Raw genomic sequence first — 72,089 nt, 5'->3', positions numbered from 1 at the left:
CTCACGTCCAAAGAAATGAACAGACTCTTAAAGGAGCTGGTGTTGTACAGATGGAAGTATATGTTCCATCTGCAGTACAGCAACATTTCACTTTCAACATTAATTAAGAGAATATGTCTGCCTGTGATTAATTAAGAGAAAAGAGTGTCTGACTGTGTTATGTTGTTCTTCACAGGAAGTACATGTTGGGTGACAGTATTATAAAGAACCACCCCCATTATCCAGTACGCTTTTCAGAGTATTATGAAGATATTTATATAAAATTGAAGTGTATTTCATTGTTAAACTGTATTTGTATGACTGTATTTAGCTATAATGCTGTGTGTCTAATAAATAATTAGCCAACTTAGAAATAAATTATTTGATCTTTCTTAAACATTCAAGTTTTCAAGTCAGCTTTATTGTCAATTCTGCCACATGTACAGGACATGCAGAGAATTGAAATTACGTTACTCTCTGACCCATACAAGTAACATTAAATACAAAAACAGTAACAGTAACATTGAATACAAAGTATAAATACAATAAAAAAAAAACACAATATACAATTTTGAAAACACCATATACAAATAAGGGCACATGGTGGAGAGTGCAAAACCATGTAGTGCAACAGAGGTAGGTTTAAAGTGACGAAGTGACAAGTGAGGTAGTTGGCAGACCAGAGCTGCACAGAGTGACTGGTGCATGGTCAGTTTGTGTGTGTTAGGGTTCAGAAAGTTTGTGGAGCTGAAGAGGGGAGTGAGGGGAGTGGGGGCAGAGCTGGGAGGGAGTTGAGTTTCCTGACAGCCTGATGGGTGAAGCTGTCCTTCAGTTTGCTGGTCCTGGCCTGGAGACTCCGCAGTCTCCTCCCTGATGGCAGCAGGCTGAAGAAGGTTTGCATTGGGTGGGTGGGATCAGCTGCTATGCAGAGGGCTTTCTTGGTGAGGCGTGTACTGTAGATGTCTTGGAGGGAGGGGAGAGGGACACCGATGATTCTCTCAGCTGCTCTTACTGTGCGTTGGAGAGTTTTTTGGCAGGACGCATTGCAGGCTCCAAACCACACAGTGATGCAGCTAGACAGGATGCTCTCGATGGTTCCTCGGTAGAATGTGTACATGATGGGGGCTGGTGCTCTTGCTCTTCTAAGTTTGCGGAGGAAGTAGAGACGCTGCTGTGCTTTCTTGGCCAATGCAGTGGTGTTTTTTGTCCAGGAGAGATCCTCAGTGATGTGCACACCCAGGAACTTGGTGCTGCTCACTCTCTCCACAGATGCACCGTTGATGGTCAGAGGAGCATGCTGAGTGTTTCCTCCCCTGAAGTCAACAACAATCTCTTTCGTCTTCTCTACATTCAGGGAGAGATTGTTGTCTCCGCACCACTTGGCCAGGCGGCTCACCTCGCTTCTGTAGTTAGACTCATCCCTGTTCTTAATGAGTCCCACCACAGTCGTGTCATCCGCAAACTTGATGAAGAGGTTGGAGCAGTGTGACGGAGTGCAGTCGTGGGTCAGCAGAGTGAAGAGAAGGGGGCTCAGCACACACAGGAGCCCCCGTGTTAAGGACAATGGTGCTGGATGTGCTACTGCCAACCCGTACTGCTTGTGGTCTTCCTGTGAGGAAGTCCAATAGCCAGTTACCAACAGCCTGTCTGTAGACCACCATCAGAGAAAATAAAGCGATCTGTCCATCTGTCCCCACCTCCACAGAGGACATGCAGGCTGGCATCAGTCTTCTTGAGCTGCCTGTGAATGAGGTGTTGCGCCGATTTCTGTCACCACGACCTTCGTGTCACCAGGGGGCGCAGTTTCATTACTCTTGTCGCGCTCCCTCAATACAGAATTTAGGTAATAAGTAATCAATTGTTTTCGAGACATCAGATTTGTATCTGAAACCAGAGGGCAGTATCTGGCACAATGTTGGTTACAGTGTCTGTTTTAAAATCATGTGTGGTTTTCTGTTGATGTTGCTTATTTTAATGTTGTTGAGTCATGTAATGTAGAGACGTTTTATTCTGTATCCACACAACTTTGTCAATTGCCATGACTCAACTTCCAGACAAATTCACCTGGACGATTGAGATGCTTCACAGGCTTATTTTAATGTTGTTTGCAAATTTGTTGTTTAAAAGATCTATTATTATACTGCTGAGTATATTTTAGGATTACGTGAGCTTTTAAAAAAGCATTTCAATCACCGGAAAACTGTGACATTAACTGCATATCGAGTTCCAGCTGGTGACACCAGTGAAAACGGTAAATCTAGACGCGCTTTAAAAAGTCACGCACACCTTATAGGATATTTACGGTATCGTTTGAAAGCCCGATGCTCTTTAAGAGAAACCTTGTTCAGCTTAGTATTTCATCATTGGACCTTGAAAACTTATCAACTTTCATTCTTTGTTCATACCTAATATGGATAATAATAATATCTGATAAATGCTGTAAAATGTAATATGGAGACTTTTTATTAATTAATGACATTTCTTAAATATTTAATGTTGAATAAGAACTTCCACCATTCGTCTCTAGATATGTCAAATTTGAGACAGCAACATGACCTTAAATTAGATAGTTCCAAAAGAAAACTACAACAGGTCCACTTAGCAGCTCTCATAAACTGTGCAAACATAATATGGATTTTTTTTTACTTTGGCATTTATGAATAAATTAATCTGGCAAGCAGCACATTAAACATTTGTCTCTTATTATGTCAACTTTCACATTTCAACATTTCTACCTTATATGAGAGAGTTCCAGAATCAAAACCATAAAACACAGCTGTCTGTTAGAAGTAAAGTACATTTTAAAGTTGAATAGGAGTTTTTATCAGTACATGGTAAAAAAGATGAAACCAGGACATAGATATGTGTACATTTCTCTGTATGACCTGTAACAGAGCTTGGGAACAAGTTTCCTTTAGTTTTTCTTTAATGGATGTTTTTGTTGTCACTTGCTTTACTCGTCTGTGTACAATGTGACACTTCAGTCTATTAATTCTGTTATAATTCTACCGGAATTCAACAGTAAAATAGACAAACTAACATAAACTAGTAAACCACATATCCTTTGCTTATTAAATTTTTCTCTCAGGAGTGCACATTTTACATTACATTACATTACATTATCACCACTGACATGTGATGTAAATATTATCTCATTACAGTGGCACATGGTGATGATTAGACCGGATGTCAGAAGATCCACTGCAGCTAAGTTTGCTGAAAGTTCTTGCTGGAACATACAGTGCATCACAGTTTGTTTTATGCACCATTCATACTGCCTTTTACATCTGAGAATTACAATGCAGCCGAATGCATGATGGAAAGAAGGCAAGACAGCAGAGGCAGTGTGATGATTTGGGTTCTGATGGGATACCCTGGTTCCTGGATTCATGCTGATGTACCACCTAACTAAATGTTGCTGACCAAGTACACCCCCACGTAGAACCTGGATAAGGTGCCAAGCCACAAACCCTGGTTCTCTGCTAAGCTGCGAAACCAAAGACAGAGAAGCTTATTCTACAGCCAGAGGGACATTAAGGAGGCAAAGCGAGTTTATTCAGAGAAAATCAGGCACCTTCATGTCTTCAAAAGACATTTGGCTGCAGGACACAAGCTCTGCCAGATTGTTCCGCTGCATCAGAACTGTACCTAACAGACACTGCAAGAGCTTCTTCCCCTAAGCAGTCAGAGTTCTCAATGCTCTCAATGCACATCACCAAAAAACTGATCAACTCAACAACACAACACTTCCAGCCTCATGCGCCTGACAACATACCGACCATTTTGCACGTCTCATTATTTTTTAATAAATGTATTATTAACAGTGTATGTGCCCCTCAACAATAACATTTAACTATTAAAAATCTATTCTATTTCAATAAAATCATCAGTATGCCTTCAGTCACATGATGACCAATAACCAATGAACGCTTATTGTTGGCTGCGCGGGCACGAGTTTCCGGAAATGAGCCAGCAAATAGTACCAATGTGGAGCTGAGCAGCTGAATGGGAATAATTAATTAAAGTGTAGACAAGGCAGGCATGGGTCTGTGGGACTGGGACATGTGGGTATTTTAACACCCAAGCTTTTTCAGTGAGATAGTTTAACCCCGGTTTATTCAAAAATGGCTATTCTTTCTCCATTCAGTGTGTGTTGCCTCCTCTCCCCCTCCCCTTCCCTGTTTATCTGACCGGATTAGATTTCCCATCTTCTTGAATCACTAAAATTCCTCATCCCCATGTCTTGTGTATTTAGCTCAGGCTAAGTTAGATCACACAACTCCAGTACTACTGACACTGAAGTTGCTTATTTGATGCTTTCACCATACGTTCTACTCTAATTGTCGTTGCTTTACTAGCGAACAGCTTCACAAGCCTCTCTCTTCTCTAGTCTCGTCCTGCGAGACACACGCACAGCCTGCTTCAGTTCAGACAGCTCATCACGTAACTTTCACCTGCTGAACGTTTAGATCAAAATGAAAGAATAGATTCACTCCAGTCTCCAGTCCAGTGTACTATAGTATTTCTGAACGACGTGTTAGCAGATGTCAGATTCATCATGTCACTGCCAAGCTTTTAATTGCCCTTTTTCCACTGATGCTGAAAAGAAAAAGGCAGACATACTTTAGGTGAAATTACTGATAATCATTTTAAATTAAAAATATAGTAATTTGTGCTATTAAACATTTTTGTGTAAACTGAACAGTAAATAATTCAAAGCCTGTTGGTTTGCAGACTTCTGGTTTAGGACAGGTAGCTGCAGGAGGCATCTGGTTCAGAGAGAAAAAAATAAGGTTTAACTGTCAGCAATTCAGTAAATATAGGTTTAATACAGTGTTTTTTAGTTACAGTTTGTGAACAAAGTCAATGAATGCATACTATGTGTGTGTGTGTGTGTGTGTGTGTGTGTGCATGTCAGGTGTAAGTGATGCTGTCAACAACATTCCCCAGTCCCCACATTTTTAAAAAGGTTGCTATACCACTATACTACACATGAGTATCAGGCTATTATGCATGTTGTTAAGTTGTCTTGTGGCAACTGATGAAGAGATATGAGCTGGTGTGTGTGTGTGTGTGTGTGTGTGTGTGTGTGTGTGTGTGTGTGTATGAACTGTGCAACAGAACAAAACATTACCTGTCATTTTAACTTCTAAAGTGTGGTTGTGACCATTTTAAGTAAGGTACAGGTTATATTGTTATATGGTCTTATAAAATCTTGTATGTGCCCCTTTTTTAATTTTGAGCACCTGCCCCTTCAAGGGTCTCTGCACGTCCCTGGTTGTGTTATATTGTGGTGTTACATTCTCGGGTTGGATACTGGAGTGCAAAATGGACAAGAAAAGCACAAAGACCCATATATGTTTACCTGGTTAAATTCAGTGAGGTTTCAACAACAGGTTTTACAATAAAATATGTTTATATATATGGTGGTGGTCTTGAAACATGCCGGGACCAGAGACTTGCTCAGATGTCCTTCAGGACTCCAGCTAGCTGATCAGCACAAGCTTTGAGCACCCGGATAGGTATAATTTCAGTAGTGATGTTACGGGACGTACCGAGGCTTAGGAGCGTGTATCGAGTAGTGGAGGGGGCGTTTCGAGCACGTATCGAGGTTTGCTTCATTTACGGGAGGAGCCTAAAATTATGACGTCCAAAGCCTCGCTGCGGCTGTACCACGTGACTGCTTCGGGAAGAGGTTCAGATTTTGCCATGAGGTTTGTGGCAATATAAATGTCAGGATTGCCTGCAGCTGGGCTCCACACCGGAATCCAATCCTGACGCCCCATAAATGCCGGAAGTTTCCGCCCGTTCGGGGTCGCTGGCATTTTCGTGAACTCTATGCACGAACTTGACCTTGTTTAGTGTTATGTGTTTTGAGTTCTGGCAATCGCCACACGCCTACGGGTTTGTTTCAGTTCTTGATTTATGTTAAACTGTTTTCGGCCACCGCGCCATTGTTTATTTGTATTTCTTTATTGTTTGTTATAATAAAACCCCGTTCCCAGTATGTCAAACCTCTGCGCTTCCTTCCCCCGTAAGTCCGTAGTCGTGACAGAATGCCAGCGACCCCGAACGGGCGGAAACTTCCGGCATTTATGGGGCGTCAGGATTGGATTCCGGTGTGGAGCCCAGCTGCAGGCAATCCTGACAATAAAGCCCTCAGGCTCCAGTCAAAATGTTGGTTTTTGTTGCGGTCAGTTCAGAGTTTGGATGGCGTTTTAATAGTTTGGATACTAGAGTTTGGATAGTGTTTATATAGTTTGGAGATAGATTTCTTCTGTGCCATGTGAAAGGGTTTTTTCAAAGGCCGGAGAGGTTGTCAAGAAAAAGGAATCACTTAAAATCAAAAACTGTTATTTGAAACTGTTATTTCTGAATAAAAATGTATAAAAATTCCCCTGTTCTGTACATCATTGTCCAAGTTACACGACTTGCCATATCGTATAATACTACCATTTTGTGAAAATATTCACACAGATTACACTCAAACAGTATTTTATTATACACATATGTGATCATTTATATAGAACAATTAAAGCATTTCACTGCATATCATACCGTGTAGGACTGTGTATGAATTTATTTATTCATACATGGTTTGTAATTTACGGTGCGTCGTGTGAAGTTTGCTGACGATCAGGTACGACTCTGCTAGCGCCTGGTTAGCATTAGCGCTGGGCGGGCGGGAGGTAAACAGCGACCACCAGCACGCAGCTGTACTCCCTCAGCAGGCCGACATCTTACCCATAAAACCACGATCTGCAACTGCAGCACCACTCAGAGTTCACACACACACACACACACACACACACACACACACACACACACACACACACACACACACACACACACACAGCCCACCTCCGCGGGACAAAGCGATCAATCCGAGTCCGCGTTGTCTCAGTGAAAATGAAGACACAGCAGTCTCTCGTCTCCCACTGGTTGGCACGATGTAGTTTGCTGTAATCCAACCGATCGGACGTTTGCGAACATTACAGACTCGTGTTAATTCTGCAGAGTTTTCCCCGCTTTTGTTTCGGACCGCGGCGGTTCGGTTCAGCCAGGTCCCCTCACCTGAGAGTCCAGAATAGTCCTCGTTGTTCCGAAAGCGGAGCAGATTTTTACGTCCAAAGATGTCTGTGTGAAATACTCAAATGAGGGATGCAATGTTGAAGTACATGTCTGAAGCACAGTGAAGTACAGCTCGGTTACATAAATAATTCCACAAAATGAACGAATCACAACATCCAAGTCTGAGTCAAGTCTCAAGTCAAGTCACAACATTTACATTTACAGCATTTATCCAGAGCAACTTACAATCAGTAGTTATAGGAACAGTCCCCCCCTTGAGACACTCAGGGTTAAGTGTCTTGCTCAGGGACACAGTAAGTGGGGTTTGAACCTGGGTCTTCTGTTTAATAGGTGGGTGTGTTACCCACTAGGCTACTACTAGGCTACTACCACCCTGCACGAGTCTCTGTGTAGAGATAAACTAGCTTTGCTTATAGGCCAAAAATTGTTTTCTGTCCTACTCTTATTTTGCCATCAGTTTAATTTTACAAAAGAGATCATGGTAAATAGTTTATAGTACGAGGCACAATTCTAAAAGGAACATCCCACCAAATCATGTACAACATTTACATGCTTCCGTTTCAAATTAAATGCAATAATCGGTCATTGCAACAAAATGGCTGTCCAAACATGTTTACATGTCAGTCTGAACGTTCAGATGAATTTTTACATATAATAAATACACTAGTTTTGAATTTAGAAATGTAATTTTTTTTACAAGTAATGTCCTTCATCCCCTTTATTTCAAACTGGAATTTAGTTCTGCAAGTTAATCTGTTGCATTAATTGGGTTTAACGAAATACACAAAATGGACAATACTACAGGGTATAAAATATCATGTTATAAAGTGTTTGGCAGTGACCATTTTTTTAGGACGTTGCTTTCAGTTTCGAGATTCAAGCCACCTGCTGTTCCTCCTGGTTTTAAGTGACGTCAGACCTGCTGCGCGATTCTATTGGTTCAGATTCTCAGATATAAAAGTCACTTGGAGTCTTAAATTCTTAAATTAAACTCCAACATGAAGACTGCAGCTCTGCTTTTCATAATCTGCGTTCATCTTGTTTCTGGAGGTACGCGGTACAAACAACAAATGTTTTGGAAGTTCTTTGGGCCTTTTTATTATTATTTTAATTGGATTATGTTCGCTATAAATCAATTATTGTTTAATTGATTTAATTTAATGCGTTTTTTTGTTGATTCTTGCTTTTCTTGTCTACAGACTAATTATTCTTATTTTTTATTAAAATATTTTCAGTTTCAGTTATTGTTGTGTTTTTTTTATTATCATGAATTTTATTCAGCTAAATTCATCTTCTTAGAGTTAATTGAGTGAGATATATTTTCTATATTTTTATTAATTATTTTGTTGTGTTTAATATTTATTTACAGGTTCTCATTCCCTGCAGTACTTCTACACTGGAGTGACGCGGGGAATTAATTTCCCAGAATTCACTGATGTTGGCCTGGTGGATGGAGAACAGTTTGTTTACTACGACAGTAACATCAGGCAAGCGATTCCCAAGGTGGACTGGATCAAGAATAATGAAGGACCAGAATACTGGACCAGAGTAACCCAGATTGCTCAGGGACATGAAGCCGACTTCAAAGCCAACGTGGGTATAGCAATGCAGCGTTTTAACCAGTCAGGCGGTGAATAGAAATCTAATCCTGGTTTTAAATAATAATTTGATTAGTCATTAGTTAAATCTTTTAGTTTATCAAAGTTCCATGGTCATTCAAGTTAATTAAAGGTCAAGTTGAGCTTTCAGTTTTCATTTACATTTACGGCATTTATCAGACGCCCTTATCCAGAGCGACTTACAATCAGTAGTTACAGGGACGGTCATCCCTGGAGCAACTTAGGGTTAAGTGTCTTACTCAGGGACACAATGGTAGTAAGTGGGATTCGAACCCGGGTCTTCTGGTTCATAGGCGAGTGTGTTACCCACTAGGCTACTACCACCCCTGTTTTTATTTCAGCTGATGAAATGATTACTTATTAATGTACTATTCAGAAATGATAACTTATTAATGTAGAGGAAATTGTTTGCTTTTGTTTGCTGTCAAGAAATGATCCAAAACGTTTATATGTTTGATTTGCTGTGGCTGATGGAGTCAAGTTCTGAGTCTTTTCTATGAGATGTTTAATCTTTATTCTTCAGAACTACAAACCTACATGAAAATAAGAGTAAAATTATAGTGCAGTAATGTTATTTGTCCACATGAGGTCCTCGTCTGTTAAAGATTCTTCTTCAGTTTTCCTGTTCTTCTCCACCGACCAACAGAGCCCTGTAGATACCTGCAAACATATTATTTTCCACTTTATACTTCTTATTAAGGCTGAAGATTTTAAAGCATCTTAAGGGAGGACGCTCAGTTCACCTGGTTTCCATATGCACTTCCACTTGGACATCCCACCCAAAGGAAGTACATGTATGCAATTAACCCGGCATATTTTTGCAATATTATTTTATAATGTGTATTCAAATTCCTTAACATTTTGGTAGTTGTACTAAACATTTACAAATTGCCATTAATTCTCACATTTAGCAACAGAATAGTTATTCCCACCATAACACATAAAAAAGACAGACGAACAAAAAATCAGCTTAATTTCTCTGAAAGTAACAACAGAAGATTAGGGTGGTAGTAGCCTAGTGGGTAACACACTCGCCTATCAACCAAAAGACCCAGGTTCAAATCCCACTTACTACCATTGTGTCCCTGAGCAAGACAATTAACCCTAAATTGCTCCAGGGGGGACTGTCCCTGTAAATACTGATTGTAAGTCGCTCTGGATAAGGGCGTCTGATAAATGCCGTAAATGTAAATGTAAATGTAAGATTTGATAGACGATGACAGAAGAAGGTGATTCAACTCCACTTGGTCTGAGTAAAATACAAATTACCAGACAAACTGAACTGAAAGTTACAACAAAACTTCAGCATTTTTACTAAATAACATGAAGAAAAGTTAATGAAAAATGAAGATTTTCAGCGTTTTTTAGCATAGACAGTGATGGGAAACGTGAGCTTTCAAGTGGGAGCATGAAGATGATTAAAGATGATTTAAATAAATCTGCTCAAGATGTTGTCAAAGCGGCAGCTCTTCAGATGGACATGCTGTGGTTGATATGTTAGATAGTCTGTAATCCAAGCTACCAGTGGGGCATCTACCTGCATTTCAGTGAGCTTATTCCCCAGCAGTGATGGTCTGATAGTGTTAAAAGCACTAGAGAAGTAAAAAAACATGACCCTCACAGTGTTCCCAACAGTGTCCAAGTGAGAATGAGAATGAGTGATGGCATCCTCTACACCAATACGAGGTCTATAAGCAAAAAAAATGCTTCTGTTCTCTTTACAGGAATCCACACTTTTCAGTGGATGTACGGATGTGAGTGGGATGATGAAACTGGAGCTACAGATGGATACGAGCAGTATGGTTACGATGGAGCAGATTTTATCTCACTGGATTTGAAGAGCACATCTTATGTAGCTCCAGTTCCACAGGCTGTATACACCAAACAGAAAAAAGATGGAGTTGCTGCTGAATTTATGAAGAACTACCTGACACAGATATGTATTTACTGGATGGAGAAGTATGTTCAGTATGGGAAGAGCAGCCTGGAGAGAAAAGGTACAGCAGCACACAGAACAACGAGAAACTGCTGGTATTGTCTATATGTTATACATCTTAAAATATTATTTTTATTGTCTACATTGACATTGTAAACTAGGGCTGCACGATTTGGGGAAAGAGACATATTGCGATTATTGAGATCAATCATGCGATTGCGATATGATAAAGGACACTTGCTTGTATTTCAATGAAAAGTCACATACTAATAGTGAAATGTTTAATTTCAAAGTGAAACAAACAAACTACTTATAACAACCTGAAATGCCAAGTGCTTTCAAAATACAATATTCTACAAAATTAAATAAATCACAAAAAACTCTTTTACATTAATGTCAAACGACAAACCCTGGTAAGACTAAACAACTGTTTTGATTATATATGGCCATTATAAAATCCCAAATTATAGTTCTTACGTTTAACCAAAACGTTGTTTGGAGGCTGACTTGAACTCAGGAATGCATAGCTTCGCTAGCTTAGCCTAGCTTAGCTAAGGTTAAGTCTTATAAAACAGGATTTTATAATGGCCAAATATATTCAAAACAATTGTCCAGCCTTACCTATGAAATGTAATCCCCCGGGATCTGGTTTGGAGCGTACAGCGGTTTGTACAGCCCCAAGCAGCACAAGAGTGAGGCATTTTTATGCACTTCTCTCCATAGACATGTATATGCTTCACTCCACAGCAGAGCCTATCGCAATATGGGGGCAACGTTGACGTACAATGCAGCGCGTCATGCGGCGTCTAACCATATGTCTCCGAATCGAAAGTCATGTGACCAAACACGTCACATCCGACTGAAGTGAGACTTCAGTCAGCTCGCAAACTTTGAGAGAATGAGAGAATGGATCGGATATGTTGACGATCCAATCCATGTACTAATCATTTAAATCGCAGCTTTTTGCGTTCATGTAATCGCACAGACTGACATCGCGATTAGATTAGTCGTGCAGCACTATTGTAAACATTGTTCCAAGACACATTAAATAATCATTCAGAAATAAAACAGGTCTGTTTATTTATATAAAATATTTTTACAGGCAGGCTGAAAAGAGAGAGAACGGGAATCACTCATGTCTGAAAATCTTATGACAGAATGTCACGGTGCTGTGTTGTGGATGATCTATTAAGACGTCCTGTTTCTCTTGCAAATTCTCTCCCTGTCCCCCTCCTCTCTTCCTGTCTCTAGTCCCTCCTCAGGTGTCTCTGCTGCAGACAGTCCCGTCCTCTCCAGTGGTCTGTCACGCTACAGGTTTCTACCCTGGTAAGGTGATGATCAGCTGGCAGAAAGATGGACGAGACCTGCATGAAGATGTAGATGATTGGTGAGACGTTGTCCAACCATGACGGAACCTTCCAGAAACGTGCAGAACTCAAAGTGACCCCTGATGAGAGGAAGAAGAACCAGTTCACCTGTGTGGTGGAGCACAAGAGTGGAGACCCAATCCACATGATCCTGACTGAGGAGAAGATCAGGACCAACAGTGCAGGTACAGGAGCTTCTAGCAGCAGACATAAATTTTAATTAATACAGGAACTTAAGTTATTACGACAACTTGTGTTTTTGAATGTGTGTATTTGAACATTTTAAAACAAATTAGTTGGTTAGAGAGAATCACACTGTGCAAAATTAAATGATTTAAATAAATGCCTTTGATCCTTTATTCTCCTGTTACATTCTCATTTTTCATTTTAAAATGTTTAGTTATATTCTAATGAAGCCCAGAAAGCATAAAAAAAAATTTTTTTCAAACATTTTTCACCCTCCACACTAACCCCTTCTATACCTCCAGTGTCTGTCACTAATGAGACTAATTATTTCAACCAGCTCCTCTAAACAGAAATCACACAAATACAACCAATAATAAAAATGACAAAAATACTCAATTACAAGTGACACAACCAGAATCTGGTGATGTTGTTCAAACATAAATTAGATTTTGCATGTTAAAAAAATATTCTTAAATGGATTTGAACTACAGCTTAATTGATTAATTCATTGAGGCTAATTTAGAAATAGTCTGATGAAGAAGCTGTGAAATTAACATAATTATGAAAATGTATTAATGTTACTCCAGGCAATAACTCTCCAGTCACCGTTCTTGGGTTGGTGGTTGCTGCTCTCGTTCTCATCCCTGTGGTTGTTGGTGTTGTGATGGTTGTGAAGAGAAGATCAGGTGAGAGACGCAGCAAACAACATCAGTAACTTCCACACCAGACATGGTGTCAAGTGGGGAAACTACTAATCAGGAAAATACTAAAATACTTTCTCTTCTCTTTTATACAGGATACAAGAAGACCAGCCGTGAGTATTACACTGATGAAGCAGCTGCTCAGCCTCTGCATAGATAGTAAGTTGTTTCAATCTTATTTAAAGATGTGCAACCTCAGTCTTTAATGAAAATCATAAACCATTTCTGCACATTGTAGATTAAAACAGATGATACAATTAATATGTAAATTACACACATATATCCATACACATACATGTGCATTGTACCTGGTATGAGGATGTAATGATGTACTAAAATTGCCAATTAATACAGTTCACAATTTTACTGTACACTTCACTGTCCTCTTTTCTCACAATATTTTTAACAGAATTAGCCCAATGCGTTTGTGAGTGTCTAAGTTTACCATGTGCATAAAACATTAGATATTGCGCCAGCTTCCCACACCACAACGTCCATGTTCCCCACATTCATTTTTATCTCAACTGGTTTAATCTTCACACATTAATATATTTTTTTTCCACACTGTCTGTGTGAAACAGTATTTCAATACACGGTATACTGTATACTGTACTCACAATAAATCTCTCTTGAATCTCTTGAAACGGGGAATAGAAAACCGAAGGGTGACCATGCAATCATGAATAAAAAAAAATGCCACAATTCCGCCCTGGGCAACCACCCATGTTGCCCAAATCAAAAACCGCCACTGCCTGGCTGATGACACTGCAGCCAGAAAATCTATAGGCAGTAGAGGAGGTGCACCAGGCAGTAATGCCCAAGCAGGAGAAGACCTACCTGCACATATGTAGAACTATAAAAACGTCTTAAGAGTATTTAGAAATAAATGCATTTAAACATAAGTTGTGATTGTACCATGAAACATCTTTAATATCAGATGCATATATAAACAAACAAACACCCACACATTCACCCAGAAAAATGCTTATTTTCTCTTTACAGAAACACTTTTCAGTGGATGTACAGCTGTGGGTGGGATGATGAGACTGGAGCTACAGATGGATACGAGATATATGGTTACAATGGAGCAGATTTTTAAAGTTACACAGCAGCACAGCACACAATGAAATTTGTCCTCTGCAACCCATCACCCTGAGTGAGCAGTGGGCAGCCATGACAGGAGCCCAGGGAGCAGTGTGTGGGGACGGTGCTTTGCTCAGTGGCACATCTCACTGGATTTAAGGAGCACAACTTATGTAGCTCCAGTTCCACAGGTTTTAATCACCAAACAGAAAAACACTGGAGTTGCTGCTGAATTTATGAAGAACTACCTGACACGGGAATGTATTTACTGGCTGAAGAAGTATGTTCAGTATGGGAAGAGCAGCCTGGAGAGAAAAGGTACAGCAGCACACAGAACAACGACAAACTGCTGGTATTGTCTATATGTTATGATTAAGATGCTTATCTTAAAATATTCTTATAATTGTCTAAATTGGCTTCGTAAACTAGGGCTGCATGATACTGGGAAGATATGCGATCTTATGTGACTGGGAGTAACACAGAAACGAGGTAACGTGACTCCTATAAATTGGCTAGATGGCCACTGCCAGCCACTCAGTCATTGAATGACATGCGTCATCACGACTCGGCTCCTTGCGACCTCATAAGACCATTTCTGCCCTGATCGAACTCTTTTCTCCTGAACTCTTCCCTCAGAGTTTGCTGCAGCGGGCACTCGCGCCTGTGATTAACCCCTTACACGGCGCTCAAACACATACATTTCTCAGAGCGTGGTATCGGTCCTCGGTATCGGCGGACTTTCAATGAGTACAAGTACTTTAGAACATGTGGTTTCGGTGCATCCCTACTATGAATTCGGACATATTACACGTCTCGCATACTGTTTTCATATACAATATATTGTGTGGCGGCGGAGCCCGGCCAATGAGTTGGGACCAGAATGCCTTGCAGGGACTGCAAATAGTTAACCATGTTACGGGTACATGTGTTCTGTTGGGGTTCAGGGTGTGTGTGTTATGGGGATTTAATGTAACTTTACACCGGGAGGTAGTTTTGTAGGGCTGGAGGATTAGAAAAGCCGCCTCCCTGTTTTGTAGAAGCCGGTGAAGAATCACTCATGTATGAAAATCTTATGACAAAATGTAACGGTGATAGAGTTGTGTTGTGGAAGATCTGCTAAGACGTCCTGTTTCTCTTTCAAATTCTCTCCCTGTCCCCCTCCTCTCTTCCTCTCTCTAGTCCCTCCTCAGTTGTCTCTGCTGCAGACAGACCCCTCCTCTCCAGTGGTCTGTCGCGCTACAGGTTTCTACCGTGTTAAGGTGAAGATCAGTTGGCAAAAAGATGGGCAGGACCTGCATGAAGATGTAGATGTTGGTGAGACGTTGTCAACATGACAGAACCTTCCAGAAATGTGCAGAACTCAAAGTGACTCCTGATGTAGAACCAGTTCACCTGTGTGGTGGAGCACAAGAGTGGAGACCCAATACACATGATCCTGACTAAGGAGAAGATCAGGACCAACAGTGCAGGTACAAGAGCTTCTAGACAGAATCGTCAGTTTTCTGGCTTTAATGTCCTTTGGATAGAAATGTGCAGGACCAGTTTACTACAAAGTGTGGTGGAGAGTATTTCACTATATGGTGCTGAGGATACAATTAATAATTAATTATTAATTAATAATTATTAATTATTTATTTATTTAGTAAAATAAAAACAGAATATAAATTCCCTCCAAACTCACCCCCTTATTCCTCCATTATTGACCATTTGATTTGAATGTTACTGACAGTCACAAATAAAGAAGCAGAAATAGAACAGAACCCTTTTACACACATTTATACCAACCCTACACAGAAATTGGACACGTTTAAGTAACTGACTGCCTAATAAAGTAGATTAATAAGAAGAATGAAGAAAGAAGAATGTGTAATTGTTTCAAAATACACATTAAATACAGAATAAAAAAAAAAAATAATATTCATAAAATATTACACCTAGACTCAGCTTTCACCATTTGATTTACTTTACTGCTGTTTTGGCAACAGTTTGCTCAATTCAGGTGAGCAACATCCTAAATGAAGATTATTATTATTACACACTCCACACAGTCTAGTATACTGTATTACTGTACTGTATTATTACAGTACACACTCCACATAGTCCAGTATTAAAGTGATTTACACTAATATTTTACTGCAGGTAATAATGTTCCTGGCAAACAACATCAGTAACTTCTACACCAGACATGGTGTCATGTGGGGAAACTACTAATCAGTAAAATACTAAAATACTTTCTCTTCTCTTTTATACAGGTTACAAGAAGACAAAAAGTGAGTATTGCAATCATCTCAGAAATTACGTAATATTAAGATCAGTAATGTTAACCTCGATTTAAACATGACTTATGTGTAACTTAATATCTGTATGTTTGTGCTTTAAACTAAACATTTTCTGTTCATCTAGCATCTCCTCCAGCGTCTGTTTGCTCTGATACGGGGTCTGATGGCTCTGGAACATCTGATGATCCTCTAGTCACATAGTAAGTTATTTCAATTTGTTTACTGGTGTTCATATTCAGTCTTTAACACAAACGTTCTTATAGAGGAACCGTGTTCTGTTTGCCAGGAACTACTGATCCAGTTCTACACCGCAGCCAAAAAATCCACTAAGTGCCCCTCCATTAGAGTCTGGTTTGGTGACTGGAACAAACAGAAATGACAGCAGATCATTTCTTAGAATTTGTGCTGCCAGTCGCTCCATCCTGGACCTACATCTGTACATCAAATTATCATGATATTTTTCTTTTTAATTTTATATTGTGTTACTTGTCACATAATATAAATCTGGATCCAATGTTGCTCCTGATCTACAGTCCTATAGGAACCTTTTGGTTCTTAATTACTAGGATCTTTGCACTTTAATACAGTTTATGGATGTATATAACTTTTCACTTTAAATATTCCCTTTGTGTGGAGGAAGATATGTTGGGTTTAGTTTACGTATTTTATATGTCTAGAGTGTGTGGTGTACATTGTGTAATAAAATCCTGCTACTGAACTGAAAATCTGGTTTCTTTTAGCCTGACTGTTTAGTCCCTTATACTGATCAACAAAACACAAACTTTTTAAAAGTAGTTAGTTTGCTTCTTTACTCATTTAGAGTTTTATTGGTACCGAAGGCCAAATGTTTTACTGAACGCCTAAACACCCAACTTATTTATCTGTTAAACAAAACTGGTGGGATTGTACTCATTTCAAGAGAACTTTTGTTAATTATTCTATTTTATGTGAGGTTGCAGCTTGCAAGACACACGTAATACAAATGTCCACGTTCACACCTGGTCCTGTGTATTTACATTCATGTTGAAACATTTACTTAAATGGTTTAAAGTATGCATCATCAAATGAGTTTCAGCATGTGGTTTATTAACAATTTACAAAAGCCATTGTAGATAGATATTTAATAGACAGGACGACGGAGACCCATGAGATAGGATAAAATACCTACTTAATTTACAATCATAACTGTAAAAATGTAGTAATTTAGTGTAAACATGAATCAAGCATAAAAATTTATGATAATATATAAACATTCTTCTTGTCCATTTTCATACTAGTGATCACCAGATAACTTTAAAACCAGTCAGTGAATCCAGTTTTCTTACATGATCTCAGACAGGGCAGGTCTACACATGCCTGAGGAGGCGAACAGGAAAGAGAGAAATGAAGTTCATGCAAACACGCTCTGGTTAGACCGGTTCTATGCTGCTGGGTGGGGCAGGAGCAAGACTGAAACACGACAACCTGACATCATATTACTGTCAGACGCCCAGGTTCAATACTGAGGGAGGGTCATGAATCAGGATAGAAGCCAGGTCAGGGACCCCTGGTGTGTAGAACATCCTGGGATGAGTGTATAGTTGGGCAGCAGGGAATTTACACAGGGTGGGTGTTTTGTTAAGTAACAAGTTTATTTATCACTTAACATAATTCTTCAATAGTCCCAGAAGTGGGAAATATGTATAGTCGCAGCAGAAAGTGAATAAGAGCAGCAAAAATAAATAGAATAAAAAACCTAAACCAAAACTGCAGTATCAGAAATGCAATATGAAAAACTGAAAAAAAACAACAACTCATTAACTTTGTAAAGAAGAACTCGAAAAAAATGGTCACCTGTTATTCCCTCTTCACACCCACACCTGTGGGTTCACACAACAGCAACAGCAAAAATGTCTTCAGACACTCAATTTCATGACTGAAGAAAGGTTCGGCACCACAGAATGGTACGCTGCATGTCTGACAAAAGGAAGTTCCTCTAACACATCATCAGACCCGCATGACCAGACAAAAAACACAACCATCAATCAACAGACCCACAATAAGTTGTGCTACATAATATTGGTTTTACGTGTTTTTGAAATATTATGAGACTTTATTCTCAAATAAATGTTTTTCTTTTCTCTTGCTTTCCTTGTCTTTGTGTAATGTGACACATCTTTAGTTCATGAATTGTTGAACATTTCACCACTGACAGATGAACTGAGTATGATTGTTCATCTTGATAAGTTAAACCTGGCAGTGAGTGGGATCTATAAGACAGGAATTAAAAACTGGTGAATCTGTGACAGGATCACTGATGCACATGTGGAACACGGCCTGGCCTGTTGTCAGAAGATCTACTGTAATTCAGAATGCAGAAACATAATGTTTGTTGTGTATGTAGGCTGCAGACCAGTCATGCTGACCTGTATCCACCACCAAAATATCATACAGTGGCCATGTGAGCATCAGAACTGGACCATGGTGCAGTGGAAGAAGGTGTCTTGGTTTGAAGAATTATGTTTTATTTTACTTCAATGCTTGCCAGGTGTGGGTAAGACATGGCACCATGTTGCATTGTGGGAAGTCTATGCATTGACATCACTTTGGCTCACAAAGTTCAAGTACACAACCACATGAAATGATTTGCTCCGAGTTCATTGTCCTCTTTCAGCTGGATAACGTGTCCTTCCACACTGCAAAAAGCTTGAAAAATGTAATAAGAAACACAACAATGAAAGCATGTTAAGCAAACTTATAAAATCTGCAGGGATCAAATAATTATTTCCTCTGTTGTATGTTTTAAATAAAGCACTTAAAACAAAAATTAATCTTCATGTTGTGTGTTAAGCTTTGTTAAGTTTCACTCTGTTCTGTGTAAATTGATTTAAATTACAAAATGTGACCTGAAGGAAACGCTAAACTGGAGTCCTGGGCAACTCTAAACATGAAGTGGTTGGGCTTTCTGTGTTCATTATAGTTCAGAGTTATAGTTCATTTACATTTACAGCATTTATCAGACGCCCTTATTTGGAGCGACTTACAATCAGCAACTACAATCAGTATTTACAGGGACAGTCCCCCCCTGGAGCAACTTAAGGTTAAGTGTCTTGCTCTAGGACACAATGGTAGTAAGTGGGGTTTGAACCTGGGTCTTCTGGTTCATAGGCGAGTGTGTTACCCACTAGGCTACTACCACAGAGAGCTGGACGGTGATTTTGGAAATCGTTCTGCTTTGTTTGATAGCAATATAATTATAATTTGTTGCAAAAGAAATGTCTTTTATAAAGATTATCAAAATATTTCCTATATTAAAAACAAGCCATCTTTATCTAACTATTTACACCTAGAAAGAACAGGGACCTGAATACACAGGAAGTCTGTACCAGAGCAGGTATGGACATGAAAATAGAGAAGTCGTCTGTATCGGTGCTGGTTAGACTGGTTCTTTGTTGTATGGAAAGTACCTGCAGGGAACAGCAGGAACTTTAGGACCGTTAGCGCCTTGAAGTGGAGAAACTGAAACACAAGAACTAGCTACCATCTTCCCGAATACATGTGAACTGTAAAATTATGAAATGATGAAATACTGACCATCATGCTGCATCTGTTCTGTTGTTCTGTATTTATGTTGTAGACCATGAGTTGTGTTGTTTATACCGGACACTCTACACAACTTCACCTGCAAATTATGCATCACACAAATAACACTCACTTAAATTGTACAAGTGATTGTATTTTAGCGATGTGGAGAATGTGAATTCCATTCATAAATATCACATCTATAAGTACAAATGTGTCTAGTAAATGAAGTGAAGACACCGTACATTCTATGGAAAACTGTCAGTATGACAGACCATTTATTATATTTTACTGTTGAATTTTTTTGTCAGCGTTTTTGTAAAGGTTTTGTAAACTTTCCTCATGAAAGTTCTAGAGAAGATTTAGAGAAGAAGAGAAGATTTTCAGCTTTGTAGTTTTGTTTGTATCAAAAGGTGGATCCAGGGCTGCACTGACATTCTGAGAGAGTCATATTATTTAACCATATTCTATTATTATCACATTGCATGACATAGAGTAAAAAGGTTACTTCGGAAGTAACCCCGGCAGAGGTGACTCCGGATCCGGAGTCCGGACCGGAGTTTCATGTTCGTCCTGTGTAATGTTCCCTGATCGTGTTCACCTGCTGTATATTTATATAATTGTATAAAACTATCCTGTTCGTGTCTGTTCGCCGTCATTGCGTGTTGATGTTCCCTTGTTTCTTGCCTTATGTATTAAACCCATGTCCTGTGACATCGTGCATATGCGTCCTCCTTCCTTGCCATGTCCAGCCCATCGTGACAGGTTAACTAAACTCACTTAAATGTCAAAATATTTAAATTGATATTTATTTTTTATCTTTTGATGTTTATCTGAGATCTGATCATTTAAAATTACAATGTAAGGTGCAGGTGCAGTGGTGGCCTAGCGGTTAAGAAAGCGGCCCCATAATCAGAATGTTGCCGGTTCAAATCCCGATCCGCCAAGGTGCCACTGAGCAAAGCACCGTCCCCACACACTGCTCCCCGGGCGCCTGTCATGGCTGCCCACTGCTCAGCAAGGGTGATGGTTAAAAGCAGAGGACACATTTCGTTGTGTCACCGTGTGCTGTGCTGCAGTGTTTCACAATGACAAACACTTCGCTTTCAGCTTCATGTTTTTACATTTTTTAATGTTGTGTGTTCAGTTGTGGGCAGGTGCACAGCCAAACTAGTTCCACTCGCATGGGGAAACCCCACTTCCATCTCTTGTCTGAGATGAAACAGGTTGTGTTTTGGTGAAGCTCCATGTCTTATTTGAAGTTGGTCTCCAGGGCTCCACACACTTTTGCCCACAATAAAAAGAGAACAGACAGCAGAACTTTTTCAGAACATCCTGCAGATGTTCTCAATAAACGAATCTGGAAACTTCTCCCGTGGTCTGCACCTTCATTCCTTGTGTGGAGAAAATTTCCTTTACAGTTAGCAGTAATGAGCCCATTAGCCAGCTGCTGAAAATAAGCTGGGTGACAGCAGCAGAAGACGGCAGACCAGAGGCTGGTCAAGAGTTGGGCACCTTTTTGAACTCGAGATCATATGCAAATGAGGCACAACATTAAAATACTCCACACATAGTATATTTAGATAATATATGAGAAGAATGCCATGTACACTCAAATATTATTAATGAGGTAGACACTTTTCTTTTACAACCTCCAGTTCTTCATCAGTTCATAAATCATATAGAAAGAGCAACAGCAGTTAACCCTGTAATGTAGGAAAAGTCTGATGTTTTTATCTTGTGAAATGACACAGAAATCTCACCTTAATTTTGTCGGTTTTAATTGTAATTGCTTCGTACATATCATTTTACCACTTCTCACTTTTGTATTTCAAGGATTCCAGTGTTACCTCCAATTTAAATTAAATAATTCTGTCATGGCCAACACGTACCCAGCCCGCCAGAGAGCGCCAGACCAGCCAGGAAGACCACGACCCGGAAGAGGAAACGGAAGCGTGCAGTGTCGAGTCGGGTGACCCCAAGGAGACGCTGCACGCTCTTTGTATGAGATTCCTCATTCGAGACGCTCGCTCCTTTCATTACGATCTAGAGATATTGATCCACGAACAACGACCTTCGCCTGCCCCCGACTCCGAAAATTGCTTGATCCTTTTGACTCCGACAAAATCCATGTTCCTCTGCCTTCCTGCCGCCCAAGACATCCTCCCGTCCCGCCCACGTTCCCGGATAATCCTGAAACCCGCCGTCTTCCGATTCTCTTCTGCCCCGGTAATCCCCACTTCCCGTCGCGCTGCAGCGCGTCCACTGCTTCCTCCACGTCCCCATTCCCCGCCAGTCTCTCCCTCACAGACCAAACGCCCCCGAACCTCCTCCCCAGCTCCTAGCATGTCTGCAAATGCGTCACAAAACTCACCTTGTGACAAATTCATAATGTGGTCTTACAAACTAACATAGTTTCAGCTGAATGCTTGGCGCTTGTGACACAAATTTGTATTTTAGTCATGAACTGGGACAAGACTCTTTCTAAACTGAGAGTGATCTTGGTGATGCTGAGCCATCAGAGTCACCAATCAGTGCTCATCACTGCAGGATCTGGTGCTGCTTTCAGAGATCTTCCAGTGTGGTGCACAGAGACCTTTGCAGACATCGGACGATTGTTCTACTCCAATAGGACCTCATGGTATGCTTTTCATTCTGTAAATGGACTATAAATTTCACTGAATTATGCACTCATTCACTCACTGTTTCTGAATGGCATGAAAGTTATATAAAATATAAGTTATGTAAAGTTATATAAAAAGCTTATATCAGGTATATAAAAAGCTGACTCCAAGTATTATTTAATTTGCTTCTCACCAGACATTTACCAGCAAGTGCCGGGAGGTCTGTGCCACTTTCCCTAAGATTTTTAAAAAACTCTACAATGCCCCTCCCACACCGACAGAAGGTTCAAATGCACGTAGGACTCAGTCAGAAGCTCAAAATGTGTAAAGAATCAGAATTATCAGAATTAGAAAACTTTATTAATCTTGAAGGAAATTGCTTAAATAAGCCTTTCTGATGAAAGTCGTCTCCATCAATTGTATTACTTACACTTACACTCGCCACCCTTTGTTCCTAAGTTTTCACTGCATCCTTTGCACTTTGTGCTCAGATGTGTGGAGAGCAGCTTGGTGAAGTGATGTCACTGGTCATTCGGGTTGTCAAGTTTATTGTAGCTCAAGCTTTAAATGATCGCCAGATTAAAACACTTCTGGATGAAATTGGGAATAATTATCCTGGTCTGCTTCTGCACAGCAATGTATATTGGTTGTCAAGAGGGAAGGTGCTCAGCTGTTTCGTGGCTTGTCTGAGCAAAATCTGAACTTTTCTTGAAATGAAAAACGTCAAGCATTTTGAGTTAGCTAATACTGAGTGGCTCCTGAAGTTCTACTATCTTGTGGACTTGACTGAACATCTGAACCAGCTCAATGTGAAAATGCAAGGCATTGGAAACTCAGTCTTATAGAACTCTTCATCGGCAACATTGAAACAGGTTGTACACTTGTGTGAGTGTGTGAGTACTGCAGAGGGTGGTAGTAGCCTAGTGGGTAACACACTCACCTATGAACCAGAAGACCCGGGTTCGAATCCCACTTACTACCATTGTGTCTCTGAGCAAGACACTTAACCCTAAATTGCTCCAGGGGGGACTGTCCCTGTAACTACTGATTGTAAGTCGCTCTGGAAAGGGCGTCTAATAAATGCTGTAAATGTAAATGTAAATGCAGCCTGTAAGTATTGCTGTACTGACAATGTTTGGCAGTCTTTCTCACATCTAAAGAATATTAAGACCAACCTACAATCATGTTTAATGTATGGAAGTCTCAACGCCTGCATGAAGCTTAACCTCACCATGTATAAACCAGGCTGCAAAGCCATCAACAAAATCATGCAGCACCAGAAGTTGCATTAATGGTAAGAAGTACTTAATTCATCATTGGTTAGCAACATCATAACTACATTACTAAAAATAATTCAGACCTATTGTACTTTAAAAGTGTTGGTCTTCCATAAAATGCACATATTTGCTTATATTTAGTTTTAAACATATTGTATGGCTCTCACAGGATTACATTTTAAAATATGTGGCGTTCATGGCTGTCTCAGCCAAAAAGTTTCTCGACCCCTGCTCTAAATTAAGAGAAGGGAATGATGAAGAACTATTGCAGACACATCAAAGACTGTGTACTGTGTACAATGGATAATAATCTATAAGGTCAATCTGATTAACACAAGAGTAGGAACCATTTTGCTGTAACACCCATGTTATGTGTGAAAGATTGGAAAAGTTCAGTGATGAATTACACTGAAGAATTCTGTATGACTGTCATCACAATACATCCCTCAATAATGCCTTTATCAGTTTCCTGAATAACAATATACATGTTGTTAAGATAAGATAAGATCAACCTTTATTAGTCCCTGTAGTAGGGACCACTGTAGTAGTTTCAGGCTGAAAATCATATCCAGCCACAGCTTCCCTAATAATGTCATTAAAGAACTCACCAACATGAAGAAATGCCTGGAGAAGCTGATGTCTTTCTGCAAACCTTAATGTCCACAAGCGAATGAGTGGACCGAAATGAATAATGAGGTCAGGGTAGTGGCTAAGATAATAATGTCTGAGAAAAGGTGTTTCCTAAAATGTAGGTACTCAATCAAAACTCTGAAATACCCCACCTGACCATAGAAAATGGCTGGTGAACAAACAAGGGCAAAAATATTCCTTAACAGTAAAATTAGTTGTACCAGAGGATTCACACCAGTTTTGTACAGCGTAGCCACCAAGCTTCCCACTTTCTGAATTCATTTCAAAAGGTCTGTCGCTGGTTTCGTTACCCAGAAACTTAAACTGACTGATCCTGCGATTTAATTCCAGGTAAGTAAACTGTCTGTCAACTTTTACAAGATGTTGTATACATAAAGGAATGTCATACGACACAACACCTTCAAACAAATAATGTCCAAGGCATGGGGCAACCCTGGCTGGCAAACATGATATAGCAAGAGAGCTCATTGAATGATGAGTCAAACTTGATGCCTCCTATATGAGGAAAAGCACATTTTTAAACACAATCTTTGTATGACTGCACTGTACAAAATGCTTCCACTAAAATTGTGTATAAAGAAAAGCCTAAATTGTCACCGGCTATCACCCACAAAATGGCTTCAATGTTCAGTCCTGAAAACAATCAGGAAAACATACACCTGTAGTCTCACCGCTAGGCCACCACTGCCCCAACACAATGGCAGTTTTAATGTATTATGGAAGTTGCACAGCTCCATGTCTCGGCAGATTAATTTATTTCAAACATGTTTTCTGTGTATCCACCCTCACGTCACACAAATCGAAAAATATGATAGAATACCGTTAAATAACAGTGACATACTACATTTACATCTACACTATATTTACACTTATCCAGAGCAACTTACACCATGCTTCCATGTTACCATCAATGAAATGATCATTTCCGGTTCACTAGGACCCCCAACTATGAATACAATCTTTTTATTTTTTGTATTTATGTTTCTATACATAAATCAGACAATAAGAATTTTACTTTGAAAATACTCAGTGACTGAGCTGTTCTGACCTCAAGGGGAAGTTAATTCCACCACCAAGGGGCCAAGACAGAGAAGAGTCTAGATGAGCATATTCCTTTTGCCTTCAATGAAACAAATGGTTTTCACAAAGTTTGCTGCTTCTATTTGTATCATGCCAATTTGCATATACTCCAGAATAATGTGAAGAAAGATCAGATGAATTGCAGTTCCTCTTTGCCATGAAAATTAATTTAATCCCAAAAATACAATTTCTACTACTATAAATATTAGTATAATATTTGTATTAATGCATTATATAATGTATTATATATAATAATTTTAACACTCCCACTAAACTTGTTTTTACAATGACAAGAATTTAGAGAACCCACCACCAGAGTAACCTGTGTATGACGCAAGGGAGGTGTTTAAGTGGAAGTTACAAAGCACATTTAATTTTGTCTAGGGTTATTATCTCGCACAATGTGTTGAAGAGGCTCAGGCTAGCCTGTTGGTATGGCTGTATGCAATTCACCTCCCTTGCACTAATTTATAATTCAATTCCCATGCAACTTTATATCTTTGGTCCCAGCTCCTATACCATAATTTAGAGGTGAAACTCACAGAAAACCACAATACATGAAATCACAGGTACAATGGAACTATATATCACAACTGAACATTTATTTCCACCCCAACAATTATACAGGGGAAAACCCACACCACATAAACATTAACACAATAACACAAATCAAATAAAATACCCGGGTTTTAAATGTTTACACAGTCTAGGTAACTCCCTGTGGAGTCTCATGACCCTTCCTGGCGTCTCACGCAGGAGCGATCGTGAGGGGGGACACCCCTGACGAGCGCCACACCAGCCCGAGGGTCGAGTGGGACTCCGCCCCTTCCCTGTGTTCAGCGCCTGGCGTGGTGGCTTAGTTTATTGTTTTTTGGACATTTTCCCTGGCTTTTTGTTTCCTTGCAAATAAACTGTTCTTCCTCTGACACCTTGCCATCCATCATCCTTCCCCAGCAAGACTCTTTGTAAAAAGAAGCCCAGTATAAAGTGAAAGTGAAGCGATTTGTGAAACACTGCAGCATAGCCAGGCCATGACATGCGCCTAGGGAGCAGTGTGTGGGGACTTATGAATTGGCAATCTTCCCGTTACGGGTCCACTTTCTTACCCGCTAGGCCATGACTGCCCCAAGAGGTCGTATAAACTCTTCATATCTTCATCTTCTTATTTATAATAAAATAATTATACAGAATTTACACAGTAACGTATTAGATGACAGATTTATATAATCACAAACATGAACCTAAAACTGCAGTTATTTATTTAACGTAAAAAAAAAATTATTTACAGTAAATACATAAACTCAGAAAGTGACAAAACTACAAACATGAAAACTAATGATGATCATAGAGCTTTTTACTGATTAAAATTCTCTCTCTCTCAGGAGTTCACACTTGTACGGCTGTGAGTGGGATGATGAAACTGGAGCTACAGAAGTATACAGTCAGTATGGTTACGATGGAGCAGATTTTATAAGACTGGATTTGAAAAACACTGATTGGGTTGCTGCAAAACCACAGGCAGAAATCATCAAGCAGAAATGGAATGGAGCTGAAGCTAAATACTGGAAGAACTACCTGGAACATGATTGTGTTGAGTGGATAAAGAAGTATCTGGGAATATTCCTCGGTCTGGGAATATCAGTCTGGAGAGAAAAGGTAGAGCAGCACACAGAACAACACAGAGAAACACACAGCAGGACTGATATAACGCTGAGGTGCTCCTGGTTTGGTTATTTGTGGTGGTTTTGGAGCTTAATCACTCTCAGATGCTTCATAAATATTGTCAGGGTAATTGGGTCCTTTATCAGCATGGACATGACCACACACCCCTGTCATGACATGACCACACACCCTTTTATCATTTACAGCATTTTATGTCTAATTTAGACATATTTTTTGCTTTCTGGAAATTCATTATTAGATGTGTTAACACCTTTACCTAAAAATGGCCACAGCGTGAAGTGAAACTTTTGTCTTGCCCAGCTGAAAAATGTTTTGCGTGTATTATATATTACATGATGAATAAAATGGTATATGTAATAAAAACATGTAATACAAAAATGTTATACAAAAAGCCAATTGATTGCATTTTTAAATTAAGGAACAGTTCTCCCCCAAAAATCTTTAATGTAACATGATCAAATAGTTTTAAACATGCCCTGTCACATTGCCTTCAAGTCTAATTTGAGCTGTGGATCGAGATGCTTCGGCTGCTGTCATTATTAGAACTATTTTCACCACTTGTTGAGTACATTTTAAAATTCGGAGTCACCCCTGCCGGTTTGGATCATGACAACTGGATTACTTGGTGAATCATTATGTATTGTCTAAATTAGTTGTCTTTTGTTATGTTTCATGTTTTATTTCATTCAATATTGACTAGTGACTGTAATACATATGTAGATGATCTTAATGCAACCAGTAATTGTTCTTGTTGTTCTAATCTACATTCTGTGCTTCTTTTTTAATGCCAGTCTGTCCAGACAAGTCTGTGCTGTTGGAACAGAAGCTTTTTAGCTGCTTTTGGTATTATTTGTCTGAGTTTGTCATGTTTGAAGACGCTCTCTTGAAATTTTTTTTATTCCTGCTGCTTCTGTGGCTGCATTTCATCTCTCATTCACACACTCCTGCACTGAATAACCAGCCTTCTGCTGTCGGTTGTGTGCATCCAGTGAAGGTTGTTGCACTGCCACTCATATTTTTATCATCATTACAATGTAAAAAATTAAATATACCACTAATATGAATATAATAAATGTAATATAATAATTTTACAACTTCATCTACTGTTATTCAAACAACACCCAGTGATGCCTCATTGCAGGTTTAAAGAAATACATAAAGCAATATAAAATATATTCAGTGACCATAGGAGACATAATCATTCACAGAAAAAAAAGAAGTCTATAACCTGCTTGAATGTGAAGTAAAAATCTCTCTAATATTGTCCTCTGTTTAGCACAGGGAAGCAGTGGGATTAAACCATAGCTGTCATTTGTTTAATGTGCCTTTTCTCATCCCTGTAGTTAAAAAATATTAGTTAAAAAAGCCAGAGCTTCCCATTGGTGGACAAATGTAATGTAAATGGCAGCTTGGAATGAGCACAAAGTTGTGGGAGGAGCTTCAGTGAGAAACCTGCGGCTCTATCTTCTCCCCAGATTTTGGTCCAGCGTCTGTGACCCGTGAGGATCTGATCATTCCAGGGCGATGTGAGAAATGAAAATCTTGGTCATTCTCATCTGTTCCCTTCTGGTCCTAAAAATCGATCTTGCATCAGGAGGTTTGTGTTTTTATATATGGTTCAACATTCATATAAATGTCTCTCTCTTTCTCTCTGTAGTTTTAATATTTTGTTAACCTTTTTTGCTCTTGTGAGTGGACAACACACTCTGGTCTTTGATCTAAAATAAAGTGGAGAACAGTTTAGATATGTGTGGGTGGGAGGGACTGTTGGTGTTGCTTGGTATGGGTGGTGGACTAATGTTCCTTCCGGGGTTTCTTGACAACTCAGTTCACATCTCGTCCTTGTCTGGGCCTGTCTTGTTAAATATAATGTGGCCTGTTGGCTGCTCACTGTGTGACTGCAGCTCATAGTTTATCATCATATAACAATAACAAAAATGTAAACATTATTATTTATAAGAACTTGGTTCATCTGTTGTCATTTGAACCGCGCTAGTATGTGAAACCTCTTCCATGTGGGAGGAGCTGCAGTGAGAAACCTGAAGCTCTGACTTCTGCCCATATTTAAGTGACGCTGATGTTCTCTACAATCATCATTGGTCACTGGTAAACTGTAATGAATGCAGGAAGCTACAACCAATTTCCACAGGGTTCTCTACTGGTCTAATGAGTGTAACCCCTGATGAACTTGTCGTTTTAGGGCTATTGACTCATCTGGCAAAATTACAATCCTGCTCATTCTCACCTTTTCTTTTCTGGTCTTTAAAAGCAGTCAGGGGGTTTGTGTTTATATAAATGATACACAGCAAGTACAGCACATGGTGACCTCTGCTTTTAACCCATCACTCTTAGTGAAAGGCACCCGGGGAGCAGTGTGTGTGGGGATGGACTTTGCTCAAGGGAACTTCAATGGCATTTTGGCAGGATTTTAACCTCCAAATAAACTTCACACGCTTTGAACTAAGCAGTACTTTTATGTTTCCTAAGCCTGAATTTGGTAGGTGGTAGTAGTCTAGTGGGTAAGACTCTTGCCTATGAACCAGAAGACCCAGGCTCAAATCCTGTGTCCCTGTGCAAGACACTTAACCCAAACCCAAAAACTTAACCCTGTAACTACTGATTGTAAGTTGCTCTGGATAAGGCCGTCTGATAAATGCTGTAAATGTCAGTTGTTGTTAAAATTGTTGGCTAAATGAATGTAAGTGGGTCACAGTACTTTGGTTCCAAATACTTTCAAAGTACAGAGAAAAACTAGAAAACTACCACCCAAATACCCATATGGTTGCAAGGGAAGAGCTTCAATTATTCAGAAAATTAGTGATTGTAAATCAAATTGTTACCCTCTGGTAAATAAAAGTGGTCACTTCAGAAGGAGCCAGATGGATTTCTGTCAAGGCTCCGCAAATTATAGTCCGCTATGTGTTGAATACTGCTGATTTTACATTCCTTCTTCACATACCTGTGCAGGTTTGATGCATCTGTGGCCAATCAGAATCATTCACATTTATGGCATTTATTAGACGCCCTTATCCAGAGGGACTTACAATCAGTAGTTACAGTAGTTATGTCTGAAGTACAGTGTGCCTTCCGCTCGGTTACATAAATAATTCCACGAAATGAATGAATCACAACTTCCAAGTCCGAGTCAAGTCCAGTCACGACATTTTCATTCATGGCATTTATCAGACGCCCTTATCCAGAGCGACTTACAATCAGTAGTTACAGGGACAGTCCCCCCCTGGAGACACTCAGGGTTAAGTTTCTTGCTCAGAGACACAATGGTAGTAAGTGGAATTTGAACCTGGGTCTTCTGGTTAATAGGTGAGTGTGTTACCCACTAGGCTACTACCACCCATAATCAGTAATTATTAAATTATGAATCAGTATTGTTGCTTGACAGTCTTGAGATCTGAAGCTGTCAGCAAAACCCATCATTTAGATGCCCACTATGTTAATATTTATTGAACATACGGTAGCTATTTGTATTTTATTTATCTGTTTAATGTGTTTTATTTCAAATTATTCACACACTACATTTAATAGTATAAGTAATCTTTTGTAGGGAGTATTGAATATATTGTTTTTAGTATCTAAAATATTATTCAGTAGTTATATTTATCCCCCTTGGAGTAGAGGGTAATTTAATTAATTTGTTATGTTTAATATTTATTTACAGGTTCTCATTCCCTGCAGTATTTCTACACTGGAGTGACGCAGGGATTTAATTTCCCAGAATTCACTGCTGTCGGCATGATGGATGGACAGCAGTTTCTGTATTATGACAGTAACATCAGGCAAGCGATTCCCAAGGTGGACTGGATCAAAAATAATGAAGGACCAGATTACTGGACCAGAGAAACACAGAATCTTCAGGGACATGAAGCCAAATTCAAAGTCAATATCGGTAAACTGATGCAGCATTTTATCCAGTCAGACGGTGAGTAGAAATCTAAACCTGGTTGTATATCTTTTATTGTTTAGATGTTATTTCTTATTTAAAATACATTTAGTATGACTGCACTGCTCTCAGATTTTCTTGTGCTTATTCCACATTAATTTCAGGTTAACATGAAACACAACAAACATAGAGAAGCAATAACCTTGGTGCATCTACCAATCCCACCACAGAATAAAAGTTACCCTGTAACCCTGTAACCCTGTAACCCTGCCCTTTATACTCACCACCACAGACTACAGATAACCAGCGCTGCTCACTATTACATTATTTTGTCGTACCAATAAAAAATTATAAATTATTCATGTTGAAGTTTAATCACAGAACACAGTGCCGGGTTTTACTGCTGGGGTCCATCAGTACTGGGCATCCTAGGAATTTCCTGTAGTCCCTCTGAGTAAAAATGTACTGGAATTTACCTCTGACCTGATCTCTTTGTTTTTGCTGAAAACTACAGAAAAACACAAAACAGCTGCTTTTTAAAAGAGTTTCTCTTTTAAGTTTTAGCATGAAGATGATTCATATAAATAGATTTTCCAGTTTGAAATTCAGCAGATGAATGCAAAACCATAATAATAGTTAAACTGTCACGCTGACTGCACATGGCGAGGAAGAAGGACGCATTTGCACGACATCACGAAACAGGGGTTTAATGCATGGTAGATGTGGTGGGAAATGTTTTTTAGTGTGCATTTACATAGTCTGTATTTCTTAGCCTGTAAGACTTTTGTTTTGTTTTTGAGACCCGGTTCAGGTCTCTTGGACACATGGCGTGAGCTGTGAGAGGTGCGTGGGGCTTGTGTGCAAAAAGTTATTTCTTTCATTTTAATTTGTGTACATATTATGAATATTTTGCATGTGTGTTATTTTGAGTATATTTTTTTATGTTCTTTTAATACTGTATATTGTAGAGAGAGGTGCAGAAAGATGCAATGTTCTGACGTGACCTTGCTTTTTGTACAGAATACACTTTGCACAGAAAATCTCTTGGGTGTCAGCTCATCATTTGCGGTTCAAGAAACTAAATCAAAAAGTTACACAACGCAGAAGAAGAACCGCTACATTATGATGACTTTCTCCTTGTTATTTTAGGCGGATGTATACCTAGCCGAATTGCACTGTAGGGGGCGAGAACGAGTCTTCGATCTGTGAAATGACCACATCAAACGTGACGTGGTAACATGGATGCAGCTATTTAACTGAATAAACAGTTGGTAAACACAAGTACATCTTATTGAACATAATTTATTTTCATCACCAATTATCATAGTAGAACAGCTTTCTCAAGCAGTTTGTGATGCATTTTGGAAACAGGAGATGATCTTAATCTAGATTAAAATGGCTCATTTGAATTCTGCCGAACGCATTCAGAATATATGTGCTACCCAAATAATGACTAAAAGTAAGTCTTTGAGAACGGGTTTCTCAAGCCAGGTGGCGCATTAGACCAGGGGTGATTCATTTAGTTTACTCTAGATTAATTTAGATTAATTCCAAGATTACAGTGAGATTAATCTAGATTAAGAAAATGAATCTATGCCCACCTCTAATTTATACTTATATTTTTCCCAGCTTTCCACAAACTTAATTTTAAAACTCTCAGAAAGAAAAGAAAACAAACAAAATACACAAAATGTACATTAAAAATAATTTCCCATATTCCCTTTAAATCTGAATAAGGTGGAAACCCGCCGTAAATCGCTGTGCTGATGCCCAGACGGTAAAATCTATCACCACACACCAGAGAGAGAGACAAGGTCTGCCAATGCATGCAGACACTCACACACACACACACACACAGAAGCTGGTGTGTCAGCGGGCGAATGCTGACATTGCAGGGCTGAGCGTAATGATGAGTATAAGACAGGAAGTTAGAGAAACGCGAACCCCGCCTCTTAACAGCGCTGCAGTCAACCCGGTGATGGAACTCATCAGAACTCCGGTCCTCCACGAAAACACACACCTTACTCACAACTTACACAGTCTGATATTCTCTTTCTCACACACATACATACATCAGAGAGAGAGCGGGATCAGGTCTGCCCTCTCACACACACATAAACCACCATTCAGAACTAGTAGGAGTGTCACTTTTCCCATTTTTATTTCCCATATTTTACTGGTCTTATTCCCACAAGCTCCCACAAGGTTTTTATTATTATTTATTTTCTGTATTTTGTTTTTTTACGCACACAACTTTACTCGATCTTGCCCGGGGAATTCTCGGAAACAACAGCTCTTGCTAAGAAAGCTCACAGATAACGAATCTCTAATTGAATCTCACACTAATGGCTCACAATTCTCTCGTTTAATGTTTTCTTTTTTTTATCTTGCTTTATTTAACTCACACTTGAATGATTTTTGATCTTCTTAAAAAAGGCTCACACTCGGCAGTGGTCTTGATTCACAAAAAAATCCGGTCTTATCTCACACCCTTATTTGACACTCTATCTCCAAGATCATTTTGGCTCACACGACTTTAAACTTGCCCTTGCCCCCTAGTGCCAGGGTGCTCTGTTTTCAAATAAGAAAAGTGACACCCCCTTACTTGGATCTATTCAGTTGACCACAGAAAAAAAACAAATATGCAATTTCCCTTTCCAATTGTGTTTTTGGATTTATTAACCTTCTAAACTCTTCAGGTTTAATTAAATGTTTGAGGTGGAATATTTTAAGCTCACGGGACTCGTGTCCCCAGACGACAAAAAAAGGAAACTCCCGGAGGAATCAGCCAAGGACACTGAACTCAGCCCCAGTCACTCGGAATCTCTAAAATTAGGTTTTGGAGATGGATCTTGGTGACCCTGGTCAGGTCCTGGCGGATTCACGCGGATCCTGTTCATAACGCCAATTGTGGTGGGAAATTTCCCATCTGGGGAGCTGCAAAATGATGAAAGTCAATTGAATTGATTATCCAAGTTTATTTACCATGGCCATGGGGGAACTCGCAAGAGAACTCCCCCCGTTAGTATGTTCACAAGCATATTTATACCACTGTGGGTGACGCAGGGTAGGACAATGGCGCCCATCAAGGTCACAGAATCTTCCCCTTATCAGCTTATGTTCAGCTTTTGCATCAACAAGGTCACACAGTTGTCATCTGATTGTTTCATGACCAAAGGTTGTGGTCAAATAACACGTGAGAAGTTCAGGTCATAAATTTTTTTTCTACAGTGTAACAGGACAGGAGAAACATCACCGAACAATGACCCAACGGCGAACAGACACGAACAGGGCAGCTTTATACAGTCAAACCAAAGTGATAACAATCAGGAAACATTACACAAGACTAACATGAAGCTCCGGTCTGAACTCCAAACCCGGAGAAGCCCTTACCAGACCGCATCATGACATTACCCCCCTCCGAGGCACGACTTCCGGCGTGCCACCCAAAAGGGTCCATGAGGAAGTCCATAAGGACGAGTGGCGGCTGTAGTCCCGGTCCGGCGGTATCGGCTACGTCCAAATGCGGTCGGGTCATTCTGTACCAGTGGCTGAACATGGCAAAGAAGAAGGACGCATGCGCACAACATCACGAAACAGGGGTTTTAATACATAGTAGACAGGACAAGGGAAACATCACCAGACAATGACCCGACGGCAAACAGACACGAACAGGGCAGCTTTATACAGTCATACACAGGTGATAACAATCAGGAAACATTACACAGGACCAACATGAAACTCCGGACCAAACTCCGGACCTGGAGTAGCCCCTGCCAGACCGGATTATGACAATCTCTAAAATTCTGTCTTAACAGGAATCCACACTTTTCAGAAAATGTGCTGCTGTGAGTGGGATGATGAGACTGGAGCTACAGATGGATATGAGCAGTATGGTTACGATGGAGCAGATTTTATCTCACTGGATTTGAAGAGCACATCATGGGTTGCTTCAGTTAAAGAGGCTTTAATCACCAAACAGAAATGGGATGGAGCTGCTGCTGAGTGGGAGAAGAACTACCTGACCCAGACTTGTATTGACTGGCTGAAGAAGTATGTTCAGTACGGGAACATCAGTTTGAAGAGAAAAGGTACAGCAGCACACAGAACAATAAGAAACACAAACGCTGAGACAGTTTATGTGTTATGATTAAGATCAGAAAATATTCTTATTATTTTTAACATTTGCATTGCATACATTGTTCCCAAACACATTAAATAAGCAAAATACATCTAGTAGATGTGATAACGTAAAGAATGACATTTACTAACAACACAGTAAAACAGAGACAAAATGTACACATGAATCATCTACAAGTTTTTACATATTTAAGTATCTTAAGATTGTTGGATGATCTGCTGATATGAAGACGGCCTGTTTCTCTACCAAATTCTCTCCCTGTCCCCTCCTCTCTTCCTGTCTCTAGTCCCTCCTCAGGTGTCTCTGCTGCAGACAGACCCCTCCTCTCCAGTGGTCTGTCACGCTACAGGTTTCTACCCTGATAAGGTGAAGATCAGCTGGCAGAAAGATAGAAAGGAGCTGCATGAAGATGTAGATGTTGGTGAGACGTTACCCAACCATGACGGAACCTTCCAGAAACGTGCAAAACTCAATATTGCCCCTGATGTGTGGAAGAAGAACCAGTTCACCTGTGTGGTGGAGCACAAGAGTGGAGACCCAATCCACATGATCCTGACTGAGGAGAAGATCAGGACCAACTACAGACCAGGTACAGGAGCTTCTAGCAGCTCATTAACACATTTTACAGTTGGGGGGACTATTTGATCCCTTCTGAATTTGTAATTTTGTTTATGAACTTTTTCAAATTTTTATAGTAGTTTTATTTTAATGAAGGTAGACAGAATAAACAACTTGGCAACTCAACACTTCAGGTCTGTACACAGATTTTTAAATAAGATTAAGGTCTGGAAACTGTCTAGGTCACGCTATAATCTTGATGTGGTTATTCCTTAGCTCCTTTTTTGTTGCCTTGGCTGTATGCTTTGGGTCATTGTTATGCTGGACCCATGACCCATCTTCAGTGTTCTGGCAGAGGAAGGAGGGCTCTGTACTTGGTGCTTTTGGTCGTATTTCTCTACCTCCCAACAGTTGGAGTTGATGCCAAAAAGCTTGATTTTGGTCTGGTTTGACCACAGCACTTTTTTTCCATGCCTTTTCTGAAACATCTAGATGTTCACTCGCAAACTTAAGATGGGTCTTTCTGAGCAGGGGGGTCTTGTGGTGAATGCAATACTTGTTTTTAATGGTGTCGTTGGTGATTTTAGTGTTAGTTTCTTTAACATCAATTACAAGCTCTTGTGTAGTTGTTGGCTAATACCTCATCTTTACAGGGGCAGTGGTGGCCATTCCAGGCATCGTTGCTGGGTTGATGGTTGCTGCTCTTGTTGTCATCGCTGTGGTTGTTGGTGTTGTGAAGGTTGTGAAGAGAAGATCAGGTGAGAGACGCAGCAAACAACATCAGTAACTTCTACACCAGACATGGTGTCATGTGGGGAAACTACTAATCAGTAAAATACAAAAATACTTTCTCTTCTCTTTTATACAGGTTACAAGAAGGCCAGCCGTGAGTATTACACTCATCTCAAATGCGGGCTTTTGCCTTTTAAACTTGGGATTAAATATTTTTTTCGTTTATTTTTACTTTGGGTTAATATTCTCGGGGGGAAATCAAATGTAAGCATTCAGACACTGAATGTTTTTTCATCACTTGTTTATTTGGTAAAATATGTACTATTTACAAATATCAAAAACTTTAAACATTAAAAAATGTTGCTGGTGTGAACATTCGGGTTTTCAGCTAAATGTTTTCTGCTTTTCTAGAACTTTCACGGTGTACCAATCATTCTCTGCCCTCAGTAAGTAACTTCATTTTATTTTCACAATTGTTAATAGAGCAGAGCTGAATGGGACTAGAATTCTCTGAAAATGAGCAATTATCCACAGGAATAATGACAAAATATATTCATGTTATTGTCACGTCGGCGAGCTGAAGAGGGAAGTAAGCGCAGAGACGGGACATAATGTAATGAAGGATTTAATATTTAACACAAATAAACATGGCGCGATGGCCAAAAACAGGGAAATAAAGGGGATCAACACAAACTAGCCCGCAGGCGTGTAGCAATTGCCAGAACTTAAAAACAACAGGTTGCCAAACAGTTGTACAGTCCACAAAAGAGTTCAACAAAATATTGGAGTGTTAGAAGGACGGAAACACAGCGCCTTATATCCGCAGTCTGGATTGGTCCAATGTGATGTCCCCAGCTGACACCAATCCTGACAGTTATAACAGAGGAGATGGTAAAATCTTGTGTTTCTCAAGCAAGTTAATAGCACAGAGAACACAATGTACAATTATTATCAAACCACATCCAGTGTCATGTGATTAACGTCAACTATTTATAGTTAGCATTAATTCAGTTAAATTCAAATTAAGTCAATGGCAGTCAAACGTCCAACATACACACACACACACACACACACAAGCCCCGTCCCATTTTTTATTTCTCAGGATGGTTTTGTTTAATTTTGGGACAGAATGAAATTAACATCTCTCGTGGGCGAACATCGTCCTCGCTGTAGCACTCCCTTACTGCAGACATACCTGAAGTACATCAGAAGATAAACACACAGATGACTTAGTGAAGTGAAATGATTGTCATTGTGAAGCACAGCACAAGGTTATAATGAAATGTGTCCTTTGCTTTTACCCATCACCATTAGTGAGCAGTGGGCAGCCATGAAATGATCTTTGAGGAAAGCCATGTGCTTTCTTGAGCAGGGGGACCTTGCGACCTTGCGGGCTGCAGTATGTTACCAACTGTTTTCCTGGTCCCAGCTGCCTTGAGGTCATTGACAAGTTTCTCCCAAGTAGTTCTGGGCGGGTTCCAAATCGTTTTCATTATCAGGGTGAGCTTTGTGTGGAGCTTCAGACCAAGGGAGACTGGCAGTCATTTTATGGTTTGCGAATTTTCTAATAATCGCAATCAACTGTTGTCAATGTCTCACCCAGCAGCTTGCTGATGGTCTTATAGCCCATTCCAGCCTTGTGTAGATCCACAACCTTGTGCCTGACGTCCTTTTTGGTCTTGGCCATGGTGCAGTTTTGGAATCTGAATAGATTGATTGTTTCTATGGAGAGTCGTTTTCTAATCAGGAAGCTCCCAATGTCAGGTCCTCACCTGTATAAAATAGAACTGGGAGCCAGAAATCTTGAATGCTGGGGGATCAAATACTTATTTCATTCATGAAAATGCAAATATATTTATAACTTTGTTCAAATGCATTATTTGTTGTTATGTCTCTCACTGTTCAAATGAATTGAAATAATAGAGATCATTTCTTTGTTAGTAACCAAACAGTAAGTCTTCAAATATATATTTAAATATTTGCTAACTGCATGTCTCCTGTTTCCCAGCAGACTCAAGAAGTGACACCCACTGTCCCAAATGCTGATGAAAAAGCAGCACCAGCCACCAATGAAACATTGCTGCCAGATCCAGAACCTCCAGACATAGCTCATCTGGAACATTCATTGCCCGTCTCTCTCTCTCCTTCTCATGCTAGTTTTCTAGTAACTGATACACATTTCACAATGGCAATTACTTCACTTTTACTTTAAATCCAGAGTTAAATCCAAAATACTGCAGACCCAATAAATCAAATGAAACAAGCCTTCAATCTGTCAGTAGTTCGCTGGTCACTGCGTGCAGGACACACATGGAATTGATGTACAATCCGCCGAACCCTCACCTTGCAAATGGATTCGTGTGGCATGCCAAATCTTCGACGTGGCTGCGAAAAGAACTAAATAAATTAAAAAAACACAGGTTTGCCATGCGATTTGACTGTATATCTAAAAAACGCAGCACTAGGGATAATATAGCAGCAGTCAGAGCAATGAAACACACCTCATGTAAATCTCGGCAGGTTCAGGCTCAATTTCTATCACTGATTTTAGTCAAGCTCATGCGGTAAATGAGTGTTGCCAGGTCCAAAATTTTCTATTGTACGAGCAGCTTAAAATTACCGTATTCTAAGAAAGAAATTGTACAGGTGTAATTTCTGTTACTGCTTGCTACAGGCCTTTAAGTTCTTCTACCATTCATTTCTGTCTGATTGCGATGTTGTGTATGGTTATTCTTTACGTCTTCCGTAACTGCAACTCTGCGATGTACATCTATGCTTAAACTTGCAAATCTCAGCCACTGTTGTCAGGTAATTTTTAATTACAAAAGAGATGTGAAAATGGATTCTGGCCTCTGGCAATTTTTGTTTTAAGCCCATTCATTTCCCCACACATTTCCCTCTTAGTCTAGCAGTCATAGTGCACACAAAGAAAGCCAGGCTTTTAAAACTGTATTTGTTGGGTCGGTCTTGGGCTGAAACAGGCCAAAAAAGTTCTACTTCATGTTTGTCAGGTGCAAATTCTTATACATTCGTGTGTCAATCAGATTTACAAATACTTTTTTCCCCCATAACTTTATATGTTTATTTCACATTCCAAAACTTTGCTTGAGAAATTCTCTTTTCAAATTCAATGACTTTTTCAGGTTTTTAATGATTGTTGGAACCCTGATGAGATCAGTTGATCGCCCCTAAAGGGGGTTTCTTGGCTGTTCCTACTAAATCAATTAATTTGGGTGTGAAGTGTGACTAAATATTTCCAGAATGGCGTACTTCCACCTGAGAAATATTGCGAGGGTTAGGAAGTTTCTCTCCATCTCTGATGCAGAGAAATCAGTGCATGCATTTATAACATCTAGCCTGTTTTTGTGGTTGCCCTGCTTTTTCCTTGAATAAGCTCCAAATTGTTAAAAACTCTGCTGCCAGAATTCTTACACATACAAGACTATATGAACACATTATTGTGTTCTCTGCATTGAACTATATGAACACCTGTATTGTCTCCTCTGCATTGGCTTTCAGTTTAGTACCGTATTGACTAAGATTCTGCTTATACAGTCAAGCTTTTACAAAGACTCCTCACCATTAGTAACGCTGCAGTAGTTAGTGTTGGTGGAAATGTTTAGTCCTCTGTTCACTTATTGTCATTTCAGCTCATTTATTACTAACACACCCATCTCCTCTCTTTATCCCTCACCATCCACTCCCATGTTGATTGTAAATATCTCCTGGAGAGCATCCTGGTACATCAATGTGTAATTTTGCATGTAATAATATGTAAATATGTAAGAATATGTAAATATGTATTTTCTGTATGTGCACTGTTAAAATTAAATCCTTTTTTGTGAGTTGTTTGTGTCCTTTTTCCTGCCCTGCCCCGATGGTTTTTAAAGTGGTTGGACTTCATGGACTATCTTTATTTTTATTATGTTGACTGAACACTTATAGTTGAGAGAGCTGGATGGTGAATTTGGAATTGATATGATTCCTTTTAGAATTTGTTGAAAAAGAAATATCAATATAAGTCAAAATAATAGATAAAAATAATAGATAACAATGTGTCATCTATATATATATGTAACTTATTCACACCCAGAGAGAACAAAAGCATAACATAACAAGCATGAATTCACTCGAACTCTACGGCAGAGCATGTTTGAACATAGAGTGTATATATGTAGTGTGTGTGTGTGTGTGTATGATTTTGATTGTAATGTGATTGTGTGATCTGTGTACTAATATAGACCCACCTATTTGCTGCAAAAGTTTACTTTTTTTTTTTTTACATATGTTTTTATCTTTTCTCACCCCACCCCTCAATTGTCATGGATCCAGTGGACTCATGCCAGATTGAAAGCATATATCTTTTTATGGGGTACAATGCACAGTCCCCTTTCATAGTATCATTGTACATTCATGTCTGGAGGGCTCACAACATTGTTTTTTTTTTTTTTTTTTTTTTAAAGCAAGCAACACCTCTGTCCCAGATGATTATTACATTTTGGTGGTTTAAACTGACAGGGAGGTAAGAAGACATTCATTAAACTTTGAATAATGTTGTGGGAGAAATTTGCAGAGCCCTCCCAACTACTACATCACATTTGGTGACCACCAGTTTAAAAACAACAAATGTAGTAAATATATTTTTAGTAGAGATGGACATAGATTAATTTTCTTAATCTAGATTAATCTCACTGTAGTCTTGGAATTAATCTATAGCAATCTAAATTAATCTAGATTAATCTATAGCAATCTAAATTAATCTAGATTAATCTATAGCAATCTAAATTAATCTAGATTAATTTTAAAAATAAATTTTCCCTGAAGCAAACCCGGCGGCATAGCTGCATCCATGTTTCCACGACACGTGATGTGGTCATTTCTAGAGCTGTGCGATTCATGACTCACCCGGGTTAATTGCCCGGATCCTTTAAATGACTCATGAGTCACGAATTTGAGGTCTCCATTGAACCGAATCCTTCGAGTCCTAACTACACCATGTCTAAATTGTAAACTCCAATATATTGGCTTACATGAGTCCGGTTGTAGAGGAAGTTAACCGCCAGGAGCGCTAACCCGCTCTCTGATCCGGGTGCGTACTGACTCAAGTGACTCAAGTGACTCACACACCCGGATCAGTTTAGTGAGTGACTCAGAGGGAGCCGAATCCTAAACAGGATCCGAGTATTACAGCTTCTAGTAATTCTCGCCCCCTACAGTGCAGGTATACATCCGCGCTAGTTATACAAAATAAAAAATAAAGGTCTTTAGGAAATAAGAAACTAAAATACACAAGAAAGAAGAAATATACTTATAAATCTAGTGTAACCATTTAACTCCGGCACAATAGCTTGTGTAGTATAGACCCAGCTCCCAACCCAACTTTGTGAATATATTAACGGCGATATTTTTTTTATCGCCGATAAGAGTCTCACGTTAACGCAGCACGTTAACGTCGATAACGGCCCACCACTAAATTTTAGTTTAGTATTGTACTGTAGGCCGAATTCTACAAAGCTTTGTATTTAGTGGTTTGTGTATACTTGTATTTCACTGTGTTCGTTCTTTGTTTTTTTTATGTTCTAAAATAAGTGTTAGTCATGAGTGCTATATAATAGTAATAGGAGTGCTATATAATAGTGCTATATAATAGGAGTGCTATAATAACAGTATTTTTTGTAAAAGTGTAAAGGAAAATTTCTTTAATGTTTTAGCATGTAATTTGAACGCCATTTACTTTAATTATACAAATTATCTGGCAGTCATTTTTTTTTTTTACCTTTTTTTTTTAACAGTGTACATTGTAGAGGGCCCTTGTCCTGCACATTGTGTTTACCTCCACATGTTTATCAATCAGTTCTCGAGTTGAATGAAGTGTGCCCGGACATGGAAAGTTGTGCTGCACTGGTGCCCTTCAGGACCAGGGTTGGTGACCACTGATGTAGACTTTTGAGGAAAAATTATTCCAGTATGTTCTGAGGTGTGGTGTACAGTACATTATAGCTGATGTCAGTTGACAGTTATCTTTCTTTATCAAGCACACGGTAGAATTCACTGTCTTCACTGTGCTGCAATGTCACAGCATTACCACAAGGTAGCAACATGAGACAACAGAATATTTCCACCCTAAAGCAGTAAAAAACAGATAATATATTTTATTTAATTTGTTAGTTATACTTTTATCTAGTGCTGAGTTGCCTTTCTTCTGTAATTTGTGTAACATGTATTTAATATCACTGAGTATAAATAAACTTATGGGCCCAACATTATTACCTTCCTACTGTTTCTACTCTTCTTTACTATGTATGTATTCTTGACCAAAGAAGAAATCCAACAGAAATAAAAAGATGACCTCAATACTATCAGAAAAACTGGTTTGCACACCAACCTGGTGAACAGATATAGATGTGGCTCTTATTTAGTAAGATTGTGAACAGGCACACAAAAAGAGATTACATGTTCATGCATAGTTAACAGTATGAGGTACAATTAGAAAAGGAACATCCCACCAACTCATTTATAGCATGTATATTCAAATTAAATAAAATAATAAGGCATTGCGACAAGATGGATGTCCAAACAGATACATGTTTAGGTATCAATTTATTCAGATTATTTTTTTATATAATAGATGCAGTGAATTCAGTACAGTAATTAGTATAGAAAAATACCATGTCCTGCAACAACAGATTATCGAGATATTTTAAGATATTGTTTATTATGTGCCACACTTTACAGATTTGAAAAGACATGTTTGCTCCATGACCCCCTTAATTCAAACTTAGTTTGAATTTAGTTTTGCAAGTTAATTGAGTTTAACGGACAAAATGGAGAACAACACAGATTATAAAATATCATGTTACAATAACCATTTTTTTTCAGGACGTTGCTTTCAGTTTCGAGACTAAACCCCAGACTCTGCTGTTCGTCCTGGTTTTAAGTGACGTGAGATCTGCTGCGCGTTTCTACTGGTTCAGATTCTCAGATATAAACCGCCAGACGGCGAGGAGTTGAGTCACTTGGAATCTTAAATTCCTGATTCATGTCCGCGTTCATCTGCTGGAATAAATTCCTACATGAAGGCTGCAGTTCTGCTTTTCATAATTCGCCTTCATCTTGTTTGTGGAGGTACGCGGTACAAACAACATTTTATCTCGACTCTTTACTAGAAATATTATAGTATCGTGTCTGTGAAGATTCTCAGTCATCCAGGTGAACTTGTCTGAAAGTTGCGTCATGGCAACTGGACTTTCTTTCTTTAAGTTAGAGACGTTTCATTCTGCATCCACTTTGTCAATATGAGGGAAGCTGGTTCGTGCCCACAAATTTATCCTCCAGGTTGGTTTCACCTTGGTTTTCCCGCCTTGAATAAGCTTGTTACGTGGAACAAAGGTAGGGGGGGTGTAGATGTGAGAGCCCCGCCCTGGCAGCTCCTCCTACCCCCATTAAGCGGGTTGTTAAATGTGGCCAACCTGGTGAACGTGTGAATGGAAGAAAGGGCAGCAAAATAGGTTGGAGATAGTTTGTGTCTGAGGCCTCCACCTCTGTTGAGTGAGGGTTTGTTGATTTGCACATGCAAAGCTTCCCTCACTCCTCTCTCAAACCTCCGATCTTCTCTGTTCAATATTTGAACCGGTCTATTTCAAACCTGCAAACACTCTGAGACAGAGACTCGTCCATCCCAATGACCGGGCACCTAAACAGAAGAAGAGCCATGTAGTGTATGCTGTCCAGTGCGGTGAAGATCGCTCCGAGCTGTACAACCAAACAGCTGCTACACAGGAGGAAGGTCCAGCACAGAAGGAGCAACACCTCAGGGCCAAAGGACACTCATTTTTGGACGAGAATGTTCAAATATTGGACAGAGAAGATAGGTGGTTTGAGAGAGGAGTGAGGGAAACTTTGCATGTGCAAATGTCACATTGCCATGAATCAACTTTCAGACATTATATTCATCCACTTTAGAGTCTATTTGAGAGAGAGATATTTTCTATATTTTTATTAATTATTTTTGTTGTGTTTAATATTTATTTACAGGTTCTCATTCCATGCAGTATTTCTACACTGGAGTGACGCAGGGAATTAATTTCCCAGAATTCACTGCTGTCGGCCTGGTGGATGGACAGCAGCTTGACTACTATGATAGTAACATCAGGCAAGCGATTCCCAAAGTGGACTGGATTAAGAATGTAGAACCAGAATACTGGACCAGAAATACCCAGATTTATCAAGGAACTGAAGCCAACTTCAACGTCGATGTCGGTACACTGATGCAGCGTTTTAACCAGTCAGGCGGTGAGTAGAAATCTAATCCTGGTTTTAAATAATAATTATCTTGTTATTAGTTAAATCTCTTATTTAAACTACATAAAGTTCGAATGCAGTAATTTTTTGTTTATCAAAGTTTCATGATACAAGACAAGATAATAATAAAAAACTAAACTCTTACAAATTAGTTTTCTAACTGTTGTTCTGACAATTTAAAACAAAGGAAAATGTTAAAAAAAAAAACTGAAACTGTTTTGTGTGCATACAAAACGAACTTAAACGAACTAATATTATAGCAAAACGTCCTTCGTTTTCGTCTTTGTAATAAGCCTTTTGGGTTGAATTAAAATCTATTTACTTCACGCTGCCAGTTTTAAGCCAGGTTTTTGACCATTATGGTAACACGTGGTCTGTGACGTCACGTGTCCATAGTCTGCCCGTGACGCCGCCGGCTAGCGTGATGGCTGCAGCGAAAGTCGGAAGAAAGCGGAAGAAAGTCCTATTTGGGATTTCTTTGATTATGACAGTGGCAAAAATAAAAGTAAGTGCCTTGTTGTAGAAGCAGGTGATACAATATGTGGAATACTTCTCAAGGGGAAAAACCCCACGAATCTGAAAGTCCATTTGAAAAGCTCACACAAAAAGGCGAACCAAGAGTACCTGAACAAGCTAGCCTCTCGCCCGCCCTCCCCCGAAAGAGAAGCGGTAGCCAGGCCAGGTAACATGGGAAAGGAACGTGATACTACAGCATCCATAATGGACCAAGTAGCTGCTGGCTAGTAAATACGCAGGAACACCACAAATGAGAAGAAGCATTGGTAAATATGTTTATTAAGACTGGAATGTCTACACGACTGTGTGACTCGATTACCTTCAAAAAGTTCACCACTTCACTCGAACCAAAATTCACAACACCCGGAGCTGCAAGAGTCAATAACCTTATCGGAGCTAAGATGGATAAGGCTATTCTGGTGATTTTGATTCATGCACCTGACAAATATCCTAAATATCCAAAACTAATAAAAACTAGTAAATCTGCCTCTAAAAACTAATTAAAACTAACTGAATTTGAAAAAAAAAAAATCTAAACGAAATAAAAACTAAAACTAATGAAAAATCCAAAACTATTATAACTGTGGTACACACACACACACACACACAGGTCCGGTTCAAGAACAGATGTTTGCTACGTTTCTGACAGCCGTGCTGGAGACCAGATTAAATCTTGTGCTTGAACTTCACCCTTCACCCCACCTCTCTCTCAAATGACCATAAAATCCTCTCTATTGTGCTCAGGTCCTGCTGGTCTGGACCCAGTTCTGCTGCTGCTGTTGTATAATGTATAAATGTCCTCTGATTCAGGATCAGCTCCTCGTTCACCAATCTTAAAACTGAAATCCCCAGTGAAACGTCCAACAGCCAATAGAAAGTCAAGGTTTGCTGTTGGTTGAACAATCAAATCATCACCTGCACCTTCAGGCAACGTGTGTATTTTGCTGTGATCCTGTAACATGATCCGTAACCTTTACTGTACGAATTATCTCCTTTCTCTCTTACTCACTTATTCCATCCAGCTACGTCCTTCACCACCCGAACCTGCCTGATCTCTCATATAACAGCGACAGTCTGTGTAGGTGACGTGTCATTATTACACTTTATGCCCAAACCCGCCTCTGAATAAGTGACCGTGTCGGGATGAAGTTTTATTTGCCCCCCTCGCTTCCTGCTGGTCACCAGACCGTCGAAAACGGGTCCACAGTCCCACCTGCAGCATGGGGTAGAAATGGTGGGGCTTGTGGGAGGCTGCTGGGAGGCGGGGCTTGTTGGAGGGGCGGGTCAGCATGGTGGTTGCTGCGGTTTTGATCCTCACTGTGTCCCAGTCCAGCAGACAGAAGCTCGTCTGTTAAGAGTTCATAAAATAATTTATTTAAAAAAAACTTCTGATCTTTGAAGATTATAGTTCTCTGTAGTAAAAGAGACATCTACACTCCACCCTCCACCAACAGGACGAGGGGTGTGGCCGATCAATGGTGGGTGTGGGAGTGGGAGAGAAATGTGTGGGTATGTGTGTGTGTGTGTGTGTGTGGGGGGGGGGGGGGGGGGGTGTGATAGTGGGAGTGTGTGTGTGTGTGTGTGTGTGTGTGTGTGTGTGTGTTTGCTGAAGTTTGCCCGCACCTCTTCTTTAAGCCGATTTCAGTCCGAACTCGGGACGAACCCCGTTATTTTCTACGTGTAGTAAGTGTGCTCAGTAACGAGGACCTCGCCGATATAAACTGGTGATGCTACAAACACCTTTTATTTAACAACGCTGGGCAGATCCAGAGAAATAAAATGCACCAAGAAAACGAGTTTTACAGAAAACAAAGGGCCACTTTTATTTTAAATTGCCACAGATTATAGTCTTTATCCAAGAACTAACACATACTGTAACCTGCCAGGAATATAAATAATATGCATAAAAACTCACAAAATATCACAGTATCACAGTCTTAAGATCATGTCAATTTTTGTGCACCTCAAGAAAGTTTAATATTAATCACAGCAATTTACAAATCACAAGAAATGTGCAAAACCACCAGACAAATTCATTCCCAGCCTGCTTTCTAACCCGCCCTCTACACTCACAACCATAAACCGGCATTAAAATTCATAAATCATGCTCACACCTTCATTCCTACCACCAGCCAACATTAAAATGTGGTTACTTCCCCCCGGTCTCCAGGAAAGGAGGAGATTAAATTCTACTATTTTTGTCCCGCCTCTCCCCTCTCTCTACCACATTTACCCCCACTAAGTACCCACCATCACCTCTCTCTACCACATTTACCCCCACTAACTACCCACCTTCACCTCCCTCTACCACATTTACCCCCACTAACTACCCACCATCACCTCTCTCTACCACATTTACCCCCACTAACTACCCACCATCACTTCTCTCTACCACATTTACTTTACTTTGCTGATGCTTTTAACCAAAGCGACTGACACCAGCAATTCTCGCTTGATTTCTATAGATTTTGAGTTTTCAAAACTAAGAGGCCTGATAAGGCCTAACTTGTCAGAAAAAGAACATGCTCGGAAAATAAGTGCAAGATTTTTTTTTTGTGCAGTGTGTGTACACATGTAAGTGTTAGATTGAAATACTTTTTGAACAAGTGGGTTTTCAACTATTTCTTTAAGGTGGTAGCAGTCTCGGCTAGTCAAATGGAGCCAGGCAAGTTGTTCCACCAGCCAGGGACAACAACGAAGAACAGAGTTGATTGGAATCGGAGACCCCGTGAAGAGGGAATTTTCAGTCTCATTTCATTGGGAGATCTGAGAGGGCGTGCAGGAGTGTAGCTAGGTAGTAGTGTGTTGATATAGGAGGGTGCAGTTCCATTTACAGCCCTGTAGGCAGCATCAAGGATTTAAACTCTATGCGAGCAGCTACCGGGAGCCAGTGGAGAGAGGTGAGAAGAGGTGTGACATGGGTGTATTTTGACTGATTGAAGATGAGACGGGCTGCCACATTTTGGACCATCTGGAGTGGTTTTATGGTGACCGCAGAGGCTCCAGCCAGGAGTTACAATAGTCGAGTTTGGAGATGACCATTGCCTGGACGAGGAGCTGCGTAGCCTGTTGTGAAAGAAAAGGCCGAATCTTGCGAATGTTGTAGAGAGTGAACCTGCAGGATCTGGAGATTGCAGCAACGTGATGGTCATTTACCCCCACAAACTACCCATCTCCCCCTCTCTCTACCACATTTACCACTAACTACCCACCTTCACCTCTCTCAATCACATTTATTTGCATATATAAACAGACTAACACCCACACATTGACCCAGAAAATACAGTAAATACAGTAAAAACACACACTGGCACAGACATAAACTCTGTCTTCTTTTCTCTTTACAGGAATCCACATTGTACAGCGGATGTTTGGCTGTAAGTGGGATGATGAGACTGGAGCTACAGATGGATACAGTCAGGATGGTTACGATGGAGCAGATTTTATCTCACTGGATTTGAGGAGCACATCTTGGGTTGCTCCAGTTCCACAGGCTGTAATCACCAAACAGAAATGGGATGTAGCTGATGCTGAGTATACCAAGAACTACCTGACCCAGACTTGTCTTGACTGGCTGAAGAAGTATGTTCAGTACGGGAAGATCAGTTTGGAGAGAAAAGGTACAGCAGCACACAGAACAACGAGAAACACAAACGCTGAGACTGTTTATATGTTATTATTAAAATCAGAAAATATCTTTATTGTTGTTTATATTTGCATTGTAAACATGGTTACAAACACATTAAATAAGCAAAAAACATCCAGTAGTCCTGATAATGTAAAGAATAACATTTACTAACAACACAGTAAAACAGAGACAAAACGTACACAGGAATCATCTACAAATGTAATTAGATTTAAATATCTGAGTGTTTGTTGATTGATCTGTTGATATGAAGGTGTCCTGTCCCCCTCCTCTCTTCCTCTCTCTAGTCCCTCCTCAGGTGTCTCTGCTGCAGACAGACCCCTCCTCTCCAGTGGTCTGTCACGCTACAGGTTTCTACCCTGATAAGGTGATGATCAGCTGGCAGAAAGATGGAGAGGACCTGCATGAAGATGTAGATGTTGATGAGACGTTGCCCAACCATGATGGAACCTTCCAGAAACGTGCAGAACTCAAAGTGACCCCTGATGTGTGGAAGAAGAACCAGTTCACCTGTGTGGTGGAGCACAAGAGTGGAGACCCAATCCACATGATCCTGACTGAGGAGAAGATCAGGACCAACAGTCCAGGTACAGAAGCTTCTAGACAGAATCTTCAGTTTTCATGTCCTTTGGATAGAAATGTGCAGGACCAGTTTACAACAAAGTGTTGTGGAGAGTATTTCACTGTATGGTGCTGAGGACACAATTAAAGATCTTCATCCTATGCACAATAACCAAGAACAATAATGATAACGAGAGCTAAATTACTTTATAATTAAAATAAAAACAGAATGTAAGTGCTGTTTTGGCAACAGTTTTTCCAAATTCATGTGGGCAACATTCTAAATGAAGATGATTATTATTATTATTATATATAACACAGTCCAGTATAAAAGTAATTTACACAAATCCTTTATTGCAGGTAATAATGTTCCAGGCATCGTTGCTGGGTTGGTTGTTGCTGCTCTCGTTCTCATCGCTGTGGTTGTTGGTGTTGTGATGGTTGTGAAGAGAAGATCAGGTGAGAGAGACGCAGCAAACATCATCAGTGTCACATGATTCCATCTATGTGACTGGGAGCAACATGGAAACAAGGTTGCATGACTCCTATAGATTGGCAAGATGGCCACTGCCAGCCACTCAGTCATTGATTGACATCCATCAACTCGACTCGGCTCCTACTCAATCTGAAACCAGTAAGACCTAACCTGTGTGAGAGAAAATTTAAAGCAAAGTGTTTCATGTGAAAGTTAAATGTTTCTCATCCAGAGCCAGGAAAACAGATTCGTAAATCTTTGGGTCTGACAGTTTTATTTCTGAAGGAGTGTGTGAGATAATGTCGGTGCCTGATACAGACAAGCACAGAAAAAGTAAGTAAACCGGAGGAAACTTACCTGCCTCCTTGCGTCCCACCGCACCGGGGTTTCTCGTTTCTTCCCACATATGCTCACGTTCTGGTCCCTCACTGGGACCGGGACAATCAGTAACTTCTAGACCAAACATGCTGTCATGCTAACATGTTAACATGTTATTTTGTAACATGTGTGGTGGAAATTCTGCCGTCTGGGGAGCTGCAATAAAGGAAGTCAACTGAATTGATTATCCAAGTTTATTTTACCGCGCACGGGGGGACCCACAAGAGAACATCCCCCCGCTTGATTACAGTTCACAAGCATTTATACATCTGGGGTGTACAAGGTCGAAAAGCAAGCTCGCACCACTTTGGACAGTGGCGCCCATCAACGTCACAGAACCTTTCTTTTATCAGTTTATGTCTAGTTTTTGCGTCAAACTTTTGCATCAACAAGGTCAGACCTAAGATACACAGTTGTCTTCTGACTGTTCCATGACCAAAGGTGAAACACGTGGAGTGTCACGACTACGGACTTACGGGGGAAGGAAGCGCAGAGGTTTGACATATTGGGAAGGGGGTTTTATTAACGAATAAACAATAAAAATACAAATAAACAATGGCGCGGTGGCCGAAAAAGATTTAACTTAAATACAGATAAACTAAAACTAACCCGTAGGCGTGTGGCGATTGCCAGAACTCAAATTACAAACAGTGTTACCAACTGAAGTTCACGAAAATGCCAGCGACCCCAAACGGGTGGAAACTTCCGGCATTTATGGGGCGTCAGGATTGGATTCTGGTGTGGAGCCCAGCTGCAGGCAATCCTGACAGAGCCCCCCCTCCAAGGGCTACGTCCTCGGAGCCCCAACAGTACCATCAGTGGAGGCGGCGGGGCGGACGGCGGCAACCACAGGGCTCCTGCCCTGCTGTATCCTCCCCTTGGAGGACCCGGTCCCTCGGGCTGGCTCCCCGGCGTGGTCAGGCGTGGCGGCCCCGGTCCCTCGGGCTGGCTCCCCGGCGTGGTCAGGCGTGGCGGCCCCGGTCCCTCGGGCTGGCTCCCCGGCGTGGTCAGGCGTGGCGGCCCCGGTCCCTCGGGCTGGCTCCCCGGCGTGGTCAGGCGTGGCGGCCCCGGTCCCTCGGGCTGGCTCCCCGGCGTGGTCAGGCGTGGCGGCCCCGGTGCCTCGGGCTGGCTCCCCGGCGTGGTCAGGCGTGGCGGCCCCGGTGCCTCGGGCTGGCTCCCCGGCGTGGTCAGGCGTGGCGGCCCCGGTGCCTCGGGCTGGCTCCCCGGCGTGGTCAGGCGTGGCGGCCCCGGTGCCTCGGGCTGGCTCCCCGGCGTGGTCCCGCTTGGCGGCCCCGGACCCTCGGCCTGGCTCCCTGGCGTGGTCCCGCTTGGCGGCCCCGGACCCTCGGCCTGGCTCCCCGGCGTGGTCCCGCATGGCGGCCCCGGACCCTCGGCCTGGCTCCCCGGCGTGGTCCCGCATGGCGGCCCCGGACCCTCGGCCTGGCTCCCCGGCGTGGTCCCGCATGGCGGCCCCGGACCCTCGGCCTGGCTCTCCGGCGTGGTCCCGCATGGCGGCCCCGGACTCTCGTACCTGCACACAATAATCAGGGCCGATCCATCTGGGTACGTGTGGGCCCTGTCTCCACATGTCCCCTCTGACACGTCTTGTGTCACCCCCTGCACCGCGCAGGGAGATTGTCCCAGAGCCTCCAGCGACTGTTCCAGGCACCCCAGGCTGGTGCCTTCTGGGACTATGCAGCCCCTCTCGCTGCACGGCCCTGGTGCCAAGGGGGGGGCATTGCCAGACCATCCGGCTAGCCCCTTCTGCGTCCGTTGGGACAAGCAGGCCCTCTTCCTGCCTGTCCCAGCTGGGTCCTCATGCCTACCCGGAGGCTCTATGGCGCTCCACCCCTCTGGAGGCAGACGCAGGCCCATGCCTGGCCCGCCCTCCTCACTGGCTACCGGAGGACCCAGCTCCATCGCTTCCCCCACCTCCCCTCCCCTCAGGAGGAGTCCCCAACCCGAACTGCACCCCCCCAAAAAATTCTTTGGGGGAGCACCCCCCCCGGCTGGACTTAGGGGTACCTTGGGGCTTGTCCACCTCGCCTTGGACCAGCACATTCGGGTCAGGAACCTCCTCCCTGGGGTTCGGCTCCGCGGCTGGGTCGCCATCTGGTGGACACAAAGAGGGGAAGTGGGGGCGACATACGGACACATATGCCACACAGACACACACAGACAGAGACAGACAGAAGAGAGGGTCGTCTGGCTCCCTCTCTGGGCTCTCCGGGACCTCCTCAGGGGGCACAGCCAGGATCTCGGGAGGAGCGACCTTCTCGTCGCCCACCAGTGCTGGGTCTTCTTGCCCCGGATCCTGACTGGCACTGGATGTGGTGGAGGGGCAGAGTTCGATCCCTGGCTCAGGCCGATCAAACTCCGCCCTCAGTCTCTGTTGGAAGTCCCGAAAACTCCTGTCTGTCTCTCCCTGCTGCCAGAGGGTTGTGCTCCAGCCCCATGCTGATCCAGTCAGACACGTGAGGATGGTAGTGATCTCGTCTGTGTCTGCTGCCCCACTGAAGGGTCCCGGGACAATTGGGCTGTCCCACACGGGGCTGGACTCGTGGGTGGAGATGGTGGTAGGTGTGTGGTGTGGAGGGGGGTGGACGTCTTCTCCAGCAGGTGTGGACGCTGGTGCTGCGCTGCCATTTCGCTGGGGAACGTCCGGGCAGAGGGAAGGCGGGTCGGCGACTGGAGCAGGAATGGAGGATTCCCTGCGAGGCAGTCCCGGCAGCGCAGTTGCTGGCTGGCGACCTCCCGTCGCCCTCTTCCACCAGCTTTCCTCACACTGCTGGGAGGGACATGGGTCTCCACGGACCTCGTGACTATCCTGGATGGGCGCGATGGACGGAGCCATCCCGGCACCGACTGCCCAAACGGCGTCATCCTGGTCGTCGTCCGTGTCAACCTCGTACCCCCGGAAGTCACATGGGTCATCACGGACGCCGCGATGATCTCGGACGCGCACGCTGGGCGGAGCCATCCCGGCACCGACCGCCCACCGAAAATCCACGTCATCATCGCTTTCGTCCTCCGTGTCCTCCCACCGGTGACTCCAAGGGTCGTCCACCCTGCGGACATCCTGGACCCATGGCGCGATAAGCTCCCATGGGCAGTACTCTGGCCATTCGGGCTGGAGGCTGCCCACCTCCTCGCTGGAGGAACGCCGCCGTTGTTGTTGCCGCTTCTCACCCCCCTGGAAGTGACGTGGGTCCCCACGGACCTTGCGACGATCGCAGACTGGCGCGATGGGCGGAGCCCAACTCTCGTCTCCCGTGCTCTCGTCGTCGTCCGTGTCGTCCCAGTCCACGGGGAGCCTTGCCAGCAGAGCGCAGAGTTCTTGGCTCGACATGCCGAAGATCGTGGGGGTCGCATCTTCTGCGCTCGCTGCCCACGTCACTTCCTCGCTGCTGCCGACGCCAACGTCCTCGCTCCGCCCACTCACCCGCCGACGTTGTCGCTTCCGGGTTTCGCGGAGTTTCCCGGGGGTGACGTCATCACGCGGCGCCGCGTACCACGGCTTCTCGGGGAGAAAACGCTCCACCAGAACGGGCGGCGCGTCTCTCCCCTGCCGTCCGCGTTCGCCGCGCCGGGCTGCGTCCTTCGCGGCGTTTCTTCTCCTCTGCTTTCCACCTCTGCGCTTTTGGGTGGGTCGCTGGCATTCTGTCACGACTACGGACTTACGGGGGAAGGAAGCGCAGAGGTTTGACATATTGGGAAGGGGGTTTTATTAACGAATAAACAATAAAAATACAAATAAACAATGGCGCGGTGGCCGAAAAAGATTTAACTTAAATACAGATAAACTAAAACTAACCCGTAGGCGTGTGGCGATTGCCAGAACTCAAATTACAAACAGTGTTACCAACTGAAGTTCACGAAAATGCCAGCGACCCCAAACGGGTGGAAACTTCCGGCATTTATGGGGCGTCAGGATTGGATTCTGGTGTGGAGCCCAGCTGCAGGCAATCCTGACATGGAGAGTCTGGCCTACTAAATTTCGTGGAGTGTCTGGGCCTACTAAATTTTCCTTCCACACTCCACACTTTTTTTTTTTTTTTTTTTTTTTGATAAATTGATCTCTACTATAGGCACAAAAATGTATATGATGTGTACGCAAGGTGAGGAGTACATAATTACATAATAACACAAAATTCAAAGAATAAAAAATGATTATAAAAATGATTAAAAAGTACACAGCAAATTAATGCAAAATAACAAAGCAACGTAATATACAACCAGAAACATCAAAGTATACCACTCCATCAAGGGTTTAAGGTAACTCATCACAGGCAGTTGTATAAAAATATAAAATCAAAACTAAATAATTAAAAAAACAAACTATTTAAAATGAAAATCAACAACAAGTATATCAATCAATATATAGTGTATTATGTGTCTGCATCTGTCTCATCCGAGGAGGAGCTTGATTCAAAGCATGATTGACCACTATGAACAAGGGTTACATAATTTTTTCTAGGGGTCTAATAACATATCAACAGCAATGTGGTTCTGGAAGGCCATAAGTGAGGTGGCTTTAAATTGTCCATGTACAGTCTCAAATCCATCTCTAGTGAAGTTTGATAAGCGCTGCACCTTGTAATGAATGTAATTGATTCTGTCAACATTTTTGTTAGGAGTTATTCAAAAAAAAAAATGTATTCAAAGCCTGCAGCTATTTGATTAACTAATATGTATTCGTCGGGCACACCTCTGGGAATACCTATGGTATCAATGTAAGTTGTATCAGGGGAATCAAAAGAAAACAATGATCTCCTAGCTAAATGGGAGTGAACATTGGAAAAAGAGACTGGAACTTCCGATGCAGTTACAGGCAAAATAGTCACAGGTAGGATAAGAGTAGAAGGAGTGCAGACACCCAACCAGTTCTCAGGTAAAGTGGAGCGCAGTGTTTTACCACCACCAGATGTCAGAACGATCAACTTTCGGGGAATCAGACAGGTTGTGGATGGATGCACAATATGAAACATTCACAGTACCAACAGTATTAGCAGGGGAAGGGTAATACCTTGATACCTCAGCATCAAAAACAAGACATCGGCTTTTGATCCTACAGGAAAAAGGAAATCCCAAAAAGAGCAAAAAGGATCAAGGTTATCTTGAGTCATAAGTTGGATAAGACAGGTAATTCAGTTCGGCTGGAGTGGGGACAATCTTCAACAATGGGCGAGGTCCTAGTGTCACCAGTAGCATCTGCAAGTAACAACCAGTTATTCCTGTGGCCAAGTTTTTTTTTTTTTTTTTTTTTTTCAAAACAGACCAAATATCAAATTATTTTTCCCTTTAAAAACCATTTGGTGTAAAAACTTAAGACCGATTTAGAAAACCATCTGCCGTTTCCCCAAAATGTTTAACTGTCACCTAAAAATAATGGAAAAGAACAAGTCTGCATAGATTGTGCAGGCAATTGGTGGTAATCTGGGCAAATGCATGTTGCAAGCTTAGACGATTGTCAAGTCAAATCTGTTTCTTATTGCTCAGATCTTTGATGTTTCTTCTTGTTGACTTTACCGGACGATGGTAGTGATGGTAAATCAGTGTTTATTCAGCCCCGCCCTGCTCAGCCTCGGGAGCGGACGTTTTCTCAGCGGATGTTTCGGCTGCCTTGCTCTCTTTGCCATCCTGAGGTTCGGTGGTCTGGGCGGTAGTTGATGTTGCATCTGTAGCGCCGCTGGTGGGGCTCCTGGTTCTCTTTGTCTTCCTCGCCTTCTCTCACCAGTCTGGGACGTGGGGGACTCCTTGGTCTGAAGCCTCTGTAGTAGTTCTGCCTCATTGGTTTGCTCTGGTCTGGACCACCCTGGTTGTCATCACCTTCAGTTCCTTCTGTCATTTCCTTTCGTGGTGCGCTGGTATATGGGGGGCGGCTGCCATAGCGTCGGCGGACAAAGTACGGTGGATAGCGCCGCCTGCCAGGGAACAAAGTTCTGCGTTGCTGTGGCTGTGCGACCCCCTCAGGACCAATTTCCTGGCTCTCTCTCTTCTTCCGCCCCTCGCTCTGGTAGTTATCCTGGTAGTTGCGTGGGGGTCTCCTCCGGCGTGGGTACCGCCTGTAGCGGTTCCGGTCAGCGGCGTATTTGCTGCCCTGGACTGGGACCCCCCCTGGGCCGGTGACATTGGCCGCCTTGGCACCCTTCTCCCCTTCAACGACATCAAACTCCACAGTCTCACCGTCCCCAACACTGCGGAGGTATTTTCTTGGGTTGTTTTTCTTTATGGCAGTCTGGTGTACAAAAACGTCTTCTTTTGTGTCATTCCTGTTGATGAAACCGTAGCCGTTGCGTACGTTGAACCACTTCACTGTCCCCAGGACCTTTGTTGGAATGTGTGTGAGTGTGTCTGTGTGGGTGTGCATGACCTTGGTTGGAGCCTCCTTCAGGGCTGCAGCCGCGCCTTCGTTTGGAGCTCCGCCCCGCTTCACCAGTCAGGCTGTTTGGGATTGTTCATGGTGGGTGTGTTCTCCTCTGTGTCCACATCTCTCGCCATAGGGAACACCATGTCCTCTGCTCCATCCTCTTTCTTCATTGGGACATTCTTGTAACCAATGTCCGCTTTGGCCACAGTTGAAGCACACGTCCGATTGTTCCTCGCTTCGTGGTCTCCACTGTCCTCTCCATCTTTTGGTGCAATCTCGTGCCCAGTGTCCCCTTTGGTTACACCTGAAGCACACATCCGGTCCACGATATGAAGTGGAGTTGGCAGCAGCATGCTGCAACAGAGCCAGTTGTGCCCTGTGGGTTGAATCTTTGTTTTTGTTGTCTTCTTTGATCCTCGCTTCCGCCTGTCTGGCCTGGGCGTGGCGCGCATGGCGTAGAACTTCAGCGACACGCACTGAAGCATCTGCCCACATGATGCAGGAAGTCTTTGTTGCTTCACTGAGGGGGGGGAGAAGGCCATCAATGAAGGTATTTTTCAGGAGCGCTTCGTACGGTGTCATACCTTGTCCAGGGTAATCATGGGGGCGAGCAAGTCCGCTGTGGTCATCAAACACAACTTGGAGTCGAATCAAGAAATCTTCTGCTGACTCCAAAGGCTGCTGAGCACACGTGCTGATTTTAGAAAGGTCACAGGCAGTAGGAAAGTTGCCAGCGATCGCGGTCACAAGTCCTTCAGCCCAACATCTGTAGTCTGCATCTCCCCGCACTGCACCAATGTCATTTTGATCAGCAGTTGCCCAACCAGGGGTGCAGGGCTGATGATGGGTAGTGAAATGTTCACGTAGCTGACCATACTGCGCAGGGGTCATGTGCCTTAGCAGGACTCGGGCCATTTCGGTGGATGTCGGTGTGAATTCTCTGATGAAATCGCTCACGGCTCTGGACAGGGCCGCACCCCCTCGATCTGCATTTGGGAGATGCTTGGAAGAGTTCAGAAGGTCTTCCGTTGTCCATGGTCTGTAAACAAATGTAGGCCCCCCTGTCCCAGCGACCTGAATCATAGGGAGAGTTGCAGTTGAGGGTCCTGATGGTTCAGAAGATGTGGTGGCAGACCGGGTCTTGGGTGGAGAATATGGGGCGGCTGCTCTGGTGGTGGTTTTTTTCTCTGAAGTTGAAGCAGTGATGCCATCATGCTGTGGTGGTTTCTGCTGTTCTTGTAACGGTTTCTCCAGCGGGAGTTGCTGCTGTTCCAGTGGGGGTTGCTGTTGGGGGTAGGGCGGAGGGGTGGAGTCCAAACTCAGGTCGACCCGTGTGCCCTGTAATGACGGATACAACGAGGCAGGTGCAGTATCAGAGAATTTTTTTTTGGTATCAAGGTTCAGCGTAGTCTTCCCTTTTGTTTTCTTTCCCACAGTCAGCGCAGTCAGAGCGTTCTGGGTGTTTGGCTTGTCTCTTCGGTCACCCTCTGCTTCCCATATTTTAAAACAGTCTTCCATTATAAGCATTTTCCGAATTACTTTACTTTTACTTGACTGCAGTATTTTTTGCCTGCTGCCCTCTAGCCCCTCCTTCAGCTTTTTTAGCTGAGTTTGACTAAGAGACCCACCCGCAGGAAAACCGTAATTTTCATGCCAGTCCACCAGATGATTACACACATCATCACCATATTTCTGTTTCATCAGTATCATTAACTTAGTTTCGGGACTAATAGGAGTGTCACTTTTCCCACTTTTATTTCCCATTTTTTACGCACACAGCTTTCTCGAGTTTGCCCGGGGAATTCACAGCCCAACGAAAACAACTGCTCTTGCTAAGAGAGCTCACAGATAACTAATGGCTCACAATTCTTCCCGTTTCACGTTTTCCCTTTGTGCTCTTGCCTTATTACTCACACTGATTGAAATATTACTTAATGATTGAATGATTTTTTTTTTTTTTTTTTCTTGTAAAGAAGGCTCACACTTATTTCACACTCGATCTCCAAGATCGTTTTACTCAGAGGACATTAACCTCTATTATCCCACACTGGATCTCCAAGATCCTTTACTCAGAGGACTATAACCTCTATTAAACAAAATAAAAAGTGACACTCGCTTAGTTGGATCAACTCAGTTGACTACAGAATAAAGCAAATATGCAATTCCCCTTATCAATTTGATTTTGGATTTATTAATCTTCAAAATTCTGCAGTTTTCATTAAATGTTTGAGAGGTGGAATATTTTAGCTCACCGTGTTCGCGTCCCCAGACGACAGAAAAGAGAAAAATCCCGGCGGAATCGGCCAAGGACACTGACCGCAGTCCCAGTCACTCCGAAACTCTAAGACGAGGTTTTGGAGATGGATCTTGGTGACCCAGGGTGACCAGCCACTCCGGTCATGTCCTGGCGGATTCACGCGGATCCTGTTCGTGACGCCAATTGTGGTGGAAATTCTGCCGTCTGGGGAGCTGCAATAAAGGAAGTCAACTGAATTGATTATCCAAGTTTATTTTACCGCGCACGGGGGGACCCACAAGAGAACATCCCCCCGCTTGATTACAGTTCACAAGCATTTATACATCTGGGGTGTACAAGGTCGAAAAGCAAGCTCGCACCACTTTGGACAGTGGCGCCCATCAACGTCACAGAACCTTTCTTTTATCAGTTTATGTCTAGTTTTTGCGTCAAACTTTTGCATCAACAAGGTCAGACCTAAGATACACAGTTGTCTTCTGACTGTTCCATGACCAAAGGTGAAACACGTGGAGAGTCTGGCCTACTAAATTTCGTGGAGTGTCTGGGCCTACTAAATTTTCCTTCCACACATGTTATTTCTAATTAGAATGTTTAGCTTTATAATTGGGAAGGTTGTGATTTATATTTTGCACTTTTCTACTTGTATTTTCTAGAGTCTGATGCAGGGTCTAACAACTCTGGAGCAGCTCTGGTCACATAGTAAGAAACTACATCGTCTATCACTAGAGAAACATTTCACTTCTCCTTAATGTTCATGAACAGAATATTTCTCTAAATATTTGTTTCTGTTGCACAGTGATGCAGACGGCGCTGTTCGTATATCTGGCCGTTTGATGCCATTCTACACCAGAGGCGAAGACTCCTGCTGATCATACACAGACAGGAAGGAGGTGAAACACCTTCAATAACCAACTTCATCCAGAACTCACTGTGCACAGGGCAGAGACTCATTCATTTATATATGAAGATGTTAACCAAAACCAGGATGCAGGCCAGAACTATCAAGAAGAGACTGACTGAGGTTCATAATGTAGACAAGCGGACAGGAGGAGCAGGGAGCTGTCAGGGCTGGAACTTGACATCAACTCGGGTGGAGACTAATTTAAATCTGTGTGGCTTTTTTTTTTTTTTTTTTTTGCAATTTCGTTTTTTTAAGTAAAAAATCACTGGTTGTATCTACTGTTGTGTAAAGTAACCAGCATTTGGTTGTCAATACTGCTGCTTTCCTGTTTACATCTGTGGTACTGTGGTACTCTACGGTTTTGCACAATCACTTATCTGTTGGCCACAACTCTACTTTTAATTTTTACAAGAGTGTATTTAATTGTCATTAAAACGCATAAAAAGCAATAGAAATGAAAAATTGTGACTAAAAATCACTGTTACTGTAATCAGCTTAGCTTTTCATTATAATACTGAATAATACTCAGTGGTAGTATTCATCACAACATTCACACTCAGAGGGGAATCCAGGCATGGAGGAGGCGACAAAGGATTCATTCTAAATAATATAAAACCAGGAACAAAGGCACAAGGCACCAGGAACAACGCAAGACTGGTGGACTTACAACATGCAGGGGAAATACAACATGCAGTAACCAGAATTCACAGATAAAGAGACAGAATGGAGGGAGCGCAGGGGAACTCAGACACGGTTAAACACATCCTGACCAGGAGAGAAGACGAGGGCGAATACAACCAATGACAAGGAGCAAGGAACCATAAACAAGGCAAGAAGTTTGACATGAGTACGTATGTCAAAAAATGAGTATTTCTGAGTATGATGTAGAGAAACAGGTTTCTGTACAACACGCTCACACTTTCGGGTGGAAGAAGCTCTGGTGTAGGACCATCCAGAAACCAGATGCACAGGAACCCACAGGAAAAGGAAGCCTGATGATGCCACATCAGAGTCTGGAGATGAAAGAAAGGTCATTAAACAGAGCTGCAGGAGTCCAAGAAATTACGGTTGGAGCTGAGGGAGAAACAGAGATTGTCAAATGACACGTTTCACCTGACAGCACCTGACGGATGAACAATATTTGAGGATTGGAGGCATCACATCAGTCCGCAAAGCTGGAGGAGTCTGATTTATTTAAATGTCAAGGAAATCGGCTATAAAAGATGACTTTACTTAGTTTGATATATATTCTAACAAAACAATACAAAATGAATTGTTAATGAGCTCAGGAGCCATGACATCTTTATGTTTGAAAGTGGAGTTTCCTCCCATATAAAGTGGACTTGTGTTCACTACTGGTGTTTAAGGATGTGGGCTGAGACCTTTGAGCATCGTCCTGAAATCTGGAGCCTGCTGGCAGTTTGTCAGATGTACAGAGGACCATTCCAGACACCAACATTCTGAAATTCTGAAGCATAAAATCATAAAACCAGGAACTCCTGACAACAGCCATGGCCTTGAAATCTGAGGAACACGCTTCCTGGGTACATGCCAGATCAATCCCATCTGAGCCCCAAAAAAATTCAGTGTGAGAGACCAAATTGAGCTTCGCTTCAACCACTCAAATCTGTTCCATGTTGGTGTATCGTAATTAGAATATTTACAGAATTAATCATAAAATTGTTAAAAAGTTAAAATAATTTATTTATTAGGGCAATAGGGGATCATGTACATGCCACCAGTACGATGTGAAGACAGCCAGAAACACAAGCGAAATATAATGTGACTGTGAAACAGAACAGAAAATATGCAGAACACAGACGTAGACAACCGGCCAGGACTGGAGAAACTGGGGAGGTAATTTACTTTTAGGTAAAATGGTCATAATTACCACGCTTCTCCAGAGACATGGAAAACAAACCAAGATGTGGCGCCACCTGGTGGATCAGGGGGGCCATTATGGTCTGGGCTGGATTTGTCTTGGACACATTTACCTTGTTTTTAATGGTTGCACGGTTTAGTGTACATTTCAGTCTTAAATTTAAGGAATTTGTATATATTTGGTTTCACACTCTAGAAATAACAAACCTTCTCAAACCATGAGGATGCACGGAATGAAGACACCACTGGTTTAATATAAGTGCATGCCTGCATCCCTGTGGTGTTCCTGTGCTCAGTCATGATGGAGGAGGTGTGGCCACCCATCCGAACTGCCTGGGGCTGCTCTGTCAGGAAATCCAGAACAGTTGCAGAGAGGGGTGTTCAGGCCAAGCCACTTAGGTTCACAACCAGCTTTTGAGGGATGATTATGTTGATCACAGAGTTGAATTCTATGAATAACATCTTGACATTTGAGTCCTTCTTTTCAAGATGTGTCAAGGACAAGTGGAGGGCAGAGGATATGGGATCCTCAGTTGACCTGCAAATTGAAGTTGATCCAGGGAGGTGGTGAGGTTCTTCTTGATGTGTGGCATGACTAACCTTTCAAAGCACTTCATGATGATTGGTGTGAGTGCAACAGGTCAGTAGTCATTGTGACTCTTCACTGCAGACTTCTTTGGCACTGGCGGTGTTTGCTATGGGCAATATGGCCGGTTGCCCATTGGCAATTTTTTTTGCGCCTGCGTGCACACATGCTGCCCTGACATCATGATTGCATGGTCAGTTTTCTGTTCCCCGTTAGCAGGAAGTAAGGGCGCCCGTATTTTGCAAGAGAAGGGGCGGCAAGAGATTCTCTGGCTGGCTGGAGCGACATCTAATAACCATTTTACAAATAGAACAGGACGCTGAATTAGCTCCTTATTGGAATTGTCAGCTCCACCTTAAATTCTGCTCTGCAGGCTGCAGTACTGTACAACACTGTTTTCACTGAACATTTCACACGGGAACTGTGTATTGGATTGATGAATGGCATTCTTTTACAAAAAAGGAAAAAAATACAGTTCAAAAGCTCTGGGCCACTGATAATGCACTTGTTTAGGGTAAAATAGGATGTGTAAAAATATCAATCAATACCTTTCTGGCCCAAAATTCACCTGGGAACAATTTATGATGAATATGGACATTTCGATGTAAAATGTAAAATTGAGTGGTCATGAGGTCCTCGGTGTGCCTGCTTACTGCTCTTACACCTGTCTAAAGGGGAGGACGCATATTTCATTCATTCATAATAATAAAAGCTCATTATGTCAAAATTCATTTTTCCTGGGTTATGCAAACCGAATCTGCACACTAAACTGTATAATTTACACTGTGGGGTTACATTCTTGGGTTGGATACTGGAGTTCAAAATTAACACCAATGGGAGATGGACAAGAAAAGCACAAAGACCCATATATGTTTACCTGGTTAAATTCAGTGAGGTTTCAACAACAGGTTTTACAATAAAATGTTAATATATATGGTGGTGGTAGCTAGCTGATCAGCACAAGCTTTGAGCACCCGACCAGGTATGTTTTCAGTAGTGATGTTACAGGACGTACTGAGGCTTTGGAGCGTGTATCGAGTAGTGGAATATAAAGCCCTCAGGCTCCAGTCAAAATGTGGGTTTTTGATGGAGAGTTGCGATCAGTTCAGAGTTTGGATGGAGTTTTAATAGTTTGGATACTAGAGTTTGGATAGTGTTTATATTGTTTGGAGATATATAGTTTAGAGAGGGAGAGCGTTTTTCAAAGGCCGGAGAGGTTGTCAAGAAAAACGAATGGCTTAAAACCAAAACTGTGAACAGTCAAACTGTTATTTCTGAATAAAAAATGTATAAAAAAAAAAAAACATTGTCCAAGTTACACAACTTGCCATATCATATATTCACACAGAATACACTGTTTTTTATTATACACATATGTGATCATTTATATAAAACAATTAAAGCATTGCATATAGGACTGTGTCTGTGATAAAAATTTAATTTGAATTTATTTAGTCATACATGGTTTGTAATTATACTTTTGGCCAGTAGGTGGTTCACATGAAGTTTCGAGAAATTAACCATGTGTCAAACCATTTGGCTCATGAGACCCCGGGAGCAGTGTGTGTGGACGGTGCTTTGCTCAGTGGCACCTTGGCATTTTGGAATTTGAACCAGCAACCTTCTGAATACGGGTCTGTTACCCACAAGGCCAAACACTGCCCACCTCTCTTCATGGCACAAGACAAGTCGGCTCTGGCCGTCCTGAGGCCAGCGCTGTCTCCAGATCTGAAGGCCGTGCTTCTCTGGTCATCCAGGGCTTTTGATTGTCTCTCGTGGTGACGTTCATGTAGACAGTGACATCCTCAATGCACTTGGAGACGTAACCCGTGACTGAGTCTGTGTACTCCTGCAGTGTCCCCATACGGAGCAGCCTCCTTAAAGATGTCCCATGTCTGTCCCAAGAGAGCTGAGACCATGATGTTCTAGGTGGCTGGTTTAATGAGTTTCAGTAGAGACTTGTACACAAGGACCATGAACACGGTGATGAGAAATGTTTTACCACCTCTGGTAGCAAAGTTCACATTTTTAAAGAATTTTGGTGGGACAGACTTCAGGTTTGTCTTGTCGGAGTCTCTACCAATGATGAAAAATGCGTCGCGGTGCGTCATGTGAAGTTTGCTGACGATCAGGTACAAGTCTGCTAGCGCCTGGTTAGCATTAGCGCTGGGCGGGCGGGAGCTAAACAGCGACCACCAGCACACAGCTGTACTCCCTCAGCAGGCCGACATCTTACCCATAAAACCTCGATCTGCAACTGCAGCACCACTCAGAGTTCACACACACACACACACACACACACACACACACACACACACACACAGTCCACCTCCTCGGGACAAGTGATCGATCAGTGAAAAATGGAGACACAACAGTCTCTCATCTCCCACTGGTTGGCACGATGTAGTTTGCTGTAATCCAACTTGTTGTGCAACGATCGATGTTTTTGAACATTACAGATTCATGTTAACTGGCGCTTCAGTTCGGCCAGGTCCACTCACCTGAGAGTCCAGAATAGTCCTCGTTGTTCCAAAAGCGAAGCAGATTTTTACGTCCAAAGATACATGTCTCTGTGAAATACTCAAATGAGGGATGCAATGTTGAAGTACATGTCTGAAGTACAGTGAAGTACAGCTCGGTTACATAAATAATTCCACAAAATTAGCAGATCACAACATCGAAGTCTGAGTCAAGTCTCAAGTCACGACATTTACATTTACAGCATAATCCAATAACGAATTGGATTAAATTTACATTTACATTTACATTTATGGCATTTATCAGACGCCCTTATCCAGAGCGACTTACAATCAGTATTTACAGGGACAGTCTTGCTCAGGGACACGATGGTAGTAAGTGGGATTTGAACCCGGGTCTTCTGGTTCAAGTGTGTTACCCACTAGGCTACTACCACCCTATAAATCTTGAAAATGGGTTTTTCAAAAGAAAAAACGGATTACATAATCGGATTATATCACATAATCCAATCTTGGTTTTGATCCGGATCAAACCTTTAGTTAATCCTTTATCCAAAATCCTAGTTGATTACTTTTGAAAAACCAGCCCCAGAAGGGTGGATCTGGTCTTCCACAGACAGACCGTGACTCCTTTGGGTTCTGTATTGAAGTTTTGGCCTGAGAAGGTTCACAAGGTACTCTATATCAGCCTTCCAAAAGCAAAACCGCACATACAGCTCCTCAGTGGTGTATTGCTCCAGTGGCTTGGTACATTCAACATACACCCATGACGGTATCCTCTCCTGGCAAAGTGGTAGTGGCGGTGGACAACACCTGCCATTTCACTGTCTCTCTGTGAAAGACTGATTTATATGACCGTGTAATTGGCCTTTTGAAACACACCTATTACAACTGATTAGTTTGGCTTGTGTTCAATTGAGTCAATTGGACCCAAGACCTATAAATGATGAACAATGTTCACTATAGTAAAGCAACGGAACCATGGCCTCAAGAAGTCAAAGTCAAAGTCAGCTTTATTGTCAATTCTGCCACATGTACAGGACATGCAGAGAATTTAAATTACGTTACTCTCAGACCCATACAAGTAACATTAAATACAAAACAGTAACATTGAATACAAACGTATAAATACAATTTTAAAAAACACAATATACAATTTTTAAAAACACGATTGAAGCTGTGACTTCAATGCTGCTGAAACCAATGCACTACTAGAGGGTGTTCGGTGCCATTATGGAACAACAGTGGTACGTTTTAATTCTGCTAAGGATACCAACAAAAAGAAAAAAAGGTGGAAGAATCTTAAGACCAGGGCAGCTACAGACCATGCTGAAGCCCAAAACCCACAAACAGGCAACAAGTCCTTTAAGAGGGGAGATTACACAGATGTGGTCCTCGACATCATTGGAGGTTAGAAGTCGCAAGCTCTCCATGGTATTCAAGGTGTTGTAGGGGATGGCGAGCCTTGTATTGAGGAGGAGGAGGCCAGTTCCTCCTGAGGCTGATCCAGAGAGCATATTTATATTGAATCTCAGCTCAGTTCCTAAGGAAGCTGGATCCTCATTGGTTGAGCCAGTGGTAGTTGCTACAGGATCTCTGAAGCGCCCTTCATCAAACAAAGATGATGATTTCAAGGCACTTCTGCAAAAAGAGACTGTCTGGCAGAGGAACAACTGACTCTGACCAAACTGCAGCAAACCAGGGGTAGGGGTGGTAGTAGCCTAGAGGTAACACACTCGCCTATGAACCAGAAGACTCGGTGTCACTGGCCGAGTTCGGGGACACATTCGCAGGCATGCTTGGAGCGGGTGGAGTAGTACTGGGAGAGGAGGACCGGAGGTGCTTGGCCGGTGGGGAGGGAACTCTGGCTCCGTGGGGGGTAACAGGGAAGGAGGCGAAGGACGGAGGCTGGATGGGAGGGCGTCTGGGATGGCAGGAAGGTGGGATAACATGGAAGATCGTCTTAGCAAATGGGGGCAGGCAAACTCAAGGTCAATGGCGGGCAAGAGGGGCAGGCAAAGGTCGTGGTCATGGATATCTAATAGGGCTCTGGAAATAAATTATTCAAAGAGCGGGCAGTGTCTCCTCAGTGTCTTCAAGCTTTTATACTTGGCGCTGCCCGCTCTCACTTCCGTTTCCGGGTTGCCGTCTCCCCGGCTGGTCTGGCACTCTCTGGTGGGCTGGAGGTGTTTTGACCGTGACACTCGGGTTCAAGTCCCGTTTACTACCAATGACCCAACGGCGAACAGACACGAACAGGATAGTTTTATACAATTATATAAATACACAACAGGTGAACACGATCAGGGAACATTACACAGGACAAACATGAAACTCCGGTCCGGACTCCGGATCCGGAGTAACCCCTGCCGGTCCGGATCATGACAATCCTCAATGTACAGTGTTTGTGTTGTAGGTCTCAGATGAGCGGACTGCTGGAAGAGGATGGGGTGGGGTTTTTCTTGTTTTTATTTATTTTAAATGTGTGTGTTTTCATTTCAAATAAATTTATATTGACCCCACACTGGCTATTCTACTTGTTGTTCTTTACATATCTATAGTTCTACATTGTGATTTCCTATTCTGTTTGAACACTGGTTATCCAGATCCTGAAAAGTTCCTATTCGGATCAGATTGATCCAATCCGATGTTGCTTTGAAAAACTGGCTCAAATGTAAGATTTTGTGATCACAGATCGCAAAAAAAGGATTACTAAATCCGGATCAATTTTATCTGGATTAAACCTGGAAAAACCGGCCCCAGAACAATGTCAAATCCCAGTTGATGCTTCAGGCTACTATTGGCTCTGTGTAATATGACATGATACTGGCCAGTAGGTAAAATTGCCTGCATCCTCAGTTGATCACATCAATTGATAAATGAAATCACATGACGGTACCTACGGTAAAACATGTTTTTTTTTTTTTGTTTAACATGATTGTTAAATTCTGTTGGTTCAGGAAGTACACCATGGTGGACTCTTGGATTCAATTGCTGTGGTTCATTTTAATAAAAGCAATTAAATGCTATTTAAGCCCCAAAGTTTACTTTGATTATTTAAATATTTTCATTGCTCTGAGATAATATGTGAAAGCAGTTATTTCACTCTAACTTGAGTTGTATTTTGTAGTTTTGAGTTTAAGAGCAATGAACATGATAAGAATGTTAAGAAATTTGTAAAAATACGATTTTTTCTTCATTCCGATATCTAAATCAGAATGTATAAATAGCAACACTACTCACAAAAAGTTAGGGGTATTGTTATTTAAAGAGTGCTTTTGCTCTGAATTTTAATGAAATAAGTAAAAGTTACATTTGATTTTACTAATAATGTATGAGAAGAAACACCCTTTTCATTAGTTTAATATTTATTACACCAGAAATTTAGACAATAACAGGGATAGACCCAAATAACAAAAATTAACAATGTCAGTAGAGTGTGTTTCCACCATTTGCCGCATTGACAGTGACGTCTCATGCTCCTCACCAGTCTCATGATGTTATATATAATATAATATAATATAATTATTTTATAATAATATAAAATAATAATTTTAAATATAAAATGAGCAGAGCCCAGAGCACCAAACCGACTAGGACTGCCCATGTATGTGGTATGCTTTATCTGGCAAAATTTCAAATTGTTACGACAAGATTTTACAATAAAGTTTACTTGTATTAATGAAAGTTGATTTGAAGAAGTGTTGCTGTGTATTGTGTTAAGAGTATACTTACTTTAATACACATTTTAAATAAATGCATAAAATCAACACTGTGTGAGCTGCCACTAGAGGGAACCATTGTATTACCCTCAGTATAATGAGGGTAAGTGATTCAAACGAGGTTTTTAACCTAATTATTTGAGAGATTATTACTTTCAATTAACTCCAATCAGGTATAATATGGGGCAGAATGGAATATTATTCAAGAAATAGAAATTTCAGGAACTCATTATCGAGACAGGTGTCTGTTTCCAGTTTGCTCCAGTCGGGTTTACAATTTGGAAGTCAAGCCGTTGACTGTTGATGAATGACATTAATATTATTTAAAAATATAAAATATTGTTACCGGTATGAATACATTTGTGTTGTGCACATTAGTGTAATAATTTAAAACTAGTTTAAAGGAAAGTGAACAGAGTGAAAATAAACAGAGCAGCTAGATATAACTAAAAGCTAAATAAAAGTCTAGAATATATTTACACTGTTGTAAGTGAGTATTGCTTTCATTTTTTAACAACAACCCAGTGCAGTTGCTTCATCCTGGTTTTTAGTGATGCAGTTACTGATCTTAATTCTGATTGGTCAGTTCTTCTTCAGCTACTGACATAAGCGCAAGTGTCACGCAATCACCAGTCTCAGTCACAGCCAGACATCAAGGTTGCAGGAACTTGTCGGTTTTCTTGGAACTAAATTTGGAACAACTTTGAAGATAATCGAAGATAATTGAAGATAATCTGTCAAAATGAAGATTCTCATTATTTTCATCATTGGCATCCATCTCACTGCTGGAGGTTTGCAATTTTTTTATTATAATTCTTTCTCGCATTTGGAATTTCAGCTCAAGTGTTCATTTGTGTTTTGAAACGTACATTATGAATGATACATACTGAAGCACCACCAAAGATCTGTAGTTTTAATGTATTAATGGTACTAAATGTTTATTGTTTTGTAAATTTAAAGTCCAAGATCGGAAACAGCAGAACTTCAGCTTCAGATTTTAAAATAAATGGGAGAGTCACATTGACAGATTTAAACATTCGTTTCCTTTTTTGAAGAGCTCGATTCATTTCTCTGAAAAAAGTGTGGTACTTTTGCTCTTTGTTTTAGATCTGTTTTGCCCCAGATACTTTAATTTACTACAAACCAAGTCTTCTAGTCAAGTCAAGTCAAAGTCATTTATACAGCAGACTTAAACCTCTGCAGTTGGCCAAAGTGCTTAACAAGCTAAAACAATAAAAATAAAAAAAAACATGCAAATTCACTCAAAACACAAGACTCCCCTTACACCACTGCGGTATGACTATGTTGTACACCAGTAGTGGAAGAATACCCGTTCTACATTTCCACGTTCACATAATCTTCCATTAATTGTGCAGGGTGTGATGGTGAAACTCTTGTTCTGTGTAAGGCAGATCTATGCTGTAGTTTTCTCACGATCAGCACAGAGATTCTGACGGCATACGATGCTGTGCGGTTTTGTCTGAATTTGTCCCTCCTACATACAACATACAATAGAATTAATTAGTTACTTCCAGCACGATGTAAAATATAAGATTTGTATTTTAAATTAATCAATATATTGTAATGTTTTGGATGTGTTACTGATATAATGTTAATTGTATTTTAATGTTTTAATTGTTTCCTGTAGTTATCCATTCCCATTCGTACATCTACACCGGGACATCTGGGATTCCAGGATTTCCAGAGTTTGTTTCTGTTGGCCTTGTCGATGGACAGGAAGTAAATTATTATGACAACAATCTAATGGAGATGATCCCCAAGCAAGAATGGGTGAAAGGAGCTGTGGATGCTGATTTCTGGAAGAGAAACACACAGAATATTATTGGTACTCAACAAGTCTTCAAAGCTGGTATAAGCATTCTAAAAGAGCGCTTCAACCAGACTGGAGGTATGTAAAGTTACTCTAGACATTTAGCACACATTGTAATAATAAAATGAATTAGAATTATTTTGCAGTTATGATAACAAACAAAACACAGTCTCCTATGATGAAAGATACACAGATCTTCAGACAGTTTTAACTGTATTGAATACATCAAATGTGAAACTTAAGGTCAGCTAATGAAGATTTAAAAATTGTAGAATAAAGCACACATGGAGTCAAAGGTGTGGTTTTACTTAGTTGATTTAAATACACTGTCAAGTTTGAGTTGGAGCTTTTCAAAAGAAGCATCTCCAGATGGGAATTTTGCTTAGAACAAAAGATCTGTTTGAAGGCTAAAACGGGTTACATCATAACAAAGATCATAGATCACAAATCAGTCTACTGTTAAATAAGTTTGGCATTTGATACATAAGTAATAGAAATTCTATAATATTAGTAAAACTTATAAAATATACAATTTTAGTGTTTTTACAGTAGTATGTAAATAATATATCTTTTTTTTTTTTACATATTTAAGGTAAGGGGTGGTGCGATGTAAATGTAAATTACTTATGTAATGTTAATGATCAAAAAAGGTGGAATTCAGACATGCAGAGGGAAAGGATATGGACAAGAGCCGTACTATATGCACATCATATCAAACCAAACTGAAATATTTTGGTACATTTACGGCATTTTGGTAACATCACAAATGAGCCTCAGAATATACTGAAACACCCAGACAGTAAGTGTGAACAGAACCGATATAAAATGTATTCCTGTCTCCACATTCTGATTTGTGTGTCATGTGCAGCAAATCAGCAGAAAAAAGGAGAAACAGATCAGTTCTGACTCTGAAATTTTATTTTATTGGGGTGGACAGTTGATTCCCTGTAACCCCGCCCTCTATACACCCCACCACAGGCTACAGATAACAGTGCCAGCCGCTCTCTGTTCTTTTAATTCGTGCTACAATGTACGGCGCAGGCCAGTCGTGTTTCTGCAGCATCTTCACCCCCTCATTACACCACCGGACATGAAACGTCCCTCAGCAGCAGGACTGTGGAGCTGATCTCCACCTCTGAGCTCCTCACTGCTCCTGTGGAAGGTGCTGAGATCTCGGCTGCTCCTTCGTCTTGTGATCAGCTGCTTTGCTGCAGCAGTGAATCTTGTGTAAATTTTCCCTGAATTTAGAAGAGTTTATCCCAAGTATTTAAATGTATTTACATTTACAAGCTGTAATACACAGTCACACTCTTCCTTCACCTTCCTCTCATCTGTCTAACTTCACTTGTCCACAGTGGAAACCTCCACCTCTCTGGCTTCATCTCTTCCTTCTTCCTACTCGTAATACAGAGTCATCCAACAACATCAGGATCCACAGCGTCTCCAGTCTGTCATCCTTCTCTCTCTCGCTTTCTACCTTCATCTGCTCCTCGAAATTCTCTGCTTTCTCTCTTACTTCGTGATTCACTCTCCTCACTTCCTGCTGGACACCAGACTGTCAAAAACAGGGACCACAGTCCCACCTGCAGCATGGGGTAGAAATGGTGGGGCTTGTGGGAGGCGGGGCTTGTTGGAGGGACGGGTCAGCATGGCAGCTGCTGTGGTTTTGATCCTCACTGTGTCCCAGTCCAGCAGACAGAAGCTCGTCTGTTAAGAGTTCATAAAATAACTTATTTTAAA

The 72,089-nt window shown here is 41.6% G+C and overlaps 4 protein-coding genes, 2 long non-coding RNA genes and 1 pseudogene across 9 annotated transcripts in view; 6 read left to right on the top strand and 1 right to left on the bottom strand.

Annotated features, from left to right (window-relative positions):
• The first annotated feature begins 8,068 nt into the window (after nt 1–8,068).
• LOC114770129 (H-2 class I histocompatibility antigen, Q9 alpha chain-like) lies at nt 8,069–15,255 on the top strand. The gene is given in 9 exon segments (XM_028963784.1): nt 8,069–8,121; nt 8,441–8,701; nt 10,415–10,687; nt 11,878–12,008; nt 12,010–12,178; nt 12,767–12,865; nt 12,976–13,039; nt 13,883–14,281; nt 15,143–15,255. Coding segments are annotated over 8 exon segments (1,050 nt in total). The 5' UTR covers nt 8,069; the 3' UTR covers nt 13,884–14,281; nt 15,143–15,255.
• Nucleotides 15,256–16,210: 955 nt separating this feature from the next.
• Nucleotides 16,211–16,967, top strand: LOC114770133 (uncharacterized). Its single transcript, XR_003743311.1, has 3 exons — nt 16,211–16,233; nt 16,367–16,442; nt 16,529–16,967. It is a non-coding gene; the product is annotated as an uncharacterized LOC114770133 (long non-coding RNA).
• Nucleotides 16,968–28,561: 11,594 nt separating this feature from the next.
• On the top strand, nt 28,562–40,292 carry LOC114770096 (BOLA class I histocompatibility antigen, alpha chain BL3-6-like). Of its 4 annotated transcripts, none has more exons than XM_028963743.1 (9): nt 28,562–28,715; nt 30,795–31,055; nt 34,835–35,107; nt 35,444–35,746; nt 35,876–35,909; nt 36,369–36,473; nt 36,584–36,601; nt 36,859–36,893; nt 38,459–38,627. In XM_028963743.1, exons 1-9 carry the CDS (start codon nt 28,652–28,654, stop codon nt 38,491–38,493), a joined length of 1,128 nt encoding a protein of 375 aa, XP_028819576.1. In that variant the 5' UTR covers nt 28,562–28,651; the 3' UTR covers nt 38,494–38,627. The 4 variants fall into 4 exon arrangements, with proteins under 4 accessions (XP_028819576.1, XP_028819575.1, XP_028819574.1 ...); XM_028963742.1 differs by having other exon boundaries at nt 38,456–38,627; XM_028963741.1 differs by lacking the exon at nt 35,876–35,909 and having other exon boundaries at nt 38,459–40,292.
• Nucleotides 40,293–43,476: 3,184 nt separating this feature from the next.
• LOC114770107 (class I histocompatibility antigen, Gogo-OKO alpha chain-like) lies at nt 43,477–60,062 on the top strand. The gene is made up of 7 exons (XM_028963757.1): nt 43,477–43,572; nt 44,482–44,739; nt 48,612–48,884; nt 49,198–49,497; nt 49,832–49,930; nt 59,605–59,650; nt 59,748–60,062. The coding sequence occupies exons 1-7, from the start codon at nt 43,521–43,523 to the stop codon at nt 59,818–59,820; spliced, it is 1,101 nt and encodes a 366-aa protein (XP_028819590.1). The 5' UTR covers nt 43,477–43,520; the 3' UTR covers nt 59,821–60,062.
• LOC114770140 (uncharacterized) lies at nt 46,061–47,912 on the top strand. The gene is made up of 3 exons (XR_003743317.1): nt 46,061–46,196; nt 46,287–46,342; nt 47,896–47,912. It is a non-coding gene; the product is annotated as an uncharacterized LOC114770140 (long non-coding RNA).
• Nucleotides 55,869–56,709, bottom strand: LOC114770118 (nuclease-sensitive element-binding protein 1 pseudogene; annotated as a pseudogene).
• Nucleotides 60,063–69,162: 9,100 nt separating the features above from the next.
• Nucleotides 69,163–72,089, top strand: part of LOC114770110 (class I histocompatibility antigen, F10 alpha chain-like) — an 11,128-nt gene continuing 8,201 nt past the window's right edge. The window contains exons 1-2 of the mRNA XM_028963762.1: nt 69,163–69,309; nt 70,167–70,427. Coding sequence (XP_028819595.1) covers nt 69,261–69,309; nt 70,167–70,427 — 310 coding nt within the window. The 5' untranslated portion in view covers nt 69,163–69,260. The remainder of the gene's footprint in view (nt 69,310–70,166; nt 70,428–72,089) is intronic.

The sequence above is a fragment of the Denticeps clupeoides genome, chromosome 20, assembly GCF_900700375.1.
Source record: "Denticeps clupeoides chromosome 20, fDenClu1.1, whole genome shotgun sequence".
Classification (NCBI taxonomy): Eukaryota; Metazoa; Chordata; class Actinopteri; order Clupeiformes; family Denticipitidae; genus Denticeps; species Denticeps clupeoides.
This window is presented reverse-complemented; position numbering and strand designations above follow the sequence as displayed.

Excerpts from the sequence above, each read along its gene's own strand:
- LOC114770096 (XM_028963739.1), top strand. The coding sequence starts at position 28,652 with ATGAAAATCTTGGTCATTCTCATCTGTTCCCTTCTGGTCCTAAAAATC. Across the intron at positions 28,716-30,794 it reads AATCGATCTTGCATCAGGAG|GTTCTCATTCCCTGCAGTAT; the intron begins GTTTGTGTTTTT and ends ATTTATTTACAG. Across the intron at positions 31,056-34,834 it reads GCATTTTATCCAGTCAGACG|GAATCCACACTTTTCAGAAA; the intron begins GTGAGTAGAAAT and ends CTGTCTTAACAG.
- LOC114770107 (XM_028963757.1), top strand. The coding sequence starts at position 43,521 with ATGAAGGCTGCAGTTCTGCTTTTCATAATTCGCCTTCATCTTGTTTGT. Across the intron at positions 44,740-48,611 it reads GCGTTTTAACCAGTCAGGCG|GAATCCACATTGTACAGCGG; the intron begins GTGAGTAGAAAT and ends TTCTCTTTACAG. Across the intron at positions 48,885-49,197 it reads GATCAGTTTGGAGAGAAAAG|TCCCTCCTCAGGTGTCTCTG; the intron begins GTACAGCAGCAC and ends TCCTCTCTCTAG.